Raw genomic sequence first — 72089 nt, forward strand, 5'->3', positions numbered from 1 at the left:
AGTATTTTTTCGGACCTAAAATGCCAATATTTGGTTTTTTCAAGCTAACTACCCTTTCGGGCCACAGGACTATACAATTAATTTCAAAATTGTATTTACTCTTCTTAAGTACTTTGCAAAGTACCTAGAGACTGAATCGAAAATTAATCACTCTTACTTAACTAAGTAATTAGAATGTTCTATTACTTAAACATTAATATATTTGTTTAAGAATATTACCTATATTAAGTACGCTTAATGACAAATTGTATATGCAATTTAAACAAATAATATTCAAATAACCTACTTTGTTGTGTAGATTTTAAAATACGACATATAGATACAAAAAATATACCTTTATAACAATAAAAATCACACCACAATCACAGGCACTTAAAAAAAATATAAAATTTAACTGTGGACACGCGCGCACCGTGCGATGCGCAAGAGACGACACGGAATGTGCGATCGTCACTTGTTTATATGGAGATGACCTGATCGCTTTAGAGTAGATACTACCTAAGATCAAATTCAAAGATTTCCCGTACTAATACGGTTCGTTTTGTTTGGGTCGTGTTTCAGGAACACTGGCTTTATTTCAAATTTTTGTTTTACAAACGAAATTAAAACCATTTGAAAAATGTATATATCGTATAGTATACGTGTTCGAATTTACTTCAGTTGATATAAAAAAATCATGGTATATGTAAAGTACCTATACAGTGGTTTTCTTGTAATAATATAATAACGCACACACTCAACATAGCCCCGCACTAGGGAAACCCTGTGTCGCGGGTGCCATGGACACACACATAGACAAACACAAATTACACCCAAACTCACGAGAGAAATAAATGTAGGTCATACAAATATTTCGCCCGGCCCGGGAATCGAACCTGGGACCTCTGCGTGGCAGTCCGGCATGGTAACCGTTCGGCCACAGAGGCAGTGTAAAATTGTGTTTTTTTCTAAAGTGAAAATTTTTAGGAATCGTGTTTTCACACCATATAGTACTACTTCGTTGACATGTATCCCGCTCAAGACCGTAATAGGGATTACGGAGAGACTGAAAAACAGCGCTGCGCGGTCTTATCGCCGTGCCAGCATAAGCTGAGCCTCTGCTTTTTGTCTCAAATTTATTTATTTTGTTGTATTTGATTAATTAGTAGTAGTAGTAGTAGTTTAAGGAAGAAAATGTTACGAGACAATAAATTATGTTTTATTATTATTATTATTATTACTTACTTGGTGTAACGGGCTGGTGTCCGCAACTCGACGTCAAGGCGCCTATTTTGCGTGTGCACCATATAGTAATCAGTGCATATCCTTAATTTTACTTGACAATTTTCCAAAGTGATTTATTCACTTCTCTTTCATTGTTATGCGGAACCAACCAATGCCATTTGAGTTTTTTATAGACACTTACATCAGACAGCGTCGCTTATTTATTCAGGTGCAACTCGTTGTCAACTGTTAATACATTTCAAATTCGCAAATAACCGAAATTTTGTCAAGCGTATCTAAAATATAATCTAACTGACTCGGTGGCCGAACGGTTACCACGCCGGACTGCCACGCAGAGGTCCCAGGTTCGATTCCCGGGGCGGGAGAAATATTTGTATGGCCTACATTTATTTCTCTCGTGAGTTTGGGTGTAATTTGTGGTTGTCTACGTGTGTGTCCATGGCACCCGCGACTCAGGGTTTTCCCTAGTACCGGGCTATGTTGAGTGTGTGCGTTATTATTAGTATTATTATTATATTAATATTTTGCATTAAATACAATGTAATTCATAGCGATTATTTATTTCTATTTCTAACTTATTTCCCACGAGGATGTCGCGGTCCCTCATTAGTTTATCTCTGACAAATCGCTAAAACGTTATGCTATGCGTTTATTACATTCTTGAAAAAAAAGGTGACATCATCTTTCTTTCAAATCGTCTTTATTTCATAGGTAAGCAAATTACACTTGAAATTTTCATATGAAAGAGTTCGTTCAGTGTAGTACTGCCATCATACCTATTTCCTCCGCCAAGCAGTAATTGTGAGCATTACTGCGTTCCGATTTAGAAGGCTAAGGGTGTTAGTGAAATTACAGGCACATGGGACTTGTTAACTTATGTCTCAGGGTGTCGAGCGCAGTGGCAGTGCCCCTCAGATCTTTGCGAGTTAAAGCATTGAATGGCATTGCAACTGCTATGGACAGGCGTGTCGCTCACCACCAGGCGCACGACTTATTCGTCCCGTCACGTGGCATTATAAAAAAACTGTGGTCTATTCTTGGTAAAGAAGATAAGATTAGAGTTCTATAGTCTATTTAAAATTAATTAAATATTATTATTTATATTTGAACTCCCATCATGTTGTAAAAAACTTTTCTGAAACCACCTATTCGTCAATTTAGCCGATGAATTGTTTTTGGGGAGGATAGAGACAATAGAAAGGACAAAAACTGTCTACAGCACATTTCATCAAGGTCGGTGTTGGGTGACGACACACTTTTTATTAGTATTGTATACGTAACGGATCAATGAATTTGGATTAAATGATGGCGGTGATCGTGTGATGGTGTGGATCGTATGGTGTGGCGTGTGTGTTTGTCTCGGATTCGAATATAAAAAACTTATCTAAATATATTGCCACTTTTAAAATGTACTAAAATATATATGAAGGTATTAAACATGTGCTAGCAGCCAAGACCTTGTAGTAATAAAATCACATTATTATATAATATCAAGTGACGGGACAAACAAGTCCTGCGCCTGACGATAAGCAACACCATATCCATAACAGTTGCAGTGCCACTCAGAGCTTTAAATCGCAAATATCTTGGGGTGATAAGAGACTGACTGCATGTATGCAGTCGTTATCGAAGACCTCGACTGCATGAAGTTGATAACGACTTCACGTATTAACTGCAAGTCGATCTCAATGCAGTTAATGCGTCCAGTCGTTATCGACTTCATGCAGTCATTATCAAGTACGCATTAACTGCAAACAAACAGTCAATCTGTTTGCAGCCTTAGAGATATTGCCAGTGCGCCCATCACCCTGAAACATAAATTGGCATGACCTATGTGACTGTAATTTCATTAACACCCTTTCCAAACCGGAACGCAGTAATGCTCCAAATTACAGCTTGATTAAACTCAAAATCGATATTTTTCAGGAAAGGCAAAAAACCATACTTGTATTGATTATTGGTTGTTCGCATTTATTATTAGTACTATTTATGATTTCTAACTTAAGGTATTCATCTAAGCTTTTGTTTGATGGGTATTCGTAAAAAATTCAATTATATTTTCTTTAAATTTTTTTTTTGAGTTGCGTCCTTGTTTATGGGTGCTTAACGTTAATAACACTATTTATGTTAACAAACTTTAAGACATAAAACAACTTATTCCCTTAACTGCGACTGTTCTATGGTTATAACAATACTTATGATTCTAACCACGTCGATAAAATATATAAAATCAGTAAAGGAATAAAACGACAAGTTTTCGTTTGTCATCTATTAACCAATAGCAACACGTCGCGGGAATGACCAATCGTGTCCAGTGGAACAAACGGAAAGCTCAGTTATACCTTTATGGACACTGTGGAATAAGGTAATAGTCGCTTTTAGTCCTACTTTTTTCCCCCGTCATTGTGGAACAATACGAAAAGTGTCTTTATGTAAAAATATATTTGCAGTTATTCGTTAAAACGCGTATGTATTTTTTGTGTTGAGAGCACTTGTACCTTTAGACTCTTAAAAAATGCCCGATAACTAAAGTTATGCCTTTAGAAACAGTGAGTTATGCCCTTAGTGCAATAAAAAAACGACGTTAGGAGACTACTAGAGAGGCGTCCTTTTGATATGTTATGTAATCGGACTCGCTGAAGCCAATGGTGCAATAAAAACAAAAGGGCTCTTATTCCGTTTTTCACCGGAGGCACTGATATTCATAATTGGTTTCTCGTAGTTCATATAAATTGTATGATTTTCATGTAATAAAAGCACTTTTGACGTATCACATCACTCACTTTGACGTAATTGTGTTTGAAGAAAAATTGATAGTAATTTTAAATTTATATATATTGTAAAAATACACAAGGTTTTATTGACACGTCATAGATTTGAAATAGAATTAAAAAATCAATTCCAATCATTTCCTACAACATTCCCCATTGCCATGCAGATATCACTGCCTAGCACATGTTACGATCTTTCAACACGCGTCAATGCTTTCTTACACGCTCGTCGGGTAGGGGAACTTGACCTAACCATTTTTTAGGACGTACTTAATTTGGTATATATGTATATGTATCATAATTATCTTTAGAGTAACATAAGTAGGCAAGTAAGTAAGTACATTATCTTTTTAGGAAAACCCACAGATATCTAATTATTTAATCTCTTAAAAATCTTGTGCAACAATTTACATATATTTATAAATAATACAAGTAGCGGTGGCTAATTGGTTATTCTTATTAAAAAAGCAACTGTAAATTTTTAAACATTTGTGGTCAAATACCAAATTTTAAGTAATATTTCCCCAATAAAGGTACTTTGAGATGGTAAAGATAATGATCTCAGTACAAAATACTGAAAAAACCGGCCACAAAAGTCATTCATCCCCTGAATGCCACCCTTAGAAGTGGAATATTTTCTTCTTAAATGAGAGTTTTACTGAGGTACCCTCTTTCCAACAAAAAAAGAATCATCAAAATCGGTTCACAAATTGCAGGAGTTATCGCGTAACATACATACAAAAAAAACTGTCGAATTGAGAACCTCCTCCTTTTTAAAAGTCGGTTAAAAAAATAAACACAAAGCTTTATTTAACTACCTCCGTGGCCGAACGGTTACCATGCCGGACTGCCACGCAGAGGTTCCAGGTTCGATTCCCGGGCCGAGAGAAGTATTTGTATGACCTACATTTATTTCTCTCGTGAGTTTGGGTGTAATTTGTGGTTGTCTGTGTGTGTGTCCATGGCACTCGCGACACAGGGTTCCCTGGTGCGGGGCTATGTTGAGTGTGTGCGTTATAATTATTATTATATTATTATTTATTTGTAATGCTAGCGAAAACGAAAACACCTGATATAAAAAAGGGATGGATGGGAAAAGTATAAGACTGATTGGACACTGGAGAAGCAGTAGTAACAGTAGAGCTCCTTCTCCAGGGAACTACTGCCACTTTATCTATTTCTGCCGCCAAGCAGTGATGTCAGCATTACTGCGTTCCGTTTTTTAAGGGTAACGTTGCTATTGTAATACAGACCATATGGGAATTGTCAATTTATGTATCAAGTTGACGCGCGCAGTATTAGCAGTGCCCCTCAGGACTTTGCGTTTTAGAGCTCTGGGCAGCACTGCTTTGAACCCTTACCACCAGGCACACGACTTGTTCGTCCTGTCACTTGGTACCAAAAAAAAATACACCGCCATTGGAAAATATTATTGAAACCTTGTGCTCCAAACAAATAACACGTTTTACTGTACAAGTTCCGATTCTACCAAATCGTGTTCGCGTGAGAGCGGTTGCTATTACATTAATATCTGTTTAATAACTTTAGAACCTTGAACTTGAACCTCTTTGTCGGCAAGCAGATTGTTAGGTAACTCAATTTGAATGCAAGGTTGCATACGTATACAAAGTATATTGGAATGATTATTTTTAACAGCCGACTTTTTTATTTATTTACCATATAAAACATTTGAAACCACTAAGTTTCGTCGTAATGTGAACCATATTCATAAAATACATTATGATCAATTTGCTAACTAAATATGCATTAATAATATTTAAGTCATTTGTATAAATGATCTATCATTAGCAAATAAAATGTTACTGAGACGGTATTGGGTAAATACCGATACCTCAGACGCAAGTAGGTTCCATGCTTGATTGAGTGACGGTCGCGGTGGCAAAGCCCCTCAGATCTTTGTGTTTTAAAGCTCTGAGTGGCACTGCAACTGTTATGGAAAGGCGTGTCGCTTACTACCAGACCCACGACTTGTTCGTCCCGCCACTTGTTATAATAAAAAACAACTATCATTTCTTGCTTAGGTTTAGATAAAGTTGTTTTAGAAATATGAAATCTTGGTCAACTCGCCATTTTTTTGTTAGTCGTCAAAGTTGTTTCATGTTTCTCAGCCTAAGGATATATTCGACAGTTAATATATAACAGCATTCATGTGCAATGAATAAAACAAGCGACTGCAGAGTCATTTAGAATGACCATGATCATCCTAAATGACGAATGCGATCTAATGCTCAATGCTCAATGATTCCTGTGGCCGGAACAATGAAATTAGTAATGGCTTTGCTCTATTTTGAATAATGCTTTCCGGGTAAATTTGCAAATGGCGATTTATTTCCTTACATTACGGTTTTAATGTACACCCAGGAGCACGTCATGCGATATTACGACATGAACATTCTAAATTGTCAAGCTGGACGTGCTCTGGACTGAAACCCAAATCTTTGTATCATTAGTAAGCAAATTATACTTGAAAGCGTCACATTGATTAAACTGTACTACTTCTAAGGCAGATTTCCCTGAGAAGAATGAGTAACAAACTCTAGGGGTTGGTTTTTGTAAACAAATATTTGAATAAGACAACTTTTTTTCTTATTTTACGCGGCGGAAATCTTTATAGGTACGCCTGAGCCCAGGGAGACTCAGGGGTTATGTGGGGACTCTCCCTCCAGACTGAATGGCCTACTCCCCTAACCCCCCCCCCCCCCCCGTTGACCTCCCGCTGGTTGAGTCGGCGCCGTGGGGTGCACATTCACCACGACGCCGCCCGGCCGCCCTAGCTTGCAGACGAGTGACGCCATGCAACGGGGCTCCGGAGTCCCTGTCCAGAGCCCGCTAGCCTCACTAGGGAATCAGGCGAGCAGCGAACTGCCTTCGCCTTCTCCCCGTACGTCTGCGCCGAAGCGGGTGCGCATCCGCCGCGTCCTCGTGCACCCGCTCCGCAGCTTCCTTTTTAGACATAACCTCTCCTCAAAAGGAGGCCACCGCCCGGCAACGAGAGGTCCTGCCTTATTGTCCCCGTCAGAGTACGGCGCTGCTCATTCCACCGGCTGCACACCTCTAGGGTGTGCTGCGCGGTGTCATCCGCAGCGCCGCACTCATGGCACGACGGGGACAGTTCCCTCCTTGCCACCTTGTGCAGGTAGTTACCGAAGCCGCCTTGCCCGGTCAGCACCTGCACAAGGTGGTACAACAGTGTCCCGTGAGACCGGCTCACCCACTCTGCGAGGACAGGACCGACCGCCCCTATGGTACGAGTTCCATAGGGGGAATCCGCCAAACCCACTTTCCACCGGTCCCGCATGCGCTGCGCCGCGAGGCGGCGCTCCCGCTCGACCTCCTGGGGAGCGGGGCACTCGCCTCGGTCCCTCATTCCCGCTGGCGTGGACCTCCGCCAGGACCTCGGCATCAAGGTCCCACGGCGGAGTACGCATGCGGCAGCGTAGGCCCTGCACATTCGCAGGACGACCACCCTCTGAGGCCTCCTCAGCAGAGATTTCGTCGCCGCTGATAAGGCCCCACTCCAAACAGGAGCCCCGATACGGCGATTCGCCGATACGGCGCCCACTATTCGGGGAGCAAATTACCGGAAATGCTCTCCGAAGTTCCATCGCCGGTCCAGGACAAGGCCCAGATATATAGTAACTGGGACCTGACTGGGACCGATACTCCCGCGAAGGAGATGTGGTCGCCTGCCGGCACCGCCCAACCTTTGCCCCTCCCGCCGAAGACGGCCACATCCGTCTTCGGTACGGCGACCTCGAGCCCCAGCAGTGGACCACCATGTCCGCCGCTACTAAGGCTCTTCGGGCCACCTCCTGGAAGGTGGTCCCCCGGACGGCCACCAGCGTGTCATCGGCATACGCGATGACCACCGTCCGGGGGAGCAGCGCGCCCCTCAGCACTAAATCGTACCCCAGGTTCCATGGTAGTGGTCCTAACACGAACCCCTGGGGTACTCCGCACCTCATAGGGCGCTCGGCGCGCCTCCCTTCCCTCGTCTGATAGAGCACCACCCTGTCCTCTAGGTAGTGCTCCACCAGACGGCTGAGGTACCTGGGGATCTCGTGGTACCTCAGCGCCTCCCTGATAACGGCGAAGGGGAGAGTGCCGAAGGCGTTGGCTATGTCCAGAGACACAGCCACTACACCCTCCCTCTCGCCGTTAGCCTCCTCCACGATGTGTCGCAGCGACTCCAGGGCGTCCAAGGTGGAGAGTCCAGCCCTGAACCCGTACTGCCGCTGCGACACATCGGGGTCTGTCCTCCTCAGGTGTTCGTTGATCCTGGAGGCGATAACTCCCTCCAGGATCTTCGCCACCTCGTCCTGCAGGACGAGGGATCTGAACCCCGAGGGGGAATCTGCAGGTCGGCCCGACTTGGGTATCAGGACGAGCCTTCCCTCCTTCCAGCATCTCGGGAACAACCCCGTCCTCAAGCAGTTGTCCATGATTTGCTTGAGGCGGGACTCGAGATGCTTCAGGCGATGCGGAGGACTCGTCCCGGCACCCCGTCTGGGCCAGGGGCCTTCTTCCGCCCCCGCAGCCGCCCCACCGCCCACTCCATCTCCCCCTCGATGATTTCCGGGGGGGTTCCTCTGTCTGTTCCTCATCTGCTCTGGGGGGCACCATGGCCGGTGGGGTGAAGGGGAAGAGGCCTTCCGCCACAGGAGATCCAGCTCCAGTGACTCCATGGTGGATGCTCCGTACATTTTGTTGCGCACAAGTTTGTACGGCCTCCCCCATGGGTCCGCGTCGCAATGTATGTAAATAGTACAATCAGTTTCAAATCATATTCACTAACAAAGTGGTTGGCTTTTAAGTTTGAATGTTAATTAAGAATACAGATCTCAAATGGCTTTGGTTGATTCACATGAACATTGAAAGTATTGAATCAATAACTTTGGAAAAAATATTTAGCAAAATTGAGGATGTGCACTAATTAGTACACGATGTGAAAACACGATTCCCAGATATTTTTACGATAGAAAAAAACTAAAACTTGTCTCGAAATTTTACAAGAAAACCGCTGTATTCAATAGGTAACTATACATATACCAATGTTTTTTTTTTATATCAACTGAACTAAATAGAATATTGATGATGACGTATAATATAGATGGGTAGTTCACGTGAAATTCCGAAATTCGTGCTTTCGACATTTATGAAAATTATTAGGACGAATTTGTATTTTATTTTTTGTATATTTCAAAGGGGTGACTTGCTCAAGGTCTCTACGGGTTTTCGTCACTGCGACCTGGCACTTGATTTAATGCGATCATAATATTATTTATGTATATGATCGAACTACAAAGATCCGGTGAGTTTTTACAACAATAATGTCTGTTCATCGTAAAAAACAAACTTGATAAAAAACTATAACTGCTTGGGAAGGTAGGTATTTAAATTTTTTTGTAGTTGCATAACAACTATTAATAACAGGTTATAAAACCCCAACAATGAAGCATTTTGTTTTTACTATATTATTGTATATAATTTTTATTAGTGTACAATGCAGTAGAGCTTCTTGTAAAAGATTTCGTCCAGGGAAGCATAGCCACTTTACCTATTTCTGCCCCAAAGCAGTAATGTGAGCATTACTGCGTTCCAGTGAAATTACAGACACGTGGGCTTTGCCAAGTTATGTCCTCTTTAATTATGCACCTAAGATCTTTAGATAAGTGGCAGTGCAACTGTTATGGACTAGCACGTCTCTTACTACCAGAAGCACGACTTGTTCGTCCCATCACTTGGTATCATAAAAAAAAACCACAAGTGACGTTTTTTTATGTGGTGACTCCACCCATGATACTGAACAGCTTTCCCCAAAGAGCCTATAACGCACTTGTAATGGTTAATTTTGCCATTTACGTTTTACATTTACATGCAGATTATTGGACTTTATACAAAAAGATTTCCTTTGTCGGATATAAGTTTTATAATAAACGTTTCAGATAAAGTCGCTCTATATCGCACCCTTTTTTATTACAGAATTGTATATTTGCATGTAAGCAAATACGCGTATATTTTACTTTGTTTCAAACACCGTGTTATAGTTAAAAATAACCAAAAATCCCCGTTATTGTCCAAGTGTGAACTCGCAGGACCAGAATTTGGATTCGATTTCACATCATTCTAGAACATTCACCTTTGCCTTACTACAAGTATCAAGTGGTACAAATTTTATTTACTTATAGTATAAGTACGTTTTGGCGAATTCAAACAAAGTTTTATAAATCTACCCCGTTACGCCAATAATATAAGTATCCGCATACAAGTAGTAATTAGTTCCTTGTCAAAGAGTTCGTTCAGGAAAGTACTACTATCACCTTACCTATTTCTGCCGCCAAGAAGTAATGTAAGCATTACTGCGTTTCGGTTTTGAAAGGGTAAGGGTGCTGGTGAAATCACAAGCACATAGGACTTGTCAACTTTGTCTCAGGGTGATGAGCGCAGTGGCAGTACCCTTCTGATCTTTGTGATTTAAAGCTCTGAGCGGCACTGCAACTCTTATGGGTAGGTGTGTTGCTTAACAATTCATCCCGCCTTATGGTATCATAAAAAAGTATATAATATAAAAATAAAAGTAAATATAAGTGTTTTATTTAGAAAATCAAACTATTTTGTAGTGGCCATGTGGCCATCGAGCATAGAGATAGAGACAAAATAAGGGTCATCCATTCCTGGCAATTGATCAGGCAAATGGGCCTTATATACTTTTAAATACCAAATCTTGTTTGTGCTAAAATCACAAATTAGAAAACTAAAATAGGACAGCGCCATCAATTGACTTGAGTGTAAGTACGAGTACGTCTCCGTATATTCCAAAAATATTCTGTATTTATTGTAATAAATATCTCTAACAATAGGGCTGTTCCATTCATGTGGGAAAAACAGCAAAATTATAAAACGAACGGAATCACATTTCATCGGTAATTAAACATTAAATATGTAATTTGACAAATTTTCGTCCATTATAGCGAAACTCAAGTTAAACTGGGGGTTCTGAAGTGAAACAATTGACGACACTTTAATCAGACAGCCATCCAAACAATATAATTATATATAATATATATTTATATACAATATAATATATAATTAGTGTCTTCTAGTTCACATGAAATGCCCATTAAAATATATAATAAATTACCTAATGACGTAAAAAACGAAGAGAACAACTACAAATTTATTGAAGTACTAAGAAAAAAATTAATTGACAAATGCAATTCATAAATATTTTGAAGATAACGAAATTTTAGAATAAAATTTAATCAACTATTATACAAATACACTATTTAATCTTACTTTGACAATTTGTAATAATTTCTATGTTTTAATTCATTTAATTTTAAATGAAATATAACGAATTACCCGCTAACAGACTGAGATAAAGTAAATAATAATAATAATAACAATAATAACGCACACACTCAACATAGCCCCGCACTAGGGAAACCCTATCTCGCGAATGCCATGGACACACACATAGACAATCACAAATTATACCCAAACGCACGAAAGAAATAACTATAGGCCATACAAATATTTCTCCCGGCCCGGGAATCGAACCTTAAACCTCTGCGTGGCAGTCCGGCATGGTAATCGTTCGGCCACGGAGGCACACAAATTCCATCCACTAGAAAGTTAATAGCTCGAAGAAATTGACGTTAATTTTTTTCTATATTTTCACTATATTTATTATAATACGGATCCCCAACTGCACACGCATATTCAAGTTGTGAACGCATTATGGTTTTGAATAAGTAAAGATATGTAGTGGGTTTCTTAAAGTTTAAATTATACAATAACATTTGTTGAATTTGTTATCATTGTTGACACAAAGATTGAACATAAATTCCAACGATTACTAACTAAACTTGATGTACGGCTTAGTTCCGCTTACTTTGCGTCCTACTTTACGCGGCCATTTGTTTACCTGTGCGCATAAGTAGGCAATCAATTTAGTGTTTAACGAACGTTCAGTCAATATAGCCATTTAATAACTTAACTACAACGTAAGAGATACACAGCCTCATCGAGTTTGTATCTTTACTAATAAACCTTTTACAACTCAACTTATCTATCTATTTAAACAATTAGGCGTCAATACTATATAGCTTAGTATAGGCCCCTACACTTGTACCAGTGTCAGAACCACCGTTCTTAAGTAACTGACCTACAGACCGCATCAGCAGACGTTACGAACTCCTTTATGTTTAGGAAATGAAACTATTTTTCCGGATTTAAATCGCGTATATTTGTTTTTTCAAACAAACCGACGTTTCGTCCTTTATGTTTGCTAAAGGTCATTGGAAAGGGTTTGGAGACTTCGCCATGATAGTAAAACATCATATTCAATAATAAAAAGTTTTTAGATTTACCCTGTAATTAAACCATTTGCTTTTTGTTTTACCATTTACACACAAAACATTAAACGCTATTTATTCAATGACATAAAATTACACCAATTACAATTTCTGCCGTCCACTAACTAAAACGAGGCTAAGTGACAAAATGTTTTTTTGAGATATCATGAAAAACCATAACCCAGTTTTAGAATATTGAAATTGTTTAATGATATTTCAGCTATGAATCGTTAGGGTATATATTCCGATAAGTCGAACACGTAAACTAATTTTAACTGTTTTCAAAAGAGAATTTTGTGCTCTATCTTTTGCTATATAAAATGGATATTTGACCGTTTGTCACTTAGCCAGTTTAGCTTTAGTTAGTAGACGGCAGATTTACAACATGAACAACTACTATTTACTGTGTGGCAAGGGAGCAAGTTCAGCACACACAATGTAGAGCATATGCATTATTCAAATGGGCTGCGCGATAAAAATGACACTTACTGCAGGGAAGAGAAAATGGAATCAGCATTTAGGGAGCTCTGAAATGTGTGGCAGCTCTCTATAGATTATTAGTGTCCAAGCTTAGATTAAGATCCGTGGGTATGAAACTACCATACGGTCAACTGACTCTGAAGAAAAAAAACAAGCTCGTCGCCGAAAAAAAAATTTCCGTAATATTTTGGGACCGACGCAGAAGCAGGATGGACATTACTTCCAATATTATCAGAGAAATCATGTCCACAAGACTCTTTAAGCTCGGATTTCACGATAGGAGCCAGATCATAGCGCGGAGAAAAGAGCCTACATGGGTCGTCCTAGTCTCGGCCGAAATACCGTTGGAGGGACGAAGTGGAGAAAGGCCTCCGCGCCCTGTACACAGAGAACTAAGAGGAGATCTTACAACTCGTATCGGAAAACAAGACCCACAACGAGTCGCTGAGCAAGCTGAGTAAGTAAAGCCCTGACGCGTTACTTCGAGTACACCATCCGAATTCATGTTCTTCTTTTCACAATGAATTGGTAATGATTTCATTCTGATAGAAGGCAATAATCACGCACATACAGCCAGGCCTACTCAACGAGAACTCTCGGATGCAATTATTGTAATTTTCCCATGGCCAATGATAAGCCGGCCTTAACCCGTTCGAGTATCCAGAGTTACCATATTAATGCTTTTGAACCAAAATTGCACCATGTAACACGATAATTGTTTCTAGGTTATCACTATCATTTTCTAATAGGTTCTATCATAAAAACATGAAAACTTTATTTCCCGGCGAGAATTTTGTTTTTGTGGTCGGGACAACGAAAAGGAAATGTACAAATTTTTGTGTTTCTCTTTATTTAAAAGACTAAAAGGGAACATTATATTTCAAATTCATAGTATACTTCAACCAATATTCTACAATGGATGACAAAGAACCTAAAAATGTGTAGTTTTATGAAATTGTGTAAATACCACTATGTAGCTACGTAAATACCACTGTGACAGCCACAAAAACAAATTTCAAGGGTGTAGCTAATACTCTTTTCTACATACTTGCTGTTCAATTAAACAGAAACAGAGCAAAAATAAATCTATTTTGAAAATTTGTTACCTTAGTGTTATCATACACATTGTCTCTTTGTGAATCCCAACCGGCCGCAGACACTCAAAGTTTATCCTCGTGTAAGAATGACATTTCAATATCTATATCATCACTCAGACAACTGGTAATCCCACCATTAGAGTAAATGCCATGATGACGCATTAGAACGGTAAATGAATCATTCAAATCTAAGTTTTTTTTATTGTAAGCAACACGCCTGTCCTTAATATTTATAATGCAGCTCAGAGCTTCAAATCAAAAAGATCTGAGGAGCACTGCCACTGCCACCGCACCCTAGGACATAAATTGACAAGTCCCAACCTTACCCTTCAAAACTAGAACACAGTAATGTGAACATTACTGCTTGGCGGTAGAAATAGGTAACGTGGCAATACTTCCCTGGGCGAAGTTTTTCACAAGGAGCTCTACTGCTACTTATACAATTACATTTATTTATTGTCAGCTAAATTTGAAAACCTCGTAACTCCATGTTTAAACGAAATCCCTTTACTAAAATATATAATATAAATTATATATTTTAGAAAAGTCTATAAAGACCCTTTTTTAAATACAAAGTGAAGATATAATCAATCATTATATGACATATAATTATTTCCAGTAAGAATTCTGTTCTCAATTCGACTTTTTGTTTGGTTATGTTACGAGAAATCAACTCCTCTCAGATCTGTGCGATTGAAAGATCTGAGCAGCACTGCAACTGTTATGGACAGGCGTGTAGCTTACCATCAGGCGCACGATTCCATCCGTCCCGTCAGTTGACGAAAATTTGTACGTTTCCTTAATGATAAGCAAATTTCAACTTTCGTTGTCCCGACCACAAAAATGAAATTTTCGCCGGGAAATGAAGTTTTCATGTTATTATAATAGAACCAAAAAAAAATATTTGTGAACCGATTTTGACAATTCCTTTTTTGTTGGAAAAAGGGTACCTCAGTATTGGTCTCATTTCACATCTCTACGTCTACGTCTCTCTCGTATCAAACTAGCACTTTCCGGTAACCGATTTCAATATAACTTGGCAAAAAGATGTAATTCCATGAACTTTTGAGGTCGGTTATTTTTATAAAAAAGTTTTTTATTTATTTTTAGAAGATTTACATCAAATTTTTAACTATAAATATATGTAACAATTACAAATCTCCACAAGTAGCACAAAAAATACGTAAAGGTTTTAGTCACCTGAAACTAAAACTTTATTATTATAATGTAATTAACATAATATTATTTTACACATTGAGATCAGGTACACTTACCAATATAGGGAAAAAAAAGGAAAAATATTAAACCATATATACCCCATCCAACAACACAATAATAACAAGTTATTGTTGTTTTGTGCCTATTTGTGCCTAAAAGTTCATATCAATGGCCGTTACGAGATTTACGAATTTAGTCGACGTTATACAAATAAAATAAGCATCTACGTATTAAATAAATAGAGGTACATTGCATACATAAATTGTATACCTATCTATAACCCAATACATACATTATTTTGACATGTGACTCAAACATAACACTTCATAGACAATGCGGGTAGTACCATGACCTAGATATTGCAGAACGGATTATTATATTTGGATGCGGGCAGTCCAGCACGCCCACTTATTCTGTAAATCTATTTAACACGAGAATATGAGTATGATAAAAAATTTAATGGTCCCGAACCCTTTATAAGGGTAGGATACAAACAACCTGCCAAGGCTTACTCTGCTGAACGAGAGCACACACGCCTTCCGAGAAGTGTGGCTACAGAGTAATAGTCTTGAGCATTCAAAAACCCTGATAGCTGCCTACAGTGCCAGTTAGGAATATAGATAATGAAGATATTTATGTTTTCCATCCGTTACTCTCATCTCTGGACTGTATTCGCACTTTCCATCAGGCGCGGTGCAGTCATTTTGCCGAGTCACAATAAAAAAAAAATAAAAAAAAAAATACAAATATCTTTATCTTTATTTTTACTATATATGATTACAATAAAGGTCAACATTCACAGTTAGGCTAAGAACAGTTATTCAGAACACATAAAGTACCAGTGGCTACCACACTACGGAAACCCTGTATCGTGGGAGCCAGGGGTTACAAAAAGTGTTACGATTTAATACGATTGGGTAAATAACAACCAATGGTGAGAATTAATAAATATAAATAATAATAATTCATTTATTTGTGAAAATGCAGGTTATATAGAAGCTGACATGTAATATGAATAACGTCGATAACTTCCAATGTCAAAAATTAGACAATGAATATAGGGTTTTATCATTTAAAAATTCGGACACTGTATTATAGTACATTTCATTAATCAATAACTTGTTTAATTGTTTTTAAATGCCATAAGGTTTTTCTCCGACCTTAGTGGTTTCGGTAAATTATTGCAAATTTTTGGGGCCATTACAAAAATACTTTTCTTAATTAAAAGTATTATGATAAATTATTATTATTATATATATTTAAATATAATATAATAAATTTATAAATTAATTAAAATATAAAAGATGAATATGCTGAGTAATAGATGCAGAAACATTTGAACCAAAAGTAAAATGTGAGTGGGGTGTGTTTTTGTGTCTGTGTGATTGTATGTGCCTGGAATGTGTGCGATGATTTGCAGATGGTTAACCTATTATTGGTAAATTTTCTGTGTCTTGGTAGGATAATTTTAGTAACTAGTTGTTGAGCACGGCAATGGCACCAGAATGCTGACTAGAACCTTAACTGGGTATTGTGACTTGAAAAAGCACATGTCAATTATATTGAAAATAGATAGCGTAAATCCTGTCACGAGCCGGATGAAGCTCTTGTGCATCTCCTCACCTAGTGCTACCCCCTAATGGGCGTACGAAGTTCCGTACATGAAGGCACAGGCCACAAACAGAGGACATAAAAACTGACGGAGCCAGGAAAGTCCTTCAGTTCCTTAATACTGTTGGCCTTGGCTCCGAACTGTAATTAGTGGAGATCACAATAGATCAGTTGATGGTCGTAGTGATGAGGGCCCGCATAGACCCTGAATAAAGCCACCCTAATAATAATAATACTAAATTTACTTGATTTCGGTTCGCAAGTATGATTAAAACCAGACAATAGGCGGAGAAACCAGAAATAAAAGCCAAATAATAATTATATGCAATGAAAGCGAAGAGCGTTCAAAGGCGATGGAAAGTTTTTAATATAATACCAAGTGATGGGACGCACAAGTCGTGCGTCTGGTGGTAAGCGACACGCCTGTCCATAACAGTTGCAGTGTCACTCAGAGCTTTAAATCGCAAAGATGGGGCACTGCCACTACGCCCGTCACCCTGATACATAAGTTGACAAGTCCCATGTGTCTGTAATTTCACCAGCACCCGTAGCCCGTACTCTTCCAAATTGGAAATATAGTATGCTCACATTACTGCTTGGCGGCAGTATACGTAAGGTGGCAGTACTTCTCTGGACGAACTCTTTCACAAGGAGCTCTACTACTAATACTAAGTTTATTTAGGTTTATTTTGAGGGATCATAAAAACAATATGAGTTGTCTGGACACGGAAAAAGTGTATATTGTTATTCTTTTTCACAAAAAACATGAAATGAAATCATAAATATCATAAATAACTTTCCTAGAAGATATGTTACAAAAAAAGATTTTCCAACAATTGTCCCACTAAAGAACAAAGTTCGTCTACAATTTTGCAAAAGTCATTGTAGGTGAATAATGTTTAGTAGGTATATCTTTTTTGCAGTTTAGCCCATTCTAATTTAATTTTTTTACGGCCTTTGTGGTTTGTTAATAGTTGTAATAAATTAGTAGGTACATTTTCCATTCATGCAACGTCCCTATGTTTCGATCTCGAGAAACTAATGTCCTAAACAACAAAGTGATTCGTATTCAAAAAGTATTAAGTCGTCTGCTTAAAGGTAAAACCGCATAAGTGACATTTTCTACAAAAAATCTCCAAATTATGTACCAGTGGTAAGAAATGCACCGTCATCGAGTATATAACCAGAAATATATACGAAATAAGGGCCATCCATCCCTAGCAACTCATCAGTCAAATGGTACTGATATTACTTTTAAATATAAACTTTCGTTTGCGCTGAAATCACAAATTAGAAAACTGAAGTAGTACAATGCCAACAACTGACCTGTGTGTACGTCTCCATATATTCCAAAAATACATACACACGTTCGATGTTCATAATTTTTCTGCAGATAAAACTCTTATTAAGTTTATAGCTTTTTTGTTATTGAGTTTCACTTGCAGAAAGATAGTGATTTTCTTACCATAGCTATATAAATGCAAGACTTTTGAGGAAAATGTTACTTATGTCGTTTTACATTTACACAGATGAAATACAACTGGCATTTCTTAGTAACTGTGTACACAAAAAGACAACAAAAAAATAAGGAAAATTTTTACTCGGTCGTGTGTTTGCAATAAATAACTATTGTGTACTTATGTGCTTCGTGCGTCTGATAAGTAATCAGCATTTTTTACGTTCATTTGCTTATAACGAAATCATGACAAATCATGAATCACTTCAGTATCCAAACACACGAAATAAAAGTAATAACAAAAAACAAATAGTAGCAGTAGAGCTCCTTGTGAAAGAGTTCATCCAAGGAAATACTGCCACCTTATCTATTTCTGTCGCCAAGCAGTAATGTGAGCGTTACAGCGTTCCGGTTTTGTAAGGAGCAAAAAATCTTGTTTTTTTGATCATTAACTAATTCTATTTTTATTTTAATAAAATAAACTTAGTGCCCCCAAATTTTTGCCGTGTTGCTAAGGGGTATTACATGCCATATAGTACATACCTACATTACCATAAGAACACCTGTTTTGTAACTATGTGATTTGCAAATAAATAATATGAAAGAACATGAAAGGGTGAGGGTGCTGGTAAAATTACAGGCACATGTGACTTTTCAACTTATGTCTCAGGGTAACGGGCGCAGTGGCAGTGCCCCTCATAACTTTGCGATTTAAAGCTCTGAGTGGCACTGTTGCAGTGTCATGGATAGGCGAGTTGCTCAACACCAGATGCACAACTTGTTCGTCCCGTCACTTGGCGTCATCAAAAAATTTACATACAAATATATGCAATTTTGCCTATAAACATTGACTTACAATTATATGGACGTCGGGTTCGCGCTAAAAAGTGTCCGAACTTATAGGGCGTTAAAATCGTATACAGAGCGTCATTCACGCTTTAGTCTTCGTTTGTTTCTTCTGACAGCGAAGCAAGCAAAATTAGACAGTACTGCGATGACATTACAATTTAAATTCAACGTCTTAGCTTTTTCATATTCCTTTACATGTCACTACGTTTAAATAGGTTGACTTGGGACATTTTTTTCGTCGTTTTTGTATTAGACCCGTGGTCAATTTATTTGTAAGTCAATGCCTATAAAGAAAAAATATATAACAAAAAAATAGAAAGCCGCTGAGGTCAAATAGCTAAAGATAATATGGTTAAAATTTTGGAAAATAATAATGAAGAAAACAATCTCAGTACATGTACTAAAAAACTCAAGCTCAAAAGTTCGTGGAATTACATCTATTTGCCAAGTTTTATTGAAATCGGTTTCCGAAAAGTGCGTGATTCATCCCCTAGTGTGCTACCCTTAGAGGTGGAATATATTCTTCAAATTTAAATGGGAAAATCTATTCACAAATGAAACTATCAACTCCGGCGAGTTTTCGTGTAACACACATACAAAAAAAAGATACTGATGAATTATTCTCAATTCGTCTATTTTTTTCTCCTCCTTTTTGAAAGTCGGGTAAAAAAAGGAAATCCAAAGTCAATTCGTTGGTTTATTTGCAAACTGAGGACTTTTAAATGTGTCTATAATGATCACTTACAAACTTATATATACGTAGCCAATTACATAGTTAGTCACATTTATAATGTATTATAAAATAAAACCAACATAAATTTGTAAACGCCTTCTTAATTCAGTTTAGCAATATTATATAGCGCCTGTAGTTTTTTACACAGCAATACAAACGTTACTCAACTTTAGCATATAAATAAAAATCACATGGCACTGCGAAGATTATGGCGAAATCTATGCTCCCGGTGCCAAATTAATTTACCAGTAAACGTTATGTAGAGTATATCTAGGTCAGCCAGGTCTAGGCAGGTTATATGTTACCACTCCATAGATTGTAAAAGTAGCTGAAAAAACGACATAAGAAAATGTGCTGAACTTTGACAGCCAACATGTCTTTGTGTGTGTGTATTTGATAACATCATTACTTACGTAGTAACTATAAGTAATCTGTGGCATTACCACATGAGTAAAGAAAAGGAACAGAGACAAAGCACCTAAAGAGCGTGCAAAGTTTTTACCTATTTTGGTAGGGTTGACACAAGAGGATATTTTTTACTCATGTGGCATCCCTGCCTGTCATGTATGAAGCAATGACAGTTTTTTTTTAAGATCAGCCGTGTTAGGGGTAGAGTGTAACTTTATGTCCTAACATTCTAGTTATAAAGAATATTGCATATTCTTGTATAAATATTGTAATAGCGGTTGCGTTTTTATGGTATTATTATAAAACTTACATTTACAAATAACTGGGTTATGTAGCAGGTTTTTTTTCTTGTACAGTACCGGTCATACCATGCTGCGTAACCTGGTTTTGTAGCAGGAATAATTTTTCCTCTCCTAGTGCTGTACGGGTAACAATGGGTTCATCGTCGGTCACTCTGAATACAAAATAGCGCAAAAAGTAAAAAAAAAAATGTACGCACCAGCACGTCTAAGAAACTGGGAAAATAGAGGCGGGAGAAAGGAATGTCATGGAGATATAATATGTCATGGAGACAAAATAATGTCACGATCCCATACTGCCACAGCAACGATATTCACAGGGCCACAACCTAGAGCACCCAGATCAGAACCATATTAAAGATCGATTCGATATATTCGATATTCGATATCGTTATTCATAAGCGTTTACGGAGTTAGTCGGTCAAATAGATTATAAGAAAAATGAAAATCATTTTGTACACATTTTGAAGTCTTTAACGGCCTAAAATGTAGAAATGCATTCATTAGTCTTGCATTAAAATAAATTAATACATTTTATTAAACTCCAGACTTTATTTAAAATAAGAAGAGATTTCCAGATTTCCATTTTACTACTTACTATTTTTACTATTTTCCATTTTAAGTAACTTTCATTCGATAACTGTTTGCTGAATAACGTTTGTAGCCTTTGCCGGTCAAGAAGTTCGAGTAATCGTACATGTGTGACGTAATTTCGGTTCGGTTTCGACTACGACAGTTTGACGTTCCATTCGGGTGTTGAGAATACAAATGAAAAGAAATCGTACTACAACCGACTTATCGTAAGGTTCTGAATCGACCCCCAGTACCGTCATTCCGACACGGTCCTTCTGGGTCCGATACAGGTACCATGCCGTATTTTTCACGCATTACCTGAAATAACATACATACTTCCAATGAAAACAACATGTCCATAACATTTAATTTTAAAGTTTATTGATTGTCACGATGGTTGACCACCATGATATTTAATTATTCTTGTGAAATTACTCCACCAGAGAAAAAAATCCTTCGATCCGGCTGGAATCGAACCAAGCCAACTAAGCTACGGAACGAACTAGCGGACCTCACGAATTTTTCTACGTGCTTGTTGCAGATCCTTGTTTTTGGTTTTTAACGACTTTTTTAGAATTCAGCCAGATCGAAGAAATTTTTTCTTAGTGTTCGATCTTTGTATCAATAATTATGTAGTTGTCATTTGTAATGCTGAGAAGTAGGGGGAAATTAAGCTCAGGTAAACGAATCCAAAAATATAATTACAGAGTAACTTACAAGTGAGAAACACAGAACTAAGCGCAGATGTAACGCGTATCATCATAATCTCACCCACAATGAAAATTAAGAATGACAAATATACGCCAAAAAGAGGCACATCATCATTGACTTACAATTATATGGACGTCGGGTCCGCGCTAAAAAGTGTCCGCACGTCTTCATTTGTTCTACGGACAGCGCGATACTGCGATGACATAACAATTTAAATTTCGAATAGGTTGACTTGGGACATTTTTTTCGTGGTTTTTGTATTAGACCCGTCGTCCATTTATTTGTAAGTCAATGCACATCATGCATTTCTTCATTTTTCCATAGAGAAAAATAATACTTTTTGAAATAATACAACATTTTAGAGCTCTACAAAATTTGTACCACATTTAATATGCTCAGTAGCCCTTGACAACAAAAAAAAAATAAAACAATTCGTTTTCTGTACATTTTTGCAAATATCATTTTCAACGGAAGTGTAATACTTAATAGGTTAAATCTGCAAATTTGATATATATTATAAACACCATGACGAAATATTTTATACCTGACTATAACTCATTTTGTTGGGTAATAAATTTTACAATATTGAGAAACTTATTTAGAAAAAATCGTAACTTTATTTTTATTTCACGTCCTTGTATTTTTATTATTTATCTTTTTTTAGTTAAATTATTTTTATTTATATTAATTATTATTGACCTTTTACTGAGCGTTTGATTGAAAGAACAATTGTATGCTATTTAGATCTGAAAAATAGAGGTAGTTTCCTTTCCTATATGTAACAATTGCGAAAAATTCGGCTACGCATTTTTACATATTTTATTTCACCTAATTTTTGTTAAATCCAAATTTGTTTAAATACCTATGTATTTTATTAGACTAATCTAGCATCCAAGAGAGGTATAATTTAATTAATTTAATCTCTAACTACTAAGAACAAGTGCTTACTACTCGTATATTTTACAGCACTCTTTTTTGTTCTTCCTGAAAAATTCGTTCAAATCACATTGGAGGTATTTACTCTGAGGCAACAACACACGATTTGTTATTCATCTGTGATCAGAGATGGCAAGCATCTCAGTTTTAGCCCGGCGCTTTGTTAACGCCGTGTTTAAATCGTTAAAATAATTAACGCCCGAAATCGAGGGCGAAATCTATTTACAACTATATATTTGTTGTAAATCGAGTTTTGTTCAAATTCAATTATATTATTGCAGTCTTTATTGTTTTCTAATCCAAACGATTCGGTTTGCCTTTCGATTGAATCGATTCGCATGAAAATTGCATTGGAATAAATCGATACAAAAAATCGTTAGATCGTATGCACTTGAATCGATCTTCATAAAAATCGAATCGTAGTGTGCGTCCTTATTACTGAGATTCTACAGGATTGCACGGTGGGTATCGTGAGGAATTCTCTTTTTTTTTCTAAAAAAGATTGTTTACGTGGACATTTGCAATAAGTTTCGAATTATTCCGTATTCGCCATTTCTGCTCACAATTTTGAGTAAAAACCCGATAAAACCCGGGCGGGACTAGTGATCACTACCTAATTTCCGTGGCAATTTTTATTATTTAAATATTCATGTATATTATTGTGTAATTAATAAATAATATTTCACGATACAATACAGAAAAATTAAATAATATTGTACGACAAAAAATGGAACACTTAAATAATAAAAATTGCCACTACTGAACACTAACTAGTCCAAGAATGACCGAAAAAAGTGATCGACTAATTTCATTCGTAGAATACTTAAAGCTCTCTTCTGAAAAGCTGTCAGTTTGCAGATGTAGCCTTATTACACTAAGGGTGCGTTTTATTTTTATCTCTATTCCACTGTATATATATATTTTGTTTTTGTATGTATGTTACACGATAACTCCGACATTTGTGAACCAGTTTTGATGATTGTTTTTATGGTGGAAAGAGGGTACCTCAGTAGTGGTCCCATTATAATTTAAAGAAAATATTCCACCTCTAAGGGTGGCACACTAGGGGATGAATGATTTTGAGGTCGGTTTTTTCTCTGTACTGAGATTATTGTTATTCCCTTATCGCAACTACATTGAACTCGTTTACATTGAAGTCCTGTTCAACAGCAATGTACTAATTGAGTAAGTATATGGGTAAAGAAAAACAGCAAAGTTTAAAAATTATTAGATTTTTTTTATTACACATTTTCATGTTCGCTCTACAAGAGTGGCAGTTTGCTAGCTTACAGACATTCAACTTTATATATACAAGATTTTTTTTGGATTTTCGTGTTTTGTATAAAAAGGGTCACGTGAAATAAGTGCACTGGTAGGGTCGTAGAGGTAGGGTTCACCAGGAGCCATGACCGTGAGGTCCATGGCCCCAAGGTTCTTCTGGGGCAGCAGCGGCGGCAGCGGCGGCGTGAGCGTATTGAGCCAAGTGGGCGGCGCGAGCGTGTTGTACCTCAGGTGTGTCCACTACGTATTGACCGTCGTGGGTGAGTTGGATATGGGCCTGTAAATAAAAAGCTTGTTTTAGTACATTGTGTATTAAAGGCAGTAACGAGACTCTATTAGATTACTCCGAAATACATCTACTAGAGACTATTTCGGAGTCGAAGTTCGTAATTCCTGTACCGCCCGTGAAACATATAATGTTTTTCATCACACTTGCATGTAAATGGTAAGATTGCATGCAGGCTAACTTGACTATAATGCCCCAAATAAAACCCGCAGAACTTTTTACTTCTCATTAGAGCCTTGGTCGGTAATGAGAAGAAAAAAGGAAAGAAGAGCTCTACAACAACTAAGATCTTCTTAGACTTTATTATTTTTAGGGGAGTGCACGAAAGGAGCCCCACGGTGCCTATAAAGTTCATTATCCTCGCTTAGCCAGCTCTGTGCTTCCTGGGAATTGTCTATGCACCAATTTTCCAACATTTTATTAAACTAGTATTAGTTTAGTCAGCTCATTTTTGAGACGACCTTGTTTTATACTGTTATAAGCTGAAGTAGACGTAGATATACTAACCGGAGGACCGGTCCATTTTCCGTATCCACCGGCGTAACCGCCAGCGTAACCAAGACCGTGCGCAATTGGCGCAGGACCATGCGCGTAGCCGAGCGGCGCGATCGCGTGTCCACCGTGGGAAGCCGCCGCGTGCGCTTGCAAGTGCGCGGCCTTCAGGTGAGCTACCTCAGGGGTGTCCACGACGCGTCCGTCGTGCGCTAGAGGTGCGGGACCGTATTTGTGAAGACCTGTTATTGGGAAAAAAATCATCAGGTTTTACATTTATATTATTTAATAATTTATTGTACAGGAAAACTCAAATCACATTTAGTAAAATGGAAAACAAAAACAAAAGGTACAGCTTATTAAGAAATTTCTTCCTGCAGACCAACATAAAGGACACAATAATTACAAAAACGGGTTTACGCACACAAGAAAACAAAATTAAATTATGTAATAAAATAATAATAAAAAAAAACAATAGCAAAAATATTAAATGACTACAGACTATTAGACAGATAAATACATATTATTTCGTATTATAATATCTATCAAATAGATAGAACAGTGGATAAGTAGTGATTCTTCACTCTCATTCATCAACAAGCAGTTTGTTATTTCTCACCCTTGGCATACTGCCCTTCTTGTAATAACTAACGCATTTGCACTTCGGTAATTTTCGGGTTATTGGCACCTAAAGTTTTATAGTCACCTAAAAAATGTCAATAAATTATAACTGCCTCTGTGGCCGAACGGTTACGATACTGGACTGCCACGCAGAGGTGACGTGTTCGATTCCCGGGCCGGTAGAAACATTTATATGGCCTACATTTATTTCTCTCGTGAGTTTGGGTGTATTTGTGGTTGTCTATGTGTGTATCCATGGCACGTTTGATATAGGGTTTCCCTAGTGCTATGAGTGCGTGCGTGTTGGTGATCCCAGATATTTTAATGGCCTAGTTCGTTAAAAATGTCGATTAGATCGTGAACTTTAGTTATAATAAGGAGTTTAATAAGTGTAATAAAGTCACATCTGCAAAATGACAACTTTTCAGGGCCGAATTTAAAAAATTCTACGAATCAAGTTAGTATATAATTTTATAATGATTAATTAGGAAAGTTGTAAAATTTCACATTTACGTAATTTGTGTCATGTACTCCGTATTATTTTTATGACTTTCATGTTATTAAAGCACTTTTGACATAATACGTCATGACATCATGTGACTTTATTTATTTAAGGACTGCCAGTGGTAGATACAATAAATCTAGGGAATAACGAAGACTTAAAAATGTATGTAGACGCCACAACATGCAAACAAAACAAAAAGAAAATTTTAGCTATAACAGGGGGCAGAATTCAAAAATATTTTAATTAATATTAAGTAAAGAAAAATAAACATTCTGAGTTACGCCCAAATGGATTCCTTCAAATTTTAGATTTAAAAACATGGAACGAATCGATGAACACATCTATTGTTTGATCAAGTGCGTTAAAAGTTCTTGACAACCTAGCGATAGCGGAGTGATACTTAGGATTGGTCCTAGAAGGCGGCGGTTGGAGTAGTGTGACCGAGTAACGGGATTATATTATAGTATTATATTACATATACTAATAAACTAGAAATTATTAAAAAAGTTCTCGTATTTCGATCAAATCGTGTAAATTTTAAATTGTGATTAGAACTAACCAGCAGCAGGTGCGCCATAATGTCCAGCAGCATAACCCGCGGGTCCGCCAGCCCACGCGCCGCCAAGTGCGGGCGCCCACGCGCCGTGGTGCGTCGACGCCTGCGCATGAGCCGCGTAGTGAGCCGCCTTAGCGTGAGCTACCTCAGGAGTATCAAGCACGTATTTGCCATCTGGACTGAGCTGGATGTGAGCTGGCGGGCCTGCATAATACGACGCCTTAGCCAAGCATAGGGACGCTGCTAAGATAATCTGGAAAAGAAGAGTAAAATTGCTTAATAACTTTGCTTTTCATATCGAGTTTTATAAAGTAGAAATTACCAAAATTAAGATAAGTACTAGTAAAGTGCAGATAATTCACTGTCTTCACACTTTAATGAGCGATAAATCGTCAATGTTAACTAATCTTGACTAAAATTAAAAAAGAACTGCTTTGCACAAAATAGGGCTAAAAACTTTATACTCGAATTTTTAATTCACCTAAAGAAGATTGAACTTAGTATTATGACGGCATTCGCGGTCGAGTGGCTTGCACACCGGTTTTCATGGTGTCGCCATCAATGAGGTCCAGGGTTCGATCCCCGGCCGGGTCAGCATAGAAAACTAATTTTTCTATATTGTCTCGGGTCTGGATGGTCCCGTCGTTGTTTCTGATTTCCATAACACAAGTGCTTTAGCTACTTAATTTGGAATCAGAGCAACGTATGTGATGTTGTCTAATATTTATTTACTTATAATTTATTATTCGATTTATAACGTAAGATCATCGACCTACTGTGGAACCAAACTATCTTGATGATTTTGACGTTATCGACATCGTCGTTTGAATTGTAACAAAAAAGGGTGTCATTTCAGTTGGTATCACCACGGAACTAATCTAGTACTGGTACTATATATCAATAATTTCTTATTAATATCTCTAACAATTGCGCACTGACTAAAGTTAAGTGGAAACATTTAAAAACAGGTAAGTGTTTATGTGCAATAAATTTATTCTAAAGGAAAGTATGCATTTTACCACAGACATTTTACAAGTGACTAGAGTATGAAATGATTGTTAATATCTAGTCATTCAAAAATTAAATATGGTCGTTTTAGTGTAAGATTCAACGTACTGGAAACATTTTTTAAAATAAAATATTAAGACTTGAGTATTACAAAGATTCCTTTACGATTAAGACTGCAGAATTGTGGAACGAACCCCCGTTTTATACCCGACATTCTAAGTCGCTCCCTATTTTCAAAAATTACGTAAATATCTTCTAACACGATCCTAGTCTGCAACGTGTATAATATATTGATTAGGAAGTATAAGTTTATTTAGATATATTTATACATATATACAAATATATTTATGTAGGTGTAATTATCGTTATTATTAAATAAAATGTGATAAATTGTAACGTAAGGTTTTTTTTTAATTTATACAAGCCATTTGTTTTATACATTGGCACACGTCACCCGCTCCGATTAACTTTCCTCTAATGAAATGAAATGAAATAAGGTTTATTTGCATTGATAGGTTATTACAGTTATTACAATTGAGTTAATCTATTCAGCCATTATACAACAGCATGCAAAATTAAATTTTATATTCTAAGTAGTCATTTACACTATAATATTCTTTTTTAACTCGGTATTTATACGGTTCAGTTGTCATTCTTTTAAATGTCAGATTTTTTATTTCAATTGGTAGTCTATTATTAATTTTCATGCACATGCAATATTAACTTTTTAAGTAGAGTGTAGTTTTAGGTATATTTTCAACAACAAGTCTGTCTGGGTTTCTTTTTGCGCGTGGATTAATTTCTATTGATTTTTTAAATAATTTTAGATACTGTTTGACAAATTTACAACCTTCATAAATATACATCGAAGGTAAAGTGAAAATATTTAAGTTCTCGAAAATTCTACCACAAAGGTTGTTTGTCTGTCTTGTTTGTGAGCAATAAATTGTATACCTATCTCTCTAACACTTCTAAATGAAAAAAATGTCGTTATTAATTTGGTTTGGATTTGCTTGGTTTAATACTATTTAAGATTTGTTAATAATTTCATAAGTCTCATAATTACTTAATTGGAAAAACGGTCGCTTTTCGTTGACATTGACCGAACAGTAAATGAGGCATGACGTTGCCGATTTCACGGCGCCAGCACAATCTGCACGATAATTCGTACTTTAAAGGGCATTGCGAAAATAAGCCATTGAGTTCTAAAAAATGTCTTTTTTTAACTTTCGTAATTTAGTTGGGGTTGTTATTAAAACTAATCGCAGTAGAGCTTCTTGCTAAAAAAGTTCGTCCAGGGAAGTACTGCCTTTCCTTACCTAATTCTGCCGTTGTGAAGGGTAAGAGTGCTAGTGAAATTACAGGTACATGGAACTTTTCAACTTATGTCTCAGGGTGATGAATCCAGTGGCAGGGCTCCTCAGATCTTTGCGATTTAAAGCTCTGAGCGGCTTTGTAACGGACAAGCGTGTCGGTTATCACCAGGCACACTAATTGTTCGTCTCATGACCACTTGGTATCATAAAAAAAGTTATATCCACTAAACCCGAAACGGTACGTTGATGTATATTTTTTATTATATCAAGTGGATGGACGAACTAACCTGGTGACAAGCAACATGCCTGACACGACTACCTAATGTTTACGAGCACTTATGCTTTTCAAAGTACTTTCCTGGACCAACTCTCTCACAAGGAGCTCTACTTCTACTGATTATATGTATACTTATGTTTACTTTTTTTTTTATATAATATCAAGTGACGGGACGAACTAGTCGTGCGCTTGATGGTAAGCAACACGCCTGTCTATAACAATTGCAGTACCAGTCAGAGCTTTAAATCGAAAAGATCTGAGGGGCACTGCCACTGCGCGTCACCCTGAGACATAAGTTGACAAGTCCCACGAGCCTGTACTTTCACCAAAATTTATTCTTATGTAGCCGTGTCGTTAACAAACATTATGAATCTGTTGAAATTTTCAAATGCCCGCAGAAAACTACTAATTAATAAAATCATTCCATTAATTGAGTACTGGAAACTATTGTAATTTGCCATTCACCAGCACTCCAACACAAACAATAAAAAGTCACATAAATGAGGCAAGAATAAACAGGACATATATGATTTGCTGCAAACGATATTTTATTTTTATAATATCAAGTGACTAATTCGTGCGCCCGAATGGTAAGCTACACGCCTATTCAGGACAGTTGCACTGCCAGTCAGACCTTTAAATCGCAAACATCTGACGGACACTGCAACTGTGCTCGTCACAATTGACAGACAGACATAAGTTGACAAGTCCCATGTGCCTGTAATTTCACCAACCCCCTTACCTTTCTAACTGGAACGCAGTAATGCTAACAGTACTTAAATTTTATATGATACGAATAAGTTGCTTGGAAATAGAGAAGTTGACCGCAAATAAAATCGGAAAGTTGTGGAATCATAAACGAATGACAATGCGAGTACGACATGTTTAGGCTTGCCAATGTTGAGAAAAGTATGCAAAGCTACCAATATTCACTAATTGAAGGAGGGCAAAAAAAAGAACACCATACACAACAACAATGATAAATAAAGTTTTCATTTACCTAAAGACCACCCACATCGCTTTTATTATAGAGCCACTAATCTTGCCATATTCAGGTGACAAAAATTTAATCAAACACGATCGAATGTGCATGATTGATTTTGTGATTGATTTATCCATTCATGATTGATGATCACTATTTAGAGACGAAGTTCATATTTTGTGACGTAAGTTTGTGAGTAGCACATTACCCTGTTAGCGTGTTAATATTCCTATTAAGAGACTAACAGATAAGTATAACTTTTTTATTAAAAAAACCGACCTCAGACGTTTTCTTATCCATTTTAGCTGTTTGAAATTCAATAAAACGGATTCATCTCCTAATTTAGAGGTGTAATATTTTCTTCAAATTTCAATGAGACCATTACTGAAGTACCCCGTTTCCAACAAAAAAGGATCATTGAAATCGGTTCACATCGGTACACACAGAAAGACGAATTCAAAACCTTCTTCTTTTTTCAAGTCGGTCAGAAAAGATAGTAAAGACTTTCTTTTGTTTATTTTTTTGTTTTTTTTTTAAGTTCAGTTCTGAAGAAAAACTGTCGAAAAGGAACCCTTGTAGCCAGAGTTCGGTATCCGTCTCTTGGTCACGGCTGATTTTCTCAGTAGCCATTATTGCTATCTAAATCTTTAAAATTGCTGTATAAAATGAAAGTTATTGCGTGTTACATAAAGTACGGAAAGCGGTGCCCATGTTCTATGCGAACTTGGACGGATTTTATTAAATTATGGGATTACTTTCTATACTCAAGTATTGTTTTTTTATGTTACCAAGAGACGGGACGAACAAATCGTGCGCCTGGTGTCCAGTTGCAAAGACCTGAGGAACACTAACACTGCGCGTGTCATCCTGAGACATAAGTTGACAAGTCATGTGCCTGTAATTTCACCAGTACCCCTGCCCTTTAAAACAGCAGCAGCAGAAATAGGTAAGGTGGCAGTATTTCCCTAACTCTACTACTACTGCTACTAAATTTTTAATGAGTACATAGCATCTCTAAGCTATTGTAGTAAATTTAAGAAGAATACCTTCATATTGTCTTTAAACGAAGCTAGACAACGGATATTATACACAATCGAAGTCGAAAAGAGTCGAAAAAATTAATTAATTAGTCAGTTTGCATTCCAAACTTAAAAAAGATCGACATACTAATAGTATCTAAGTTAACTCCCATAGAGGAGTCAGTATAGACCGACAAATTTCATTCGCTGTTCAAAAGCTATCAAAATAAGCAATAAAGTCGAAAAAATCTATTGCAACTTGTACTGTCAAAAATGTTATAATTTTAGTTCAATAAGTTAGGTAAAGTAGGGTTTTTATTATTGCAAAGTATTCGAGCATCTGTTTGTAAATGGTTCAAAGTTTATCTGCTATTTGAAATAAATAACAGATCTTTTAGTTTGTATGTAAAATGTTCTTGATTGATTGTTTTAGTATTCCGTATTAAATAACAAATCGCAACTGATGTAATAAGTTCACAAATGACAATTTTTCAGGAAAGAAGTTTAATGATTCTGCGAACGAAATTCGTCGATAAATTTTTATGCTTAAACGGGAGAGTTACAATATTTCTACGTAATTTGTTCCATTAAGTTCGTATTATGTTTTTGATTTTCATGTGACAAAAGCACTTTTGACTTATTATCACATGTGGCTTTGTTATACCAAAGGCATGAATTACTAATGAATATTTCTTATTTACTATTTCAGCATGACTTCTTAATTTGTGTGATAAGCAATCACAACTCCAATTAAATGAATTATTAACCTGTATTATGTTAAAACAAAGATGAGAACAATCAAACGGTTCATATATAACCGCAAATTTTGACATTTACATTTGTTTCATTCAAATTCACACAATTTATTTCCAGTACGTATTCACAGTTTTGTATGACGTTTCGACATTTTCGTGCGAAATAGGGAGTTCAAGTTAAAATGTATATGGTGCAATAAATGTAAGTGTTTGTTAGCCGTTAATTTTACGGTTTCGACAATTTTGGGTCGGATTATATTATCATTATAATGTCAAAGCCATTTTATTAGAAAAACGTAACTTCCAATCGTTGTACATTATTAGTTAATCGTATTTTATATGTTGCAAATTTTCTAACCTTGCTATTGACTATTGACCCCATGTCCAGCAGTAGACCGTACATGGTTTGAAACAAATATTGAACTTCAATATGATTTCAACATTGTTATACGGCATGATATGTGTTTTAACTACTATATTGTATTTTCAACGACTGCTTTAAGATGTTACATAAAAAAAATATATAAAAACCAACCTTTTAGATTTTGCTGTTTTATTTTCATTGGAAAGACATTGTAAACTGAAAGTGAGTGAATTTCAATAAACCGGGCTCATCCCCTAATTTCCCACCCTTAAAGGTAGGATATTTTCTTGAAATTTAAATGGTAGGTACCACTAATAAGGAATCCCCTTTCCACCAAAAAAGGGATCATCGAAATCGGTTTTCAAAATGTCGGGCTAATCGCGCCATATATAACACTTTGGCGATTCTATGTTGTTGTTGCTTCTATGTTATATGACTGGTATTACGAATGAGAACCTCCTCGTTTTTTTGAAGTAGTTTAAAAATAGTTCTATTTGTAACCTTACTGTAACTACTTTGAATTAGGTAATCGATTATAGAAGTCCTTTTGTAATTTGCCACTAATTCTTACCAAATACTGGTTAGTTAAAGTAACTAATAAGCAATTTAGTAATGGTAAAGTACTTGGGTGTCATAATAAACAAGGAGTTAGTTGCCAAACGTCTGAGGGCGGGGCATAGTTGCACGCACCGCCAGATGAAAGATAAACTGCGCCAGGAAACCTTTAAATAGAACTCGTTATTCCAGAAGTCTAGAATTCTAGAGCAAAGCTAATTCTTAGTAGATAAACGCGGAAGTCGAGTTAAATAATTTTTCGTAAAGCATAGTTAACTCTTTAGACTAGGTATATGATTAAGATGTGGAGCAAATATATTTTTTAAATCTAGATATAAGTACTTACGGTGGGACACGGTCTCAATGAAAAAGTATCTTATGTCGTTCACACCAGGTTGTTAATTTATTATATTATGGAAAATATATTGTATGTATTTTTACCATACCACTATTGCACGATTTGAATATTCTGGTTGACAAATTAACACGCAACAAAGACACATGATAAAAAATAAGGTACGTAAGGACACTCAGGTACAACCTAAATGAACAAAAATCATATATTAAACACATATATACACTACATTTATTATATATCAAAAATCTTTAAAAACAGCCCTTCAATTAACAAAGGACAATCGATACATTCCAAATTATAAAAAGGTGTCAAACACTAATAATATACTAGGATACATTAAATCATCCATGAATTATATCCGCATAAGGTGTAAGGTTCGTAATCTTCCTTCCTATCTGATTTCCGTGTATTGTCTTATGAACAATGCAAGAACGTATATTGTTTGCTTATATACCAACACATTAGTTACGTTAATGATGCAAAGCCCACGTAAGTAAAATTTTTAATAAAAACAAATTTAAACATTGCTGAACAAATGTGATGAAAAACTTTTATATGTATAGTGCGAATTGAAAGTCATAAGTCTATTTTAGGACTTATTTTACATCTGTAATAAGTTTACATAATATGCCATATTAATTCCTACATTTGCAGCTAGGTGTAAAAACTAGGTGAGAAAAGTTGACATTTTGCAGGTGTGGTTTTTTGCAAACTTTTCAGCAGAGTTCTAGTTCTTCAAATAACTTTAAAAAGTTTCTACGGACAAAATTAGTCGATAACTTGTTATGTTTAAATAGAAGAACGTATATATATTTCATGTAGTTATTATGATTTTTTATGAATTTTATGTGAAAAAAGCAAGTTCTTATTGAATAAGTATAAAATTCAATCACAATTTTCAATATATATTATATATATTTCATAATACGAACAACGCCTAAATCCACACCCATAGTTATAATATTACAGGCATAAATCGTAACGTTATCGAAACATTAGCAAATTATCGACTGTCTTATCTTGATACAACATTGTTAATGTAGTCGATACCTTATAGTGTCGAAAGTGTCGATTTGGCTTTTTAATAACATTGTAAATTGTAAATTAACAATTAACACTCTAAATTGAAATCCTAAAGCCTCTTTTGCGTGTGTAATATTCTAATGCTACTGTTTTACGTGTGTCATTTCTTAAGTTTGTTTTCCAGAAGATTGTGATTTTATTATTTATTTAAAGTTGATTTTCTCGTCTACATATATAAGTTGGTAAGATTGAAATATGGATATTTGCTCCAATTGCGGCGTGCGTAACAAAAGAGGTTGTGAGTAAAGTATCGAATTTTAGGCCCTTGCAAATAGACACCTGACCACGGGTTTTAATTTACATTTGGACACGTTTCAAATCATCTTGCAATGAAACTGCGTGACGGAATTGGTCTGAACCTTCTCCGTACAGATAATCCGTGCAAAGCATAAGGCTGTAAGGGTTGATAATGATAACCACGATGACGGCAGATGTTATGCAGCAGAAAATGTTTAGAGAAAATCTCCGAAACAAAGCAATAGCAGTTTATAAGTACGAGAGCTACTAGCGTACGAGACTCTTTAAATTTGTGATTTCTGAAAGCTTTGGTCGAGACTAGCACCAACGCACACGTTGACTCCGAGGAAAACAGGAACGAGGGACTTATATGTCATATAGACATTTTCATGCTCTCTATTAAGTCGGCCTTTACTAAGGGGGCCCGCAACATGTTCTATTTTTTCACTTTCTCAATTAGAACATTGGAATCTAGAAACTCAGAATATTGATAAAAGTGTGACCCTACTTATGTGGTATTTACTGCACGTGGTAAAGTATTTCCACAGTGAGTGACTTGATACTAATTTTCCGATTACAATTGGTAATCTAAACACATATTTTTGTGCCCAAGGTTCTCTAATGCAATTCATACAAGTTACAATTTTCAAGCAAGATAATACAAAGTATATACAATGTAACTAACATATAGGCTATTAATACAAGGTACGTGTGATATCTATAGATCACTCTATGGAGACAATAGAATTCTGCGAATAATAAGTTTCAATGATTTGCTTGATTCTTTCGCAAAAAGTAATTACTTTTTTATCATTATTTAACTTCTGATATGTATTGTAAACAAAAAAGATTCTAGAAAAGACAATCAATCTGTTACCTATGTAAAGCAAGCTTGAATTTTTTAACTTCGTTTAATTCTACGGACAGATTAAATTGAACTCTAAACTTATTACGATAAGATAGTCCAAGATCCAAAGTTTGGCGCGTATTGACTGTACCTACTGATAGAACTTTTTTATATGATGACAAGTACATCACGTATTACACCAAATCAATCTAATAGTCTCTTGCTGGACATAGGTCTCTCTAAGGCTGAAATTTATAACACGAATTTGATCTTCAACTAAGCAATTATGACAGGCTAAGCAAGTTTTTCGTATTTACTACAGGAACTTTGCCTTAGTTTAAGCAAGAAATTACGAACTATACTGAAAGTTTTATGTAATTTCGTTGCGTATGCATGGAAATACGAAAAGCTTGCTTATTTCGTTTCTAGACGAGACCTAGACGAAGGCAAACTTAGTTTTAGAAATCTCACCCTGAACAACTTATGGCCGTTTTTGCAGCTATTACTAAGAAAAACGGCGGGTGCAATTTTGGAAAAAAACATTTAATATAAGGAATTGTATGTCTTGTTTCGTGTCTATAGACATTGAGTTGGCATTTTAAGGCTACCCAAACGGCTACAAAATAGATACAGATAAATTATAGTGTCCACTCGTTGAGTTAACAAAGCAAACATTCGCTGGGAACAGGTTAAGTGGTCTCAATACGCTAAATCTCGTAGCACTTGTCTGAAACGCAACGCTGTTTGTACAGGCGGTTGTTTATTGCCTATTATTATTGAGAATTTACTCAAGGCGAATTTCAATTTTGTTTTATTTCGTTGTAGATAAATTCTATAAAATATGGGTGGTATAATTTGAAGACCACTGATAGAATATTGTATAGCAATTGATGCGAATTTAAGTGGCCTAATTCTTCATCAAACTTGTAGTAACAATTCACATTTTGACATGCTTATTTCGTGTACAATAAAAGCTACAATTTTCGAAAAAAGAAAAATTCAATACGTCGATCAAAAATCCAATTTAGATACGTGAATTTTATTATCGTTTACTTTAGTTTATAAAAAGGTGCTATAAAGCACTCGTTCTGTGTAGTCTATGGATACGATGAACAAGTAAATATAGCAATTGTGTATAAAAAAATGCGTAACCAATCTTTATTACAATAGCTTACAGTTGGTCAATATTAATATATTTTATATGAGAGTCCATATCATGGTTTAAAGTGAGTCATGATTAATAGAGAACGCCCTTTGGTGTTGAAAGGTTTGCAATAATTGGTGATTGTTACAATAAATGGTAATGGTCAATCAGACAACGAATAGAATATGAGAGAATGTGAATGGGTTTTGAACAAAGGTGATGCTTGTATAATAATAGCTTTAAGATTTAAAACTGCATTGTGCGTACTAATATAATAAGCAAAACCTCTCTAATTTCACGTAAATAAATATTTGAACACTATTATCATTAGCGTAATTATTAACTCGACTTAATCATTAGCGACAGTGGAAATAATTTCGCTGACAAAAATGTTTGATGACGAGAAAATAGTCAAACAATCCTTGCTTGCATCATAATCGACCAAGAATCGTGATTAAATTTGTTCAGAGCTAAAATTTCAAACTTAAGTGGAGTTATATTTCCTATTAAAGAAAATTTAAGGAGGTTTTGAACAAAGAGGTTTGTAGTCTGTAGCCTGTCTAGTAATTTGTGGGCGTGGGCCTCATATCGGTGTTTTGCAAGTTGCAAAAAGCCATTTTGCAATAGATCGGAATTATCATTCGGCGAACTGGTGCACAACCGGCTATTGCATTTGGCGTCGCGTGAGGCAAGAGGAAGCGGGCGGGGGCCAGAGAGGTAGTTATGGCTATTTTTTTTTTGTCAAATTTATGCGTTTATGAAGGCCTTGATTCTTCTGATAACATAATTAGAAATTTAGGTAAGTGGCTGCAAAAAATTTGTATCATACTTTTTTTCACAGTTCCCTGTTTGTTTCTGTTTTGCTCTTCCAAAATGGACTAAAATCGTAGACCTAGTGGAGCATGATCAGATTCACTTTTTGCTATTAAATATATGAGAATTTCTTCCAAATTTTTCCTCAATAAATTCCAACTTACACTTTTATGTCACGCCACTAAGTTACGGTATCGCAAGTAACATTTTCCAATAAAAAGAAATCGAAATTTGAAAAAGGAACGTCACGCTTTATTGCTAGTAAGTTGCCAGTTATTGCTCTAGGTCATGCTCCGTTATTATTGCTAATATTTTCCATACAGCGCGATCGTGAAATTGCATTGTCTACGTGCAATTCATGTTTTGTTGTTTTTGGTGATAGTATAAACCACTACTTGCGCTTGGTAGGTAGGTTTCAGTAAGTCCAGTTTAAAACTCAAGCGTTACTTATTTTAAATGCGAACAAAGTTGACGTTGAACATAATTTATCAGAGGAAAGACGTTAGAAAATTATTTACTTTAAACTGCATTATGTATTTATCATTTACAAAATCAATAAGTAAAAATTTGACTAGAATTAATAATGATTACAAAGGAATAACAAATTCTAACATTTTGAGCGTAAATACTACCGCCCACAGTATTACAAAAAAGAATCGCGATGCGCACGCATCACGCCCACCCAACGAAGAATGACAGCTGTTTAGGCGCGAAAACAATGCCTCCTGTGATTGGGCAATTACTTGTAATTGTTTTTTTTTAGAATATTGCACCGAATATTCAATGCCAAGTTGTTAGGCGCTTTTTAGAGCCGATAATAGATTTATGAGTATTGTAGAGATTAGGCAAAAGCGGAATTAATTACCTTCTAAAATTGTAGGCGCTAGACCGGATGCATATGCATCAGTACATTGTCTAAGGGACCTTGACACAATATTCTACGTGTTAGATTAGAGTTTAATGCTCGAATAATTTATTGAGACATAAACGAATTATGTACGGGGCGGTACTGAATTTATTAGAATTTGTTATTGGTTATTTTTGATGCAATACAAATCCGAAGTGAATTGTCACGACGTACTTGGTTACATGTACAAATATGTACCTACAGGTATCTTTTTATTTGTAATGCAAAACCAATGCCATGCAAAAATCAATAGCGGTGACAACCACGTGGCAATCACTATTGGATTCTTGTAATAGTGGACTCTAGTAGGTCCAGGTCGTGACATAAACACAATTTTACTGAGAGAAACTTTAGTATTAGATTTACAATAACAAATTTAATACTAACTATATCCTTCCGGGAAACAGATGAATATGAAGTACCTTAAATTACACTTGGATCTTAGCCGAAAGGCCTAGAAGGGAAAATACCATAGATTCTGAACGAATTAGGTATTTTATTTAAGCCCTAGACAAAAAGAGTGTTTTTGTAAACAATTTAAAAGTAGTGTTTTTGGAGCTAGTTACATCATTATAACTTAAAACCAATCATTGTGTAATCTAAATACTCCAGGATATCTACATAAATGTATTGAAAAATGGATTGATTTCGAAGACGGTAACAGGTATTTCAATTGATCATGTAATCTGGTGATTGATGGGTAACAGTTTTACTTGATTAGTATTATTTAACGCCAATTAGTACTATGATAATTAAAATTCTAGCGGATAACTAGTTATTAAGCCGTTATGGAGAAAGTAGACGTAACGCGCAAATTGTTTAGTTACGCACTCAAACTTGCCTAAGGATGCCTAGTTGAGTTAAAATATGTCACAAAGTTAGGAAGTTTCTATGACGGGACCAGCAAGTCGTGCGCCTGCTGGTAACCGACACGCCTGTCCATAACAGCTGGAGTGCCATTCAGTTCTTTAAATCACAAAGATCTGAGGTGTACTGCCTTGCGTTCGTCACCCTGAGACATAAGTTGACAAGTCTCATGTGCCTGTGATTTCGCCAGCACTCTTACCCTGCAAAACGGTAACGCAGTAATGCTCACGTTACTGCTTGGCGGCAGAAATACGTAAGATAGTACTTGCCTGGACGAGCTCTACTAAATCTCACTCCCAATGAAAAACAAAATGTACTTCTCAAGTACCCCAATTAACAAATCGGTGATAGATAGAGTTACCTGCGAAATCTACCTAGTTCCACCGTAAAGCAGCATTGCTTTGTTTCAGGTAAAAGCTTAGATTTTAATAAACAACGCATAAGAATACGTGAGCATCGCAAACAGCGATACACACTTTTCTTCGATTGAACCGTCTATTTACTTTTTTTAAATTTATATATATACTAGAGTATCCCATGTAAGTAATAAGTATGAGTAGAAGAATAGATCTAAACCGAATTAGATTGTTCGTTTTTTTAAATTAATTTTACCTAGTTACCGAATCGGACCCCTCATATGTGACATAATACTGAACTGTTTTTAGGAAAAATGGTATGAAATATATTATTTTACATTGAATAAGATAATTTTTTTATACGTGTAATCATAGTTGATGTACTGTGAAAATATTTACATTAAAATGAACAAATAATTAATTATGCTTGACAAATTCAGTCATTGAAACTGAAAAGCAACAACATGGCAAGATATATTTTTATCATTTTTTGTTTTTTATCTTTAATATTTCAACTAATGGACTTGAATCCATTTTATCCAGTATTCCAGTAACAGTAACCCAGGTTACGAAATTTTTTTTAAAGTTTCTCAGGAGTACTTTATTTCAAAATTCCCACCGCAAGGATATACTTAATGATTTCCCGCGAAAAATGTCAGAAAATGAAAGTATTGAAAAAAAAATAAAATCTAAGATCTGGCGGTATAGTCTATTAGATACCTTAGCCTGTCCGGAAGGACGAGAAATTACTTACTACTGCTACTTACAAATGCAAAATATTCTTTAGTGTTTTGTTGTGTACGAAGATTATATCTGCATACAATTTTGATAACATATATACTAGAAATATGAAAAAATATTTTCAGCTAAGGTAGTCAATTATATAATTGCTACACACACGTGTCTTTTTCGAACTGTGTAACAAAACTTCACTCAAAATAAAACAAAATGTCACTCACCAGGGACTGCATGATTATGTATATTCTAAGTTTCGGAGATCTCAAACGAACTAACGCAGGCGCTGCTGGTACTTCCAGTACTCGCCTATGAAATTTTCGCCTAAGCGGTGTTCGCGCGGTCGCGGTCGAAAGTGGAATGCCGAACAGTTGCAGGCACCTGCTTATATATGAAACACCCCGTTGGCAACCAAGTAATTGGGAACAATTAATGGCAAGTCCAACGCTGTAATTTTTAATTGTGAGATACATATTTGCTTCCGCCGGAACGACGCAGGGTGCTAACCGAAAATACACCATATATGTACTCGAATTACGAGGAAAAGTAACAGACATTGCATATCCCTTTTTTATTTATCACCTAGGACAATGCTCTTTACAAAAATGTGAATATTTTTAACCGACTTCAAAAAAAGGATGAGGTTGTCAATTCGACTGTATTATTTGTGTGTGTGTTACGCTATTATACTCCGACATTTCTAACCGATTTCGATAATTATTTTTTATTGGAAAGGGGATATCTCAGCAGTTTGCCCATTTAAATTTGAAGAAATATTCCATTTCTATGGGTAGCAAATTAGAGGGTGAATCTGTTTTATTGGGTTTCACCCACTTCCCATTAACGATTTCAATAAAATTCGGCAAATAGATGTAATTCCACAAAGTGATAATTATTAAAATAAATAAGAATCGGTAATTACTCGATAAACAATATAAATAACTCCAAATATTATAAATTATTCGAGCTAGTGACCCTGCGTGAATCTGACTTTTGTTTCAAAACCAAAGCTCGCTTTAAACAAATAAAGCATAGTTAACGAGCATTTTCTACATTTGTAATTAGTACTTAGAAACACAAGCATTATAAAGAACTATTCCAGATTATTATATTTGTCTTGTTGTCCTAATCTATTTCGTAAATAAGAATAAAGAACACTGTACAGTTATACATTGCAATTAGGTGCCCGTTCCAGTTGTGTCTAGACCAACTATATATCTTTTTTTTTTTTTTTATTAAAGATACTCACGTTTATTCACAATGTTACCAAAGAGTTCTGTGTAAAAGAACAAAGTTTTTGCGTTTGTTACACATAGGAAATGAAACTATTTTTTCGGGTCTAAATCGCGAATATATGTTTTTTAATCGACTTTAAAAATAAAGAAGTTGCTCAATTCGACTGTTTTTTTTTATTATTACGCGATAATCCCCAAATTAGTGGGTCGATTTCGAGTGGATTCTTTTTGTTAGCGAGGGGGTACCTCAGTGGTCCCATTGAAATTTGAAAAAAGTATTCCACCTCTGTAAGTAAAACTTGGAGAGTCAGATTTAATAAATTTCACCCACTTTCCACTAACCGATTTCAATTTGGCAAATCGATGTAATTCCACAAACTTTACGGTCGTTTTTCTACATACACTGTTTTATTGTAACAAACCAACTCCCTCCGTGGCCCAGCGGTTACCATGCCGGACTGTCACGCAGAGGTCTCAGGTTCGATTCCCAGGCCGGGAGAAATATTTGTATGGCCTACATTTATTGCTCTCTTGAGTTTGGGTGTAATTTGTGGTTGTCTATGTGTTTGTCCATGGCACCCGCGACACGAGGTTTCCCTAGTGCGGGGCTATGTTGAGTGTGTTCATTATAATTATTATCATCAACGTTTCGGGCACATCTGGTTTGTTTAAAAAAAATCCTATTTGCCAAAGAAGTTTTCCAGAAAGAAAGTGGTATATATCCGTATTTAGGAAAATTTACCGCAGTCTCTCCCAGTATTTATCAAAGACAACTGTACTGCGATCGACTTGTTACCGTTATTATGGCATATCACTTCGTTTTTAAGACGTCTTACTAATACTAGGTTATTTTAAACGGGTGCGTTGTACTATTACACTAGAGTACTTATCTAATACATAAACACTACGTACAACAAATTATCCTCAAAATACGGAATATTAAACGTCCTTTTAGCCGATAAATCATTAATACTAGATTTCACAAATTTATTAATTCAGTTCAAAACATTTATGAATTAAGTTTCATTCCTAGAAAATAACAGTGCACTGAATGCATACTCAAGTTTGCAAAGATTTGGGCTCGAATTACTAGATCGCGGACTTTGCGGCAGGTCCGCGTTGCACCTTATTAGAGGTCATGGTCACAGTATGGTCACACTATAATGTTAATACATATAATATGTCTTATGATATACAGGATGTTAACCTAAATGTGTTACACCTGAAGGTGATTTCACCCATTAATATGAACAACTTTTACCGCGGAGGATCAATTTGGTTGATATGTGGTCGCTCTATTTATTTTGATTGAGTGAAAATTAGTAGTTTAGCATGGAACAACTCTTTTTTTCGGGGTTTGGAAGAGTCCATACGTAAAAGTTGTTCATAGTAATGAGTGGGATCAACCTTCGGATACAATATAATTGAATTATCACTTTGCATACGTCTTATTATTGGGTATAGGTCGTATGAAAATGGAATATACTTATGTACATTTGGTGAACTACAAATTATAATTATTGTATGAAATGGTACTTTGTTGGTGCTGGTAGCGAATACATTCCTTTGAGTGTAGTAGATAATAAGGGAATTCTGAAGCCATCTAAATTTACTTCGTAGTAGCATATCTTGTACGTTATATTACAACTTGGAGCGGTTACACACGGTGTCTTTAAGCAGCGATGCAAACGCGATTCAAACGCGATGCAGTAGCTAATCGTCTACCTTTAAACTTGCGCGCGATTTTATGCAGCGATGCAAATACGATGCAAGCGCGCGACTTCTTCGATACAAACTCGCAATTGCATCGCTACACTTGAGATTTATAGGCGATTGCATCTATGCAATCGCGCGTTTGTATCGATGCAGTCGCGCGTTTGCATCGTTGCTAAAAATCGCCGTGTGTGACCATTCTTAGATAAATGGTAGCGATTGTAGATTATATAATACATTTATGTATTTATTTATGTTTTAATTGTTTCGTATTTGTTTCCGTTTTTGTGTTTTTGTGATAAAAAATTTTATTTTAATATTTTTTTGTAATATATTGCATTATACTTCTATTTCGATGTTCACTTGCAGACTATTAAGTGCTAAAGAGAAACCAGCAGAATGTATAGCGAAACGTTTAATAATTATGGTATTCTTAAAGGAAGGAAAAGTTCAGAATAATAAGGGAATTATGCAGTAATTAAAATACTTAATATTTAGGAGCAATAGCGTTCCTTGTGAAAGAGTTTGTCCAGGGTAGTACTGCCACCTTACCTATTTCTGCCGCAAAACAGTACTGTGACCACAACTGCGTCACGCTTTCCAAGGCTCAACTCACACTGGCGCAGAGTCGAAGCGTCGCGACGCGTAATTTTTTTCGCCTATAGCATATTCATCTCCATTTTCCAATTGTTAAAGTACAAATTTTTGTTATGCAAATATGGAAACGCACGTCGAAGCGCGACGACGCGCGCCTTCGCGCATCTATGCTTTGTTAAAATCCAGTTCATCAAGTTCCTTGCGCGCAGTGAGGTGTCAGACGCCGAGCACACTGTGATCTGGGCACGCTAACGCGTGCTTCGTCGCGCGACAAAACACAGGACGCGACGCGACGCTTCGACACTGCGCCACTGTGAGTTGAGCCCAAGGGTGCTGGAGAAATTAGAGGCACATTGGACTTATCAACTTTGGTCTCAGGGCGCGTTTCCATTATATCGTGACGACAGATAGTCGTGAAGTTTAAGGTATCGTGGCTTGTATATTTAATTGAAGTTGTTCACACAGAACAACGCGAACTTTTTTGACGTTACGACGACAGACCGTCGTTACAAAGGCTAGAACAGCAGTCATCAGACGATAAATAAAAAGTCACGATAAAAATGTGACGACAGATAATTGTAGCTTCAAACGATTCTGTCTTGCAAACGACAAGGAGGGTGTCGTGAACCATCGTTATAAATTGTCGTCACGATCTATTGGGAACAGCTAGACATGTCGTGTCTCGTTCACCGATAAAATAAACGTCCACGACACAGTCACGACAGATAGTCGTGATATGAGAACAGTCTAAATGCGACAGTCCTCCAAAGATAAATAAAACGTTACGACATAATGCTAACGCGCCCTCAGGGTGATGGGCGCGGTGACAACGCCGTCTTTGCGAATTAAAGCTCTGAGTGGCATTGCAACTGCTGAAGTCAGGCATGTCGCTTACCACTAGACGCACGACTTGTTTGTCCCGTCACTTGCTGTCATACAAAAAACACATTGTTATAGTCATTGTATTATCAAAATAAGGCAATTGAAAAATGTTTATAGCAATTTTATTCGTGACGAAAATTATCATTATACAGACGACAACGTTGAACTCTTTTATACCATTGTTCAAGCTACCACGAGGGTTCATGACCGTATTATTCGGAAGATGTTAAATAAGAATGTGGACAGTTTTAAAGATGAACGAAGACCAAAAGATAAATTGTGTGAAAGATAATTGTGAAGGGAGTTAAGAATGATAAAGAGAAATAAAAGAAGAAGGTACACTGCGCAAACTGCAAATGCGATGAGGGCATGATATTCATGTTACCGCAAAACTATCATAATTCTTTCAACGATAATTCGTACCCTATAATAAAGCCACTTGTGTTCATACGTCGAAAGTGTTTTCATCACGTCGAAACCTCCAATGAAACGTCAACTTCATTTTTTGGTCATTTTCTGTTTTAACGTAAACAGCCATAGTTAAGTACTAATATTATGATTCTCGAATTTTGTAAAAAAAATAAAGAACCAAAAAACAAAATTAAAAAAAAATACAAAATCTAAACTGGGTGATGAAATTATTTCATGGATTTCTCATTGATACGGCTAAAAATTCGTTGAAAAACAAATATAAAAACCGACAACATGCACATAGAAAAACTTGTGAGGTCCGCTGGTTCGTTCCATGGCTTAGTTGGCATAGCATCTGGCACGGTTTGCTAGGAGACGTCAGTTCGAAACCAGCCGGATCGAAGGAATTTTTTCTACATTTTCGATCTTTCTATTAATAATTATAACAAACTAATGGAGTAATTACCCAAAAAATTATTGAATATCGTTGATGGTGAAATATTGTGACATTCAATAAAAATTTAAAAAACTAAATTTGTAAAAAAAATAATAAAGACACAATAACACAAAATATAAACTTAGATTACCATAAAATTAAGTTGGCGTATTATTCATTGGAGGTGTCGACATGAAAGTCATAAAAATAATACGAATTTCAAGAAACAAATTATGTATACACATTATTATTTTAACTGCCTCCGTGGCCGATCGGTTACCATGCCGGACTGCCACGCAGAGGTCCCAGGTTCCATTCCCGGGCCGGGAGATATATCTGTATGGCCTACATTTATTTCTCTCGCGAGTTTGTGTGTAATTTGTGGTTGTCTATGTGTGTGTCCATGGCACCCGTGACACAGGGTTTTCCTAGTTAGGGGCTATGTTGAGTGTGTGCGTCATTATTATATTATTATTATTATATGAAATTCTATATCTCCTATTTAAGCATAAAAAAGGTATCGACTAATTGAGTTCGTAGAATCTTCAAACCTATCTGCTGAAAAGTTATAATTTTGCAAGTGTGGCCTTATTGTTTCTAAGTTTACTGCAGTTTATACTTGTGTAAAAATATATATTAATATCTAAAATACGAGCATCGTTAATAACTTTCAAATTCATTAAATATTTCAAAATCTGAAACCGTTTTGTTTGTTTTTTGTCACTAAAACCTTTATCAGCCACAAGTGAAGTAAATACTCGGCTTTAGGGCCGGTTCAGACGTCAAGCGTTAAGCACGCTTGTCATCTAAACCCTTAACTGTTGATTAAACTTAATTCCGTGATATACCTGATCCTGCAGATATATTTTGAAATTGTAGTAGTAGAACTCCTTATGAAAGACTTCGTCCAGGAAAGTACTGCCACCTTATTTCTGCCACCAAGTAGTAATGTGCGCATTACTGCGTTCCGGTTTTGAAGGGTAAGAGTGCTGGTGAAATTACTGGCATTGGTGATTTGTCAATTTATGTCTTTTTTTAGACGGGTTTGCCAGGACGGACGTCTCGGGAAACTTAACGTAGGACGTCCCCCTGCAAGATGGACCAACGAACGATATGAAGGTCGCGGGTAGTTGTTGGATGCGGAAAACGGGTGATCGGGCTCTATGGTGTACACTTCGGGAGGCTTATTATATATATTACTATATATATATTATGTATGTATATATATATTACTGCTGGACGCAGTGGACTGCAATAGGCTGATTGATTGATACATATATATGTATATATGTGTATATATATATATATATATATATATATATATATATATATATATATATACATATATATACATATGTGTGTGTGTATATTAACGCCATTGTCATTAAAACCATTTTTACAACAACATAGCTTGCCCACAATTTGCCATAAATATAGTACAAATGCTACGTATTTGATAGTATATAGATACTGGGCCAAAGATAACTATAGCAAAGGACACTATTCAATTACGTTGCTTACATTGGTTAAAGGTACGTACTTGTTGCGCAACACTTTTGCTTATTATTGTGTCAACCTTTCGTTTACCTACAAATTTCCTATGTAGCTAAATACAATGAGACTTTATATCTGCATGATTGCATTGAGACTTTATTATATAAGTACATTGTAGCGGACTGTATCAATGGGTCAAAGGGTGAGTGGTAACAACAAGTGAAAAAGGCCAAAACCAATGCTCTTACATCTTTTAATAATTTATTGGAAAACACGTAGCTATCCAAGCAAAACAGCAAAGCAAAGTTAGGAAAAGGCGTCAAAAATAATCATATTTAAATTTAAATGTAAAACTAAACTTAAAAAGACTACATATATTGTAAAATATATACAAAAACATTCGCTACATACATGTAAACACATGAACGATTATCACTAGTTATCATTATGTTTTTTAATTGGGTTCATCATCGTCAACCCATTTATACGTCCCATTGCTGGGCACGGGACTCCTTTCAGACGAGGGTTTAGGGCATAGTCCGCCACGCTGGCCCAATGCGGGTTGGGGACTTCACACGTTTTCCAAGAGTTGTGAACCTTCATCAACGTGCAGGTTTCATCACGATATTTTCCTTCACCGAAAAGCCCACGATAAATTTCAAATTAAATTTCGCACATCAATTCCGACAAATCAGAATTGACACTGGACCTGCTTTGCACGACATGTTTGTCCCGACTTTATATCATAAATACATTTCTAAAAATAATGTTTTAATTCTTCTACGTTAGTTTAAACCAACCCTTAGTTCTCAATTATTTTATCAGCGCAGTAATGTATTTGTGAGCTTTGCCTTTTAACGTTTATATTTTTAGTTTTATAATAGTGTTTTGGTAGACGGTTGTGAATATACTTGATCATAGTTTCTCAAAGTGGACCACGGACGACGACGGTACGCGGTAGAGGCCTTGGACACAATTGGAGGGCATTGATGCTGTCCAGGGAGTGTTACAGCATTTGAATAAAAAAACCTGAATTATCTATGCAGCGTTGTTTCACACGTAGATTGAATTACCGCCTCAAAAGGTACGATGACTACCCCGGTTGACTCCATTTTTCCAGCTGGATTCACTCGAGGATAGGCGTCTATTGTCAGATGTGAAGTTTCTATTTAACGTAGTTAACTCCGTGTTGGACTGTCCTGAGTTGACGGCTTGTATTGGTCTATGTGCCTGCCCGACTCGTACAAGACATATGCGCTCCTTGCATACGGGCTCAGCCCGTTCAAACTACGCAAAATACTCTGTTTTGCATAGAATTGTACATACTTACGAGGACAATTTAAAGTCGTTGATATCTTCTTTTTTAACCGCAACAAATTTATTAATTCTTTGAAGCAACACCCCCACTTTAAAAGGTAATAATTGTTATCTAAACAGAGCACAAACACACATACACACATTTACACATACACAAATAGATTTTTTTTGACGGTGAGCTATAAAGTTTGGAAACTATGTACTAGATGGATACCACATTTATATGTAGGTGTCCCAAAAGGGTGTACACATTCATAAAAATAAATCTCTTTGTGCCGAAACTTCAATGGTCTTAAAGCTTTCCCCACACTTGACTGAAGTCAGGAATATTGAACATGATACGAAACGGCGTCACGGAAATAATAAAGACATATACGTATACATAAAGAACAAAAAATATAACATAAACGATCAAATAAAATTTTATTTATATCGCATTCACATTTGCAACTCAGCACAAACTAATCACAATCATTTTTCCAGAATCCTTTGCAACTTTCTTCGCTTATCAGTTGAAAGTTGTTAGAGGTTTTAACCGAATTCAAAAGAGATGACTTTCTCAATTAGTCTATTTTTTTAATGTTTGTTATTTATTAATTACTCTGGCATTAAATTTATAAACCGATTTCGATGATTCCTTTGTGTTGGAAAGGGGGTACCTTAGTAGTGGCCTCATTTAAATTTGGAGAAAATGATTTTTGAAAGCAAATTTTTGAGGTTGGTTTTTTATAAAAAAGTTATAATTATATCTTTCAATACCGCTAACTTGTGGCACTCTGTCTTCTCCAAATATTCTGTAACTTTAAACGTATAACGGCAGACAATTAATTAGGCATGGCCAACTTCGAGAAAGAGGTCAATCGTCGCATCCGACTCGGTTGGGCAGCTTTCGGGAAGCTCCGGGATGTCTTCTCGTTCGCCACACCGCAGTCCTTGAAGACAACAGTCTTCAAGCTGATCTGATGATAACCTACGGCTCTGAGATGGTCTGCATCTGCTGCGGCTGGATGGATGGTGGTCACTTACTATGGGCCTCATAAAAAAGCTCAAAGAACTATGAAGTGAGCAACGCTCGGCTTTTGTGACCGAATCAGAAATGAGGAGATCCGTAGAAGAACGAAAGTCACCGACATTGCTCGAAGGATTAGCAAGTTGAAGTGGCAGTGGGCAGGGCACATAGCTCGTAGAACTGATGGCCGTTGGGGCAGAAAGGTTCTTGAATGGAAACCACGACCCGGAAGGCGTTCAGTGGGACGGCTCTCTACTAGATGGACGGATGATCTGGTAAGGGCGGCGGGTAACCGATGGATGCACGCCGCGTCCGATCAGCTGTACTGGAAATCTTTGGGGGGGGGCCTATGTTCAGCAGTGTACGTCTTCTGGCTGATATATTGATGATGATGATGAAATGTATAACGACGTACTATCATATCAGGTAAAGAAACGACGTCGCCTTTGTTAAAATGTACGTTTTTAAAAGAAATCAGATGCTCTCTAATTATATTATACATTCCCTACGAATAATTTTAAGGGACAATAGGAAATAAATGCCATTGCGATTTTCTTCCACAATCTAGGAAACCAAATACTTCTTTAGAAATTGACCTTATAAAAGCTAAACACACGAGTATCTTTATGTCCCGTTATATGTCTGGAATTACGATTTCCATAGATATAAAAAATACTCTAAACAAAATGCAGCATGTGAAACGCCTAAAGTATCAATTGTGATGACATATTAAAATTAAATTATGTACGTAGTTAGTCTTATTGCTTCCTGACACTCGTTCGATAAATAACTACGTATTTTGAAATCACCAATTGAATTTGTGGGTGTAACGTGTTATTATAAAACTTGTAGTAAGAGAATCTCGTGAACAATTTTACAAATTAAATTAGAGTTGAACTCTTTTGTACTACAATAACTTTAACAAAATTTTCCTACAGTATTTTATAAGAAATATTGAATAGCAATGTAAAACTTCGTATTATTACAACTGTATTACTCTTATAAGGTTTACTTATATGACTAAAATACATAGTTTTGCACTAGGGTTGTGGAGTACTTGAGTTGTTATGCCTGTATGACTAATCATCGGGCTCCCTCCCTCTAAGCTAAGCTTAATTACTCTTCTTCCAGGTCAGAGAAGCTTGTTACTTATAAAACGTATTGTATCTAGTACTTATCGTATTACTGCAATCCGATTTTGAAGGACATGGGTACTTGCCAAACTACATACAACAACAACAACTACAAACTACAGGGACAAGGGACTTTGCGATTTTAAGCTGTGAGGGGCACTCCTATCCCATCGCTTGATATTATAAAAAATATGCTGCTCATCTCAACTCTTGATATCACGAAAAAACTTTATGTTATGGACATTATGTTTAGTGATTCTTCTTTGTCTAATTGTACCAATGGCATACACTATAATACTTCCTATCGTGGTGAAAGGATTTAAGACCAAACCGCGTATGGTACTCGTTGGTTGTTGCCCAGGGTGCCCCTGACATACAGGAAAGAAATTGTAAATTTATTTGTGTATGGATACATAAAAGTATCCAAAATAATTAATATATAACGTTTATTTACATGAGCCCATTACTGGACTTCGTGTTTCAAAAACAAAGTATTCCAACAAAACCGCAGAGTTTTGGATTAATTGTAGAAAACTGTTGAGTACCCCTTCGTCACCATCCAAAATTCTGCACGTTTTGTGATTTTTGAACATGGAATTGATTCTTCATCATTTTGATAAATAAATTAATAACAAAATTTTTATTGTATTGGTATTCATTTTTTTTTTTGTGAAATTACTCCGCTCGAAAGTCGTTGAAAAACTAAATACAAAGGTCAGACAACAAGCACTTAGATGAATTCGTGAGGTCCGCTGGCTCGTTCCGTGGCTTAATTGGCATAGCGTCTGATATGGTTTGCTAGCAGACGTTGGTTCGAATCCAGCCGGATTGAAAGAATATTTTCTAAGTGTTCGACCTTTCTGTTAATAATTACAACAAATAAATAATTGTTACTCTGATCCCAAAGTAAGCAGTTAAAGCACTTGTGTCATGGAAATCGTAAACAATGACGGTACAACAAGCACTCAGATCCGAGACAATATTAGAAAAGTTCATTTTTCTACACTGACACGGCCGGGATTCGAACCCGGGTCCTCAGAGATGGCGACACCATGAAAACCGGTGTGCATTACCACTCGACCAAGGAGGCCTTCAAATTATCGTTGATATATTTATTATATTTATTTATACTATAGCAAAAAGTAATTAAAAATCGACCAAAATAATTTGGTACCTCATATACATACATGAGCAATTAATAAAACGTTTGTATGAAATACCAAAGTTTTTTCTTGTGAATTTATTAACATAGTTTTTTGGTAATGTTATTTTGATAATACTTCTTGTTTATCGAGTTCTTAGTTTTCGCGATTGTTACAAATTCGAAATGAAACTATTTTTTCGGATATAAGTCGCATATATTTGTTTTTTAAAGAAACCCACGTTTCTGGACCTTTGCAGGTCCCATGTTCACGCACGGCTGAGATGGTAAAGTCATTAAATAATATTAGACATAACCTTTACCACTTCTGTCAGCGTCACCATGGGACTTGTAAGGACCCATAACGTTGGTTTGTTTGAAAAAACAAATATACGTGATTTATTTAGATCCGGAAAAATTGTTTAATTTACAATTGTTCTTTTTATCATAACTAAGGCCACCAGCTGAAGTTCGGACCATTCATATCGTATTCAATGGTCGTGGTCACATTGTAAGGATTAAGTGATTTGTCAGTATTAATGAGAGTTATAAATCATTGGTAATGGGACATTTTACTTCGCTCCGCGATCGGCAATGGCGGCGGCGGAATGAGGGAAAATTGATTTGACTGAGTAACTGATTGACCTTCGTTCTTGAACGAAAGATTATTGTCTTATTTAGGATTCTGTACAAAAAATATTTACTTTTTGTGACATACGGCTACGCTCACAGAACAAGTAAGAAATATTTGTAAAATACAAATGGATACAGAGCTGTGATGCATTTAAAGATTTTGAAAGTTATGTAAATACTATAAAGTTTAATCTTCAATGGTGACTTTAGTTACAGTACTCAAAATAAATTACAAATAAGTAAATCGGCTTCATTATAAATAATAAATAAGTAAGTGCACAAAAATCGAGTAACACTGGTCCCCAATTAAAACTCCTAGCAGCACAAAATTTTAAATTTTAGGTTAAATGCATAAAAAAATATAAATTTACACAGATAGCTATTATATTTTAACTTATTATTACTTAAGGTAGGTTATTACTTTGTGTACACTCCGCATATTAGCTTGGTGCAGCAAGCGAACAACTAGCCACAGGTGAAGACTGAAAATCAGCAATGCTGATGAGTCTTTTTTTTTTAATGCATAACGTCATTAACTTTCATTCCATACCAATGTAAAAGAATTGATACTCTATAACTAGCTAGCTCCACATACATATGTGTGTTATTATGAGCCTGTAACACACATACGAGTATGTATGTGGAGCTAGCTAGTTATGAGCCTGTTCCGTCTCACGGCTAGTCAAAGGCCTCCCCCTTCAAAAGAAGCCATTCCGGCGGTTCTGGTGACGTCACCTTGGAGTATATAGGACGCCACCTACGTCTGTAGGCGGAGAACATCTGAAACTTGAATGCGAAGTATCCCAGGATGAAGGACACCGCACCATCAAACATTATTTTTGATTATATTTTTATTGTACTGTTATGCAATATTTAACAATAAAAAAAATCCAATAGAAATAAAGCATAGCGAAAATGGAAAATAAGCAAACTTTTAAATTTTTTGAAAAATCTCGAAGTTTAAGTAAATGGCATCTAGAAAACAATAGTGAATTAAATTACACCCTATATTTTTTTATAATTTACGTATAAAGTCATAAAAATTCTGTACATCAGGGATACAAACGACTTCCCGGTCGTGTCGGGATCGCATCATGTCGTAATTGATTTACCTTGTCGGTGTTATTAAAATGAGATATCAATATACGATTAACTTTACATGGCTATATGGGTGTCGACGACGTATTTTGAAGTCTTTTTTTTGCAAAACCTCTCTCTGTTTTTAATGTATAAATTTATAAACTCTTTCACAAGGATTTCTCCTGCTACTAAAATGAATAAGTTTATATCCCAACGGGAACCGTGAGTTGAACCCCAGACCTCTTCATCCAGTATCAAGTGTAAATCATTGGACCACTGCAATCGTCTAAAATATAGATGAAATATTATTTTCTTTTCTAGGTTAACCCTGTTTTCGTCCTAGAACAAACGGTTTTCCTAACAATTTTGGAGAAAAAAATTAAAAAAGGTGGATAAAAATACAGCCGCGCTATGGAGACACCGTATCGCTCTAGGACGCTACAGTACCAAAATCTTAGGGACACCATGATATGTGACGGATTAATTTTAATTTCGCTACCACAGTGGTAGCTAAGAAAACAGCGCACACACACAAGTCCTTGTCTACGTAGCCATGACCACATCATGGAAATGAAAGAATTTTTTCGGAACTCAATCACGTACATTTTGTTTTTTCAAACAAACCAACGTTTCGGATTCTTTACAGGTCCCATGATCACATCTAGTGTTGGGTCATGGAAAAAAATCCATTTTGAAATAATCATATTTTTCGGAAAAATAAATATTTTTCTGGATATTTCACATTTGACAGCGACACCTGTCAAAAGTTAAAGATACTGAATTCTGTTATGAAAATTTGTGAAAATAAACCAAGCAGGGCGTAATAAATAATAAATCAATAACGCACTCACTCATAACCCCGCACTGGGGAGACCCTGTATCGCGGGTGCCATGGACACACACAGAGACAACCACGAATGACACCCAAACTCACGAGAGAAATAAATGTAGGCCATACAAATATTTCTCCCGACCCGAGAATCGAACCCGAGAGCTCTATGTGGCAGACCAGCAAGATTTGGACACGGAAGCAATAAATTAAAGTGTAGAATATTACATTTAGCAATGTCCATACAAATTTATTTTATGATTCATGCTAAATAAAACTTTAAAGGACATATTTATACGTAGGTATTTATGTGTCTTCGAATTATATTATTCCGATTTTACTGAACTTTTTCTGAAAAATTTCCACTTTTTAAATTTTTTCGTATCATTACTCAACACTAGTCACAACTGATATCTTCCATTGAAGGCAATAATTTTAATACAAGCACAGTCAGCTCTACTTCTCATCTCCGTAACTAAAAAATGAAATGTGAAATTAACAAATTAAATATCATAGTGCATACTAAAAAGGCAAATGACTTTATTTGTTATTCCTTATCACGGATCAGTGGCTGATGCAAAATCACTTAATTGGTTTATCAATTTTGAATCGGTGCTAAGTGTCGCTGCATTGTTAACAAATGGCTCCTAACATTTGCACCGATAAATTGAGATAACTGACAGTTATGTAAATAAATTCCAAGTGTATCCGGCTATTTTGACCTGTATTTTACCAAATCTCGCATATTCACTATGCGAGATTTGGTAAAATACACACAGATTTGGTAGCTGATCACAAATTGGCATATTTTTTATGAACGTTCTGCGTAGTGTGGTTGTTATTGTTTTGCGCAATATCGAAGAGAAATCGCAACAAAAAACGTAATTCGTAGTACCTATTCATGCTCAAATCACTAAATTTGGTGTATATATGCAAAATAACACTTTTCATATATAAATATTCTACGAATTAAATTAGTTGACATTTCTTTATTACCCGACTGCGGGAGGATTATATTTTTCAAGTATATATTATGTCCATTTCTTATGCACGCTATACAGCCTAAACAGCTTGATGGATTTTGACATATGATGTGTAGTTAGATTTGTCTTGATTGTGGGAGTATCATAGACCATAAAAGTAATCAAAATAGTGAGGGCGGGCGAGTATATTTTTTTTTTATCTTTCCAGCTAAATATTTTTGCAGTCGGGAATTTTGTTTTTTTAAATAATTTTTAGATTTGTTTGTAATTATATAGGTAGGTTACATAATTAAATTTGATTTAATTAATTCATTTATTTTTTATTAATCTAATTAGGATGGAACCGATTTATTAGATTTCACCTACTCTCCGTTAACCGATTTCAATAAAAATGACAAATCGTCGCCCCTACTTTGTCAAACTCGTATCATAAGGCACAAAGTTACTGAAATGCAAAAAATGAATTGTACACAAAAATTGTGCAGGTTGATTTCACATCATATTTCCTTCATATTCACACACTGTCTTTTACCTATTCTTAAAGTAATGCATCCAAATTAACACCCTTGATAAGAAATTTAAAATAAATAGAAAGTTTCGCCGTCTCCTGAATAATCACTCTTTGTAAGATACGTGTTTGAGAAAGTAAGACATCGAAATAGATGTAATTGCACGAATTTCTGAGATCTTTTAAATTTATCATCATGTGGCTACACGTATCCTTGCAACACGAACGTATGTAACTAACAATTTTAAGGAAAATTAATTATTTACAAAATTATTATCAAAATTATAAGTCTCTTTCATTAGCAATAAACGAGGCGACATATTATTAAGTAGGTACATATAAACCACGCATGATAAGAACTAAAAGAACAATGTACACACCTCGTAGAAAAATACGTGTATTGTATATATTCATGCCATAACGATTGTTTTAAATAGCAGTAAAGCTTCTTGTGAAAGAGTTCGTCCAGGTAAGTACTGCCACCTTACCTATTTCTGCCACCAAGCAGTAATGTGAGCATTACTGCATTTCCCTTTTGAATGGTAAGGGTGCTGGTGAAATTACAGGCACATGGGACTTATCAACTTATGTCTCAGGGTGACGGGAGCAATGACAGCGCCCCTCAGATCTTTAACTGCCTCAGTGACCGAGCGGTTACCATGCCGGACTACCACGCAGAGGTCCCAGGTTAGATTCCCGGGCCGGGAGAAATATTTGTATGGCCTATATTTATTTCAATCGTGAGTTTGGGTGTAATTTGATTGTCTATATGTGTGTCCATGGCACCCGCGACACATGGTTTCTCTAAAGCGGGACTATATTGAATGTGTGCGTTATTATTATTATTATTATCTTTGTGATTTAAAGAACTGAGTGGTACTAGAACTGTTGTGGACAAGCGTGTTGCTTAACACCAGGTACACGACTTGTTCGTCCCGTTGTCCAAGTGATTGTGTAAATGTGACAATATAGCTAGTATGACCCATCTTCCCATCCAAAATGCAAAACAAATAAATGAAAGGCCTTGAATTCGACACACACCTAAACACATTCCATGTATCGACATTCTTTGAGTGGCAAGCTATCATTGCAGGCTACGCCCACCATTGAAATAAGCGGAAACGTTAGATCTAGAAACTTTATCCTTGTTTATAATTTTAGAACACAATATATATAGGGTTATTCGTAAAATGCTAACCACCTCGCAGGACTATATTACTAACATCATAAACAACAACTTTGTTTCATGACTTTTAGTTTTACTTTCGTACAAAAATAAAAATAAATAACCCAGGCAACCCTGTATCGCGGGTACCATGGACAAACATATAGACAACCACAAATTACTCCAAACTCACGTGAGAAATAAATGTAGCACAAATATTTCTCTCGGTTCAGATATCGAACCCGAGACCCCTGAGCAAAACAGCGTGGTAACCGTTCGGCCACTGAGGCAGTTAAATATAAACAATATTTAAATAGATCGCTCTAAATTGTGTTAACTCTGTGCAGCAGCAAAAGAAAGCATCAACCACCAAAATTATTTTCATACGCGGAAAACGTTGTTAAAAATACGCGTCTAAAAAGTGTCAGATTTTGTAGTACAAAAGCTTAGAAGTTTGTTTTGGTAAGTTTTACAAAAGTTAAGGAATAAAATTTGTTGTTTGTTATGTTAATAATACAGTCCTGCGAGGTTGTTAACATTTTAAATAACCCTGTATATTGTGTTATTGGGATAGATTCGATAAGCCTGCACGCCGACTGCACGTTTGCAAATTGGTAGGTATAATGCAGTCGCGATACAGCTTGTGCGACTATACCTTAAAACGGGTGCTTTATAACGACAACTTTGTATTTCTTATCTACTTAACCCGTCTGTTACTTTCGCAGCTTATGACGTATACAGAGTTTATTTAAAAGTTTTAACCATATTTTACATTTGATGATCGGGCTCACGATAAAAGAAATAAACTAAAGAGTGATATTAACGCAAAAACTTTTGAGTCGTCATTCAAATTTTCGATTGCCGACAACCACATCTAAAAGAAGTCTTGCGGACGATTCTAGGACCGACTAAAAAGTAGGACGGGAGCTGGAGGGCAAGGAAGAACTTTGAAATTTAAGATCTAATGTCCGGGCATAACAACGTGGTAAAAAGTCTAAAGCTTCGAGACTCCATTGACTCCGACACTTGGAGAGAGTGGGAGAGAACCGTGCCGCGAAGAGAGCGAACTTGAGACGATCGAGTGGTACGTCCACTGGTACCGCAGGTCCAGAAAGACCTGAACGACCTCAGTACTAGTAGCTGGAAGGAGCAGGACCGAGACGCAAGGTAGATTCTGGTATCAGAGACTAAGACCCACTTTGGGTCACTGCGCCACCGAGGTAAGTAAGTAAATACAACCACACCAATCACCTGGAAGCCAGACTATGAGCTCCAAAGCAACACCTACCTAGAACACCCAGACCCAGAACTGTTTTAGAATAGTTAATTCACCCAAGCAACAATTTATATGCACCAAAAAAATATGGAGAACAAAGTATACTTTCAAGAATCTCGCTTTTTCTCAGGTTCATTTTAAGAGCCGTGAGTATAGTAGTAGTATTTTTTTCTTTTTATCACTTTTCTAATGTTGAGCACAGATCTCTTCTAAAACCCTAAGTTACCTCTTTGGCTAAAAGTGGGTTGGTAACATGGCAGTGCCCATAAGATCTTTGCAATTTAAAGCGGCACTGCAACTGTTATGGTCAGGCGTGACGTTTAACAACAGAAGCACGACTTTTTCGTTCCGTCACTTGATATCATAAAAAATCATGTTTCCTTGCAATGATTTTCTTTATAAATACAGCTAATTAGAAAATGATTTTTTAATCTGTACATGATTTAAAAGACTTAAGTGCAAGCCCCTTTCAGATAGTGAACGGGGAACATTTTGTTAAACAGCTCAGTCATGATTATAGTCACAGTCTTGGTGTTATAAGGCTACAAAAATTAAACTTTTTAGGATCTTTCTTAAACCTCTCGGTTTAAAAATTCTACGAAAAAATTTAATTGATTTTTATGCTTAAATATGAGAAATATAAATTTCACATAATTAATGTTTATGTAGTACGTATTATTTTTATAACTTTCATATGTTAAAACATAGTTTCCCATAGTGGTCCCTACAGCTCCCTGGTGGACGCTGAAGAGTCCTCGGCAGGCGGTAGTGGCCTCTGACGCAACTGGGGGCGTTGATGCTGTTCAGGGGACGCTAACGCATTTAAATATTTGACAATCTACATTTTTTTCTTGCGATTTTTTATATTAGGTTAAAAAATTCGTGTTTTCAATTATTTTTTCTGGTGGTGGACGTTGAAATTTTTTCATCTTGCCTAACTAGGCGATGAACCAATATGTTTGGTAACCTATGTGTTAAAAGCCCTTTTGACGTATGATCATATGTTGCTTTATTATACTAAGTCTAGGTCAGTTAGCAATACGTACTAATGCTATCTTAAATTTAGTGTAGGATAAAGCCGAAATCTATTCAGTATTCTTTAGCAACCAATCCAACCAAGCTTAGTGTTCAACCAGCCTGAAATTAGACATAGATTCCTCATATTGCCACGTCGATCATCATTATGCTTGGCAATCGCGTTTTGTCATGCATTATTGGTATACTTTGGCAATATATGACATTGCGTCCGTCACCAGACCGAGGCGTACAATTACTGCGTACATTGCCATCTTTATTATAACCCTTATGGCTTTCTTATAAAGTTTACAAACCTGCAAATATGTGGCATGCGTCTTATAGACTAGAAACGATGTTAAGACAGAGCATTCCAGCTCTTATATGTTGGTAATAGAGAAATCGTGAAGCGCATTTGAGTAGAACAAATTGTTGCCAAGTCGTATGTTGTTTGATTATACGCTCTATTAATTTCACAGTTATTAATCAATTTTGCATTACAACAGTTTTTTTTATACCGTCACATTTAATTTCCCTTTACATTACTTCCTAAATTATGTTATCGGTCCATCAAAATTTGTTTGTGTTATTTCGAAAATGTGAACTAAGTGAAGGTGGTATATACCAAACTTGGTAATAATTCTCCTGTAGTAAATTCGAAAGCTAACGACCTTTTCTTATAACATCAAGTAACGGGACGAACAAGTCGTGTGCCTGAAGGTAAGCTGCATGCCTGTCCATAACAGTCGCAGTGCCACTCCGAGCTTTAAATCGCAAAGATCTGAGGGGCACTGCCACTGCGCCTGTCACCCTGAGACATAAGTTGACAAGTCCCATGTACCTGCACCCTCACCATTTCAAACCGGAACGCAGTAATGCTCACATTACAACTAAGCGGCAGAAATAGCTAAAGTGGCAGTGGTATTAGTAGAGCTCGTTGTGAAAGAGTTCGTCCGACTTTGTAGTCGAAATTTTTTTCTTTGTTTGTTCTGTCTTTTTATCAATAATAAGTATAACTTTTACTTACATATTAATTATGTACCAGATGTACCACACTTACCTCAAACTAGGAAATGTATGTGTTACGAAAAAATATACTAAGTGACAGCGCAGCGTAATTAAATCAAAATCAATTTAGAAAAATTCGTTTCCAAGATTGGTCCTACCAGGCATCGAATAGCGCGAGTGTTAACCGATGAACCACCAAGGCCAATAACATACCTGTATTTTTTATCATATTTTTTTTGTCGACGATTTAGAAAGATTACCCGGGTTAAAGGTTGCTACTTGTTCTGGAATGGCGACTACGTCAAGGAAAACGTAGTGAGTGACGCCCTGCGGCAAGATGGACAGCGACCTGAGCAAGGCAGCCGGCAGTGGCTGGATGCTGGCGGCACAAAGCCGGGAAAGTGTGCGTGCTCTAGGGGAGGCTTATGTCCAGCAGTGGATCCGTGTAAGCTGATGATGATGATTATGATGACCCGGGTTAAATTTCCGGTAAGGCCAATTTGCGAAACAGATTTTTTTAAATTGGTCCTCGTCGGAATTAATTTTATATTGGTACTGGAAATTTCCTAATTTAAGACCAAATAATCGACGTGGTAATCTAACACTGTTATTATTGTAATTTTGTTAATTTATTAATTGCACTCTAGTTACGGGTTGTGTTAGCAATAAATGTTTATCTAAATATATATATATATAAAAATGTAAATGCCTTCACAATTTAATAGCTATTGCACGATCCACAGTTTTATGTCTCTATCCACAAACTTTTATTTAGAGCAATCAGAAAAGCAAGATATAACTGTCAATGCGCATGATATGTAAGACAAGTTAGCTTAGTTGACGTTGTACGGAAATATTATACAACTGCAAATAGAGCATTCGTGCACTAAGTCCTATTAATATCAGTTCCAAATCTGAGAAATAACTGTCCGAAATATCACAGGGATCATTTTATCTCGAGGTGTACAAACGATATTCGTATTGTCTCGGATGCGAATCGGATTTAGTGCACAAGCGACATCCGAAGTGGGTCCAAGTTTTTTTAGTCTTGGATCCGGAACGATACGAATCGGATGCAGTGCGTAAAGGCTCGAATTCAAAAACTCATATATAAGTCAGTCATATTACCTATGTACCTGTCATATTGGGCAAGCGTGGATATGACCTTAACCCTACTCTCAGAAAGGACACATACTCGTACCTACCTAGCAGTGGGCTGATAATGACAATGAGAAGGTGATTTATCGTGTGATTCACTATTTAAATGTAAATTATTTTACAATTATAATACACATATTCACTGTGAACTGGCAACTGGTATTATATAAATTTTGACAATTTACAGGTGAAGAAAAAAAAATTATATAGCATCTGGTTTATGAAATAAAAATACGTAGGTACATACGTGCATGTGTAATAAAAATATTAAAAACTGCGTCTTTTTATTTAACAAACCAGATGCTATATAAATGACGCAAAAAAATTTTTTCTTCAAAAAAGTAAAGTTTTCAAAATTGAGATAGCACCGATTGCCAGTTCACAGTCGATAAATAAAAAATATATACAAGTAAATTGTACATAACACTTACAATTACAAATGCAAATTGAATTTTTGAATTAAATTATTCATTAAAATAATTTAAATCAACTTTGTTTATTACCCATTGCAAAGGTTGCTTTAAAGAAAAAACGTTATACACGAGATTGTGTAATGTCATGAAATATTCGTTTATGAGCCTTAGTAGAACGCTGAAATTACCTGACAGTACCTAATTGTCTTGTATTGTATTGTAATTGCTATATGTTGTATAATAAGTCCCTATTGAATACCGAGACGTAATTAATTTCAAAACAGTGGCGCTTTACTGCTCGCCATACCTACACACCGGATAAACGCAAGCATGCAACTTCATTTAAGCTTAAATACTTCTATTAATTAATGCAATGAATGCTATAAACCAGTCAAAAGCAACCCTTTCGGCCAGTGTCTTAGCGGCCGACGATATTTATTGAATTTCACGCCGATTTGACACGACTAACGGCATGGTGTTAAAACAACTCACGCTGGTGTTGGCACGTGCCGCCAAAGCTTTATTTATTACAGATAAATATTAAAACGGTATTTTAATTTGCGTGTTTAAAATTGTACGTCATATAAATAAAATTACGTTACCAATCGACTTTGATAACAGGATAAGGCAATGAGCAGGCTTCGCCTCTCGCAGTATACACAACCTATAGATAAGAAAGACACTTGAGGTGACCACAAATTAAACGACACGGTTTAAAGTCCCCACAAGATAGACGACTTGCAAAATTTTTATTGTTGATAATTGTTACATTTTAGTATACTATTTAGGAGGACCATACTTAAGAGTCTATACAACCTCAAATGGCATTTGTTAATTCCGCATAACAGTGAAAGTGTGGAATCAATTATTTTGGAAAAAATAAATAGTAAAATTGAGGACATACACTGATTAGTATACGGTGTGAAAACATTCTTCCTAAAAATGTTCACGAAACAAAAAAACTTACCTCGAAATTGTACAAGAAAACCGCTGCATTCAATAGGTACTTTACATGTATCAATGTTTCTTTTTTATATCAACTGAACTAAATAGTGTGTAATAACACTCACTATGTGATAACACTTTTCGAATAAACCGTAAGGCGTGTCGCTTACCACCAGACGCACGACTTGTTCGTCTCGTCACTTGATATCATAAAACTATTGTTCAACGATAGATTAAACTAAATATTCCGATCAAAATTGATACATAGGTCAAACAAACACAAAGAAAAATTCATTCATCTAATCATTGTTGAGCAGTAGTTTTATGATACCAAATGACGGGACGAACAAATCGTATGTCTGGTGGTAAGTAACACGTCTGTCCATAGCAGTTGCAGTGCCACCCAGAGCTTTAAATCACAAAAGTCTTAGGGACACTACCACTGCGCCCAACACCCTGTAGACAAATCCTATGTGCCAGTAATTTTACCAGGACCCTTGCCCTTCAAAACCGGAACACAGTAATGCTTACATTACCGATTGGCGGCAGAAATAGATAAGGTGGCATTAGGTACTTCCCTGGACTTAGGTTTACTGTTACTAAAAAGCAATGCAAAATTCGATTTCTATAAATGTGTTTGCACAAAATTCGTCTTTAACGCGGTAGTAGTATAGTCAAAGTAATAATTTTATCCCCTTTTGTGGTCAATTACTGCAATTCAACTAATTCGCTTTTTAACTACAAACTCTAATTCTCCACTAATTGACACTATGTACTTTAAGTGATCTAGTATTCTAAGCACGTACTAACGTTTAATTATATTTATTGAATTACATGCTACCTACCAAGTTTTCAAGCACTTTGTAAGCTTATTTGCTTATTTAAATAAGTAAGTAACATTTGATAAGTAATATCTAATTTCAATAAAATTACAGTAGTCTTTTATCAAATTTATTACACATATATAACAGAAGTTAAATTATACAGGTAAGGTGCAATAAAAGCTTAAATACTAGAAACTAAAACTGGCATTAAATTGTATAATAAAATTGTATTCCCGCGGCAAGGTACCCAGATGCTGGCAGCGTTCCCCCTTTGTATAGCTGTGCTAATGCGTTGGGCAAGGTAGCTGCCGACTCTTGGGGCTTCCAGAAAGTGTATTAGTTTTTTTTAAATAAAATTTTTACAGATTCTTGATTTTTAAACAAATCATCGACTCGGGCTCTTTACTACTGTCAGCCGTAATCACGGTAGCTGTAAAAATAAGTTTAGTAGCAGGGAAGCTCCTTGTGAAAGAGTTCGTCCAGGGAAATACTGCCTCCTTACCTATTTTTGCTGCCAAGCAATAATGTCAGCATTCAGGTTTTGAATGGTAAGGGTGCTGGTGAAATAGCAGGCAAATAGGACTTATCAACTTTACGTCTCAGGCTCCTCAGACCTTTGCGGTTTAAACCTCTAAGCGTGTTGCTTACCAACAGGCGCACGACTTGTTCTTCCCGTCCCTTGATATTATAAAATACAAACCGAAAACATAATTTCATTTCCAGTCGCGAAAAGCTAAAAACTCGATTGTTTTATTAACCGACTTTAAAAAAAAGGAGTAGGTTCTCAATTTGACTGTATGTTTCATTAACCGACTTCACGAAAAGGAGGAGGTTCTCAATTCGACTGTATGTGTTTTTTTTGTATGTATGTTACGCGGTAACACCGGTATTTGTAAACCGATTTTCATGATTATTTTTTTGTTGGAAAGAGGGTACCTCCATAGTGGTCCCATTTCATTTTGAAGAAAATCATCCACGTCTAAGGGTGGCTGATCACTCATGAATATTCATTTTTATAAATAGCGCCTAAATTCTACTTAAGGAGCAATTATTTTAATGGTTGGTTTTGCTATTCTCCAATTCAAAGCATTTTTTTCTCTTAATATACTTTGAGTAGTGAGAACCGATTTTTATTATCTCTTGTGTCAAGTCCCGTATAGTGGCGAACTCGGAGATCTTTCAATAAAACTTAGTTAGCAAATAGACGTAATTTCACGTACTTTTGAGGAGGTTTTTTTTTAGTACTCTGTACTCATTGACTTTATGTCTGTACTGATATTATTATATATTTTAATATTCTTTTTTAAACAATGAAACAAAAGAAACGTAAAAATTTGTACGAGACTCATTTCTTTGTGCTTATACATGATGCAATTAAATAAATAAATATATACATATTAAATACTACAAGGCCTTTTGTAATTCGACCATGCTGTGTACTCGTAGATATAAATCAGATATGATTGTAACAATGACATTTATACAATACTAAGGAGGCTAGGTGATTATTCACATTCAATCCCAAATTTAAAACGCAATTACTCTAGTCAGCGGGAGTACTTGTAATTTATTGAATTTCACGGCGGCGCCGCCACCGGTCGGCGTGCCGGCGAAACAAGTCACGCCGATTCTGAGAGAGCGCATGGCTACGTCACAAACAACAATGTAGCACAGTACGTGTACTGTCATTATACTCGGTGTCCTAAAACTCAACTTCAAGCGGGCACCGGGTAGAGGCCACGTTATATCAGTTCTGGAAAAAGTAAAAAAACCATGTCACTTAGTCAAGTGCCTAACAATAGCTTACATATTTTTGTAAACTACGACCCAATAAAACAATAATTATTTAAACGATGTAACAACATTCATTGTTTGATTTGTGACTCTGATAAATGGCACGGTTATTTAGGATAATGTTAAAAAACATTGCAAAATTTTAAAATTTGTGACGAGAGTTTCTCTATATTTTTAAAACTAGTTAATGGCAAATACTGAATATCAGCAGGAAACTTATTACAGTACGATATTAAAATGAGGCTTGTGAAAATTGCAGTTGTCTGTGCAAACATTGTTAGTAGTTTTTTTTACAACGCGACTTAAACTACTGGAGGCCTATACCCAGCAGTGGGCGAAATTAGACTGTAGATGATGAAAGACAGCAGGGAGCTACTACTCCTTATACTTATTGGAGTTAACCCTGGAGTCTTACAGGGTCTTATGACATTTAAACAGTTTTATCTTGATAATAATAATAATAATTATAATAATCCCACCGACATGTGGGATGTGGCCTCCACTGAAATAATCCCAATTGTTTTGTCCGCAAATGGGTTAATTCCAGTCAGCCTTTCTAACAGCTTGAGGCGGTTGGATTTCGGTGGCGTGTCGCTTCCAGCACAAATGCAGAAGGCGGTCCTGCTCGATACGGCACGTATTGTTCGCCGATTCTTGGACCTGAGTCCCTGACCCCGGCCGACTATGCCATAGCCGGGAAATACCGCCTCTCCCATTTAAAAATTCAAAATTAGTCTTTTAGGCCTTGGGAGAGGCGAGAGTTTAAAATAAACATAATAATAATAAATAAGTATGTTTATTTCTCACCACAAAATACAACACAATATTAATCTTAGTAGGTACGTTCCAGTAGTATATTGTGGGAGCTGGTGCTTGATGTAGGTATTTCACCTGTATTACAAGTCACTAGGCCCCATCCCTTGAATAATGAGACTTAACTAAGTAATAAGGAGTAAGTGAATGATTAAACTTGTTAAAATAAATAAAACCTTAAAAATAAAAACTAAGAATAACAATAATATCTTAAACTGCCTCTGTGGCCGAACGGTTACCTACAGAGATCCCAGGTTCGATTCCCGGGCCGGGAGATATAAATTTTTTGGCCTACATTTATTTCTCTCGTGAGTTTGTGTGTAATTTGTGGTTGTTTATGAGTGTATCCATGGCACCCGCGACACAGGGTTTCCCTAGTGCGGGGCTATATTGAATGTGTGCGTTATTATTATTATTATCTTAAACTTAATCCGTAAGTACGCACTTACTGAGCGTTTACCCGCTACTCTCAGACTTGAACCATCTGACGAAACATTTAGGCGCTGGCTGAAAGACCTTTTCGTGAAAAATCCTTTATACTCTATAAATGAAGTTGTAAAAATGTAACGATATTAAGTATTTTCTCTTTTATTACAATTTTTATCTTGACATATTTTTGTATATTTATTATTTAAGTTAATAACAAATATACAAAATATATGACCAGCCTTGATGGCTTATTTATTTCATATGTAATTTAATGACAACAATATTATTTCATTAATTGTCAATTTTGTAATTGTTGTGTATTTTTCTTGTAATTTTCATTTTTGTTTGACGATCTCCATTTTTTTAATACTTTTAAATGTAGAGCAATTTATACTGTAATATTGTATTTGAGAAATAAATTAATCTGAATCAGTAAAAACAAAGTAAGTAATCGTAAGAAGTTGTTATGTAATGATTACAAATACATATTTGTAATTCCACCTCATTCACTATTAGGAATGTAGATATATTAAGATATCATAACAAGCGAGTAACTACATTGAAAACTGAAAGTCAACAAAGGAGGAGGATGCAGGATTGAGACTTTAACCGTTTTGGCCATCATCAACCCATTTATCATCTATAGTCTGCCACATTGGCCTAATACGGGCTGGGGACTTCACACGTCTTCCGAGGATTATAAACCTTCTTTGACGTGCGATGTTTTCCTTCACCGAAAATGTAAATTTCTAATTAAATTTCGCACATAATCTCCGATTACCTAGAGGTACGAAACAGAATTCGAAACCACGGTCTCTACTGGAGAAGCGGTAGGTCAAACCATTAGGATACCACAGCTTTTTTGCCGTTTTGTCCATTTTGTGTACTTAATTTTATTTGAATTTTAATGTAGATAAATAAAGTTTTCTTATTTTTATTTCTTAAGTAATGTCAACGGCACCTAAACGTTGCAGTAATAGGGATTGAGTTACGTATTTTCGTGACAAATAAAAAGAGCCTAATCTAATACATTATTATTAATGCAAATATTGAAAAAACACAAAGAAAAATTCTTTCGGTCTGACTGTCACCGTGGCTCCTACTAGCTGAGCTCGGCCTGTAGACCGAGTGAACCACAGACGCTGGTTCGTGTTTTTTTTATAATATCAAATGACTGGACGAGCAAGTCGTGCGCTTGATGGTACACGTCCATCATAAAAGTTGCAGTGCCACTCAGAGCTTTAAATCGCAAAGATCTGAGGGGCACTGCCACTGAGCCCGTCACCCTGACTCATAAGTTGACAAGGCCCATGTGCCTGTAATTTCACCAGCACCCTTTTACCCTTCAAAACCGGAACACAGTAATGTTGACATTACTGCTTGGCGGCAGAAATAGGTAAGGTGGCAGTACTTCCCAGGAGCTCTACTGCTACTAAGCTATCTTCTAGCTACTAGTGAAAACACCACGATACTCAATAAAATAAATATTACAATCGCGTCTAATTAAATTTGGGACTATTATTGGAAGGTTTGCGATGCGTTTATGACTTAAAACTGTTTTAAAGGTATAATCAAGTAGCATAGGAAATGAAACTATTTTTCCGGATTTAAATCGCGAATATTTGTTTTTCAAACAAACCGACGTTTCGGGCCCTTTACTGATCCCATGGTCACGGTTGACTGAGGTGGTACAGTCTTCAACCAGTTATGTCTAATATTGATGCAAATCATCCTATTTTTTCACTATAGTTACAATAGTTAATAATTAAATACCTTATTTTTAATTTTACAAAGAAAACAGTCCAATTTACGCTATATTAAGTTTTACAAATTATTTTACTGAATGAATTTTTATTAAGTTCAATTTATTATTAATACAAATTAGAATAAACTAAAACATATTAATTAGTACTGCAGTCTTATGTCTGTTTGGGATTTTTCATTAGAGGAAATACTGGATCCGAAACTGGTGGTACAGAGAAACCATCTTCCCTGTTGAAATTAGGATGTTTTTTAATTTCAATGGCCTCTCGCAGCATCCTGGGTAGATAACGGACTTCTTTTGCAAGGACCTGGGGTTTGTCAAACGTCATTGAATGTGTAGGTTTATCCATGACATGCTCGCAGACTGCAGACTTGTTTACGCGACGGTGTTTGACATCAGCTATATGTTCTTTGACACGGGTACAAATACTTCGCTTTGTTTGTCCAATATAAGAGCGACCGCAGTCACAGTCAAGCTTGTAAACTCCTGCATCCTGTAAGGGGACGTTACATTTCACGGGTCTCAGGAACTGAGAAATCCTCCTCAGGGGCTTGAAATAGGTCTTGATAGATACGCGCCTGAGGACTCTTCCGATCTTATCTGTAACACCTCTCACGTAAGGTAAGATGGCAGGTCTTCGCTCGACTGTTGGTGGTTTCACACGGGGCCTGTGGCATTGACGTGGAATCTTCAACTTATTCGCATATAGGACTTGCTTTATATGTTGAAGTTCCCCTGCCAGATGATTACTGTCGCAGACAACATGTGCTCTCTGAAACAAAGATTTGCCCACGGTAGCTAACTGGCTAGGATGGTGATGGGAATTACCATTGAGATACCTATCTGTATGGGTTTTCTTTCGAAATACAGTATGGCCTAAGGTGTTATTAGGATTTCTTTTAATTAAAACTGTACCACCTCAGTCAACCGTGACCATGGGACCTGTAAAGGGCCCGAAACGTCGGTTTGTTTGAAAAAACAAATATACGCGATTTAAATCCGGAAAAATAGTTTCATTTCCTATGTGTAACAATCGCGAAAACCTAAGAACTCGATAATCAAGTAGCATGTTAAAAAAAAAACAAGAGAGACTTAAATACTGTCCAGTTACCTTTGGATTATTCGTATAGATTTCATTGTTCGTGAAACCAGCTGAAGACATTAATTAGGTGTTTAAAATTCATCAACACTTCTTAATATAACTTATTTAGTATTTACTATTAATCATAATGATCGTACAGGAACCACGGAGTTGTGCGTGCGATTCTAATCTCAGCACTTAGCCGTTGTAAAGCTAGTTGCTTCATAATATTGCTTGTAAAACGGAATAGTTATCTAATTGTTCATGTCGGTTCCTTTGTGAACTCTTTGTTAGTGGTATGGTATTAAAATGTGTATACCATTTCATACATTAATCGATTTATTAAGTAATTTATTACATTGTAATGTAAGTCAACCTCAGAATAAGCTATCTTTCAAGCGCTGAGCAATTATCTTTTTGACAATCTCTCAGATCAACACTCTGCGTAATATTGTTGTTGTTTTTTTATAATATGTGACAGGTGTGACAGGACGAACAAGTCGTGTCCTGATGGCAAGCTACACGCCTATCCATAACAGTTGCAGTGCCACTCAGAGCTTTAAATCGTAAAGCTCTGAGTGGCACTACCACTGCGCCCGTCACCCTGAGACAAGTTGACAAGTCCCATGTGTCTGTAATGTCACCAGCACCCTTACCCTTGAAAACCGACCCACAGTAATGCTGACATTACTGCTTGGCGGCAGAAATAGGTAAGGCAGGCAGTAGTACCCTGGACGAACTCTTTCACAAGGAGCTCTACTGCTACTTAATACTGTTGTGAGTACATATAAACTATTACGACATGTTTATAATATAACATATATTATATTGATTATACATGCATTGTTTATTATATATGTATATTGAATATGCTGTATTATGTTTATTTTATACCGCATAAATTAACCACAAAATTTTGGCTTATGGTATTTTTTATTTTTGTTTTAAGTTTTTTTTTTTTGCAGCTTGGCCCAACGGTTGGTTCACAGAGAATGCCTTATGGCATTAAGTCCGCCATTTATATATTATTGAGTTGTGCAAAAAAGATTACATAAATTAATCCTTCATCGGTAAAGAATACCTCTTGAAAAAAAGAGAGACGCTTATACAGCGAACCCGTGCTCTGTTCCACGATACCCTGATATGAATGGGACCGAAACTGAAACGTGATTGCTCCAACGATATAATTATTTCCTTCTATATCAATATTTTGTTACAAAACCAAATTGCGTGCTCGTGTAATGTTCAATACATTTTTCTATGGCCATAATCGCTCCCATTCTTACTAATAGCAGTCAAATACTGCGTAAATAAACATTGCACAAAAAATAACGGCCGCCACATTAGCCGGCTGTCAGAGTCAAACGCGTAACGAATCAACACACTACTTGCACTATTCGACGCGATGAGTTATTTATAACACCCGTTAAAACGCAACGAACAATAGTAGCGAACTCTTTGATAAACAGTAATAACTATTTCACACCCATTGTATAATAAGGCCACATCTCCAAAAAGGACAACTTTTCAGGACAGTATTAAAGTGGAGTGCTGCTGGCGTTGGTGGCGTTATGTCCTGTTGGATGGAATGTAGTTGTAGCCTCCGCAGCCTCAATACATCTTACTTAGTAAGTTTAGTAGTTCAAAAGTTGGAAATCCAGTTTTATAGGTATTTATTCAGGTTTAACAATAATATTATGATCTTTAAAATGTAAACGGTGTAAATATAACTAGTAAAAGGTTCAAAAGATACGATGAGATGTGTTCGCTACCGCGATCCACAAATTAGAAAGATATTCGGGCAGGGAGTGTCGATGGAACGAAACAAAATCAGAACGTGAGGCAAAGAATGGAACAATTCAAAATTTGAATTTAAATACGAATGTGAGAATAAAATAAGAAATTTAAATAAAAATGGGATGACGATGCAAAGAGGTCACACCGTCACAGTATGTGCTGTTTTTCATTGTTACACAAATATTTAGGAACTGTTTAAAAAACTAAAGATTTTGTTGGTGATTTTTGCACCCTTATTTACATTTACAAATTGGCACCTTTTATAGATTCTACAAACGAAATTATTAGATTACTTTTTCATATCCAAAAAAAGAGAATTATAAAATTTCACATATACATAATTTGTTTCATGTAGTTCGTATTGTTTTTATGTCTTTAATATTGTGATAAAAGCACTTTTAACGTATTATGATGTAATAAAACACCAAAGAATTATAAGTTTACTATTACAAAATGTGTAATAAATTCAAAAACTAAGTAGCCATGTCAAAAAGAAGAATCCTTGAAAGTAAGACAATAGATTAAAAATTTATTAATGCATTGAACTCGATGAAATGGACAAAATTTTTCTTATTGGTTGCTTGTCAAAATTGCCATTTAAACTATCGATTAATTTCACAGAGCGATTCAAAAATAACAACACTCTTGTGAAAGGACTCCAGAGCAAGGCCAAAATACAATGCAAACTATCAAATATCATTGGTATGTCTGGAGCCAATTGATCTTCGTGTCGGATTATGACATTTGCATAAGTCGGTTCGAACCCTGAAGGGTTGGATTGGATCATAAGCGCCTAATTATTGTGTACAGTTACGACGCCCATGAGAACGATTTGATCTCGCTGTCGTTAAACCACGGAACGTTTGTCCGTGGTTTTGATATGTTTTAAATTGAACAGTACATTCACGAAAATATACTTTATGTTAAGAGGAATAGTAAGTTTTATATGAAAAATAGTGACAGACATAACATTAATACCAGGAATAAAAACAAATTAGCTGTTGTTGATAATTAAAATAAAAAAGGATTTATTTGTCCACAAAATACACACATGACCGAACAATTAAAACAAAAGAACCGAAATGTAGATAAAAAGGA

At 36.1% G+C, this 72089-nt stretch overlaps 2 protein-coding genes across 2 annotated transcripts in view; both read right to left on the reverse strand.

Annotated features, from left to right (window-relative positions):
• LOC113225973 (glucose dehydrogenase [FAD, quinone]-like) overlaps positions 1–373 on the reverse strand; it is a 35198-nt gene extending 34825 nt beyond the window's left edge. The window contains exon 1 of the mRNA XM_026458465.1: positions 335–373. The gene's annotated coding sequence lies outside the window, so the exon portion shown is untranslated. The remainder of the gene's footprint in view (positions 1–334) is intronic.
• Positions 374–24133: 23760 nt separating this feature from the next.
• On the reverse strand, positions 24134–40468 carry LOC113225971 (pupal cuticle protein-like). Its single transcript, XM_026458463.1, has 4 exons — positions 40333–40468; positions 26489–26738; positions 24819–25045; positions 24134–24302 (listed from the first exon to the last, which is right to left on the reverse strand). Exons 1-4 carry the CDS (start codon positions 40342–40344, stop codon positions 24138–24140), a joined length of 654 nt encoding a protein of 217 aa, XP_026314248.1. The 5' UTR covers positions 40345–40468; the 3' UTR covers positions 24134–24137.
• Positions 40469–72089: the final 31621 nt, after the last annotated feature.

This window comes from Hyposmocoma kahamanoa, unplaced genomic scaffold (genome assembly GCF_003589595.1).
Source record: "Hyposmocoma kahamanoa isolate Upper Pololo Valley unplaced genomic scaffold, ASM358959v1 180, whole genome shotgun sequence".
NCBI classification, from domain to species: Eukaryota; Metazoa; Arthropoda; class Insecta; order Lepidoptera; family Cosmopterigidae; genus Hyposmocoma; species Hyposmocoma kahamanoa.

Bases quoted from the DNA above. Each gene is read 5' to 3' on its own strand.
- LOC113225971 (XM_026458463.1), bottom strand. The intron at 25,046-26,488 runs GTTAGTTCTAAT...TCCCAATAACAG, and splicing joins TTATGGCGCACCTGCTGCTG to GTCTTCACAAATACGGTCCC. The intron at 24,303-24,818 runs GTTAGTATATCT...TTTTATTTACAG, and splicing joins GAAAATGGACCGGTCCTCCG to GCCCATATCCAACTCACCCA.